This window comes from Hyperolius riggenbachi, chromosome 6 (genome assembly GCF_040937935.1).
Source record: "Hyperolius riggenbachi isolate aHypRig1 chromosome 6, aHypRig1.pri, whole genome shotgun sequence".
NCBI lineage: Eukaryota > Metazoa > Chordata > Amphibia > Anura > Hyperoliidae > Hyperolius > Hyperolius riggenbachi.
In genome coordinates, this window is record NC_090651.1 from 376,428,277 (window position 1) to 376,500,365 (window position 72,089).

The following is a 72,089-nucleotide window of genomic DNA, read 5'->3' on the forward strand; positions in this document are numbered from 1 at the left end:
TATTTGCACAGCTCCCAAGAGTGAAGAGACATAGAGAAGCGTGAAAGAAGAAAATGGAAGAAGCGCCGGTGTACAGGTGAGAGCAAATCTGCTGCTGCTTCGGTCAGCAGGGATGCTCAAAACCGAATTTGGGTGAAACTCGGATAGTAGCTATCCGGATTTCACCCAGTAAACCTGTGCAGGGTGGGCGGGGGGGGGGGGGGGTCAATCTTACCTGTCTGACGTCTTCTCCGTCCGTCCCTTGGCGCCTCCCACGATGCGTTCCAATCCGGCATCACATGAGTACAAACACTTCTTCCTCCTTCGGGGTTGAAGGAGGAAGTGTATAGTCACGTGACGCCGGATTGGAACGCATCGTGGGAGGTGCCGAGGGACGGACCGAAGAAGACGTAAGACAGGTGAAATCCGGATAGCTACTATCCGGGTTTCACCCGAATTCGGTTATGAGCATCCCTGTCGGTCAGTCCGCTAGTAAATTGCTCATCTCAAGTTGACCCATCGCCGATTGAACAAGGTCTTCCATCCGGCACAATCAACCATTGCATTGTTGGCAGCATCATTTTATAGCAGATTCGATCAAATGATCAAATCGGTGGGATATCAGTGAAAAATGTTGACTAATGTGGCATCCTTTACTGTGTTATACATCGAATATTATTAAATCACTGTCCCCCCCTAATGTGTAATGTGACCCCCCGTTGACCAGTGCACTATACATTACCTGTCCGTGGCCGCCACTTATACTCTTCTTGATCCAGCCGCACCCCTTGCTCTATACATGCGCCCTATGTGGCTGCCGGAGTAATAGGGAATGGAGGAACAGCGATGGACAGGTAATGTGTATAGCACGGCGCATGCGGGGGGGGGGGGGGGGGTAAAGACACACATTAGGGGGGACGGCGGCTGAAAATCATTAATCGGCCTTTGTTGTATGGCAGATCTCAGATTCAATTAGAGAGATTTGTCTCTTGGTCGAACCTGCCTGTCATTTTTAGAGGTATGGTTACCATTTGTGAATTTCAGCCATTTTCTTCGGTAAATCGCTAAACTTTTACCGCATGTGGGAAAATCTTAGCGAATACAATTTTTTTTCTGCATGAGGTAATTTACCTCACATGAAATTTTTTCAGAACAGGTCTTAGTGAATCGAGCCCCGTGTGTTTTGCTTCTTCTGAGCTGTTCCTAAAACAAAGTCACCACTTAAAGAGGAACTTCAGCCTAAACAAACATACTGTCATTAAGTTACATTAGTTATGTTAATTAAAATAGATAGGTAATATAATCTCTTACCCACACAGTTTTAAAAGAACAGGCAAATGTTTGTGATTTCATAATGGCAGCCATCTTTTTGGTTGAAAGGAGGTGACAGGGAGCAGGAGACACAGTTCCAATTGTCCTGTGTCCTGATCTAGGCAACGTAAATAACAACATCGGAAATCCCATCATGCTCTGCACAGCATCAGGGAAAAACAGCTTGGGCTTTTTTTCTTTGATGGGTGGAGCTTAGCTAAAAATGCAGCTAAAAATGATACTTTAGTAAGAAAAACAAAGTTCTGATGCTGTGAAACTGTTAAAGAAACACCAAGCCTTTTCAGTTCTACTGAGTAGATTTTTAGTCCAGAGGTTCACTTTAAAACCTATTCATTAACAAAATTCCTTTTGAATCAAAGTCTGATGCGCATCGGAAGATGAGAACTTCTGATTGAAGGGTAGTTTGTTTTTACTGTAGCGTGGTATAAGAGGAGTGCATTGTAACATTAAGCTATAGCATGCCATGGAAGAATTTGAAGCTTTGTATGGCACTGTGTGTCTCTAGGAAATAATGACACCTTGTGAACAGTGTGATATTATCACCGTGATAGCTTACAGAAGATTCTTCACCAACCGTTGAAGGACTTCATAAAGAATGTGTCAGTTTGGCACTAGGGCTCAATCACTTTACTCTCTGTTGGGTATTGAATCTGATGTATCTATTTTCTTAGCAACCTTGCACATATCTGATTTCAGATATACATTGAAGTCTTAAAAAGCTAGAGACTCTCGGGTTACCCATTGCGCCCATCTCATGACGACCATCAGTTTAGGAATTTGAGAGTTTCAGGTGGAGTCAGCAGCTTTATATAGGCTGGAATCCTGCACTTGTATCCAGAACACAATCTCCATTTTACAAGATTAGAGAGATGCTCCTTTGCAGCCCTTAGAAAGGTACCGTCTTCTCTTTTTACACGACAGGAAAAAACGAGTGCAAGGATTGTTTAATATGCACATTATGAAATACATAGTTTACATTATATAATCTGAGGCTGTTTTTAATCATAGGCAAGCTAGGCAGATGCCTAAGATGACACCTATGAGGGAAAGGTGGGAGGGGGCTCCAGACAGCTATTTTTAGAGTGCTTAATGACTTTCTTATACACAACTTGTTCCAGTAAGATAAAGAGCACTCCTCACTCAGTGAGTACTGTTCATTATCAGAACAGAGCAGGCCTGAATAGTATAACAAAGATATAACTGGTTATTAATGATAGTAGTTATAATTTAGACCTAATTTATAATTTAGACCTAATGCTAGGACTGATCGGTGGCAAAAGGCAACAAAGCTGCCAGAGAACGTGTTGGCTGGACACCATCAAAGCTGACGCAGGATTGAGCTGAAAGCAACTGGCAGAAATGGTCAGTGGGGGGCCAAAATTTTGCATAGGTGAAATTTCGCATCAAAATTCACAATTACGCATCTATATCGTAATGCAAAATTTCAGAAAAAATCATAATTAATTTCATATGTTATAGTAGTATTCCAAAATTTTGCATATTTTTTCGCGTAATTGTTGCAAAATTTTGCATAATTTTGTGTCGAATGTAGAGGTCAATAGCAAAGCCCCCATACATGTTATTGCTACCAAAATGTGTACATATATTATGCAGAATAGTGGGTATAAGTCACAAAAATAATTTTTCAAAAAGACCCTGTAGTTTTTGAGAAACTCAATTTTAAAAATGCAAAGAAAAATGGCTTTTAAACTGTTATTTTTTTCTAAGTTTAAAACCATTTTTTACTTGCATTTTTAAAATCGAGGTTTTTTTACTTATACCCACGATTCTCCTTAACATATGTAGCAATTTTGGTGGCAATAGCATGTATGGGGGCTTTGCTATTCACTGCTAAAATTGGCAAGAAATTACACGAAATTTCAAGAAATGTGATGCAAAATCACGAATGACTACACGAAATCAATTCAATTTGCAAATCCTTATTACGTTTAAGTGTAATTGCGAAAATGTACACAAAATTCTGCGAAATCGTAATTTGTTGATTACGATCGTCACTAGAAATTTTACAAAATCGGACCTCATGGAGAAAGCTAACCCGTAGAATCGCCATGAGTCAGATACGACTGAATGGATAACATCATCATCATTTATAGATTTTTATTTTTTTAGAAACAACACAATTTCAGTTTATCATCTCTCAATTTGTTTTTGTCATGCATTATTTCTCAGTTTTTGTCCACTGTAGTTTTAAAATAAAAAAAACCCGCACATTGTATTTGCCCATTTGTCCTGGTTATTACAAAAGAGAGTAATGTATGTATGCATTACTTCCACTTTTGTCAATAACCACCGGCATCTCATTGATGCCGGTGGTAGTCATTGATCACAGGCATTTAGATCGGTGAAGGGGAACTGAGTTCCCATTCACTGATCTGTGTACTAACGGGTGGTGATGAGAATGCACATGGGAGCACCCTCGGGAGCGCACGGGAGCGCGCACAAATGGCAATCATGACAAAGAACGTATATCTCCTCCCCTGGAGCTAAGATGATGTCTCCGGGGGCATAGATACACGGAATCAGTTTCATTCAGTGGTTAATTAATTAGGATTTGTGAGCTTATTGATATATTTTAAACAACCTACTACGTTACTTTTTACTTTTTCAATTTCACTTTGGTCACTTTTTTTAGCTGTAATGTTGAAGAAAAAAAAGTAGAATAATTCTTTATGAAGTGTTTTTGTGTTTGAAATTAGGCAGAAGAAGACTGCTTGAAGCGTTGGGACTTCCCTTAACTGGAAATGGGTCCCCAGATGTTGTTTGGATTTTTTTTTCTCGGTAAGGTTTTTTATTCTTGTTCTAATTATACTAGTAAAATGGCTGTCCCTTTAAAAAACGGGCGCTAGGCTGCTACCACCCTCCCCCCCCCCCAAAAAAAAAACAAAAACAAAAAACAGGAGCACAGATTTGTCCCGCATGCCCTTGCTGCACTGCTGTCTGAAGTATATGCACACAGGGAGATGTTGCTTGCTTGGCAGTTGGAAAAGCAAAGCTGTTATTTCCCACAATGCAATGAGGTTCACAGACAGCAAACTGTCAGGTCTGGAGGCAGGGACACACACACAGGGACAGGACGCAGAGACAAAATGGTTTTATTATATAGGACTAGCTGATTGCCCGGCGTTGCCCGGGTATGTATTTGGCTGGTGTTGGCTCCGCCTACTTTTTCTAACCCTAACACACAATTACTCACTGACCAAGTTTGTGAGCTTTGCGGTCTTTGGTATCAATAATCTGCTTTGAAATGAAACAAATCTGATTGGCTGTGTGTGGCTCCACCCCCTTTTCTGAATTTGAACCCCAGTCACCCAATAACCAACTGTACCAGGTTTGAGGCCTGTGCCATTAACAGTTCAATAATGGTAGCGATTAAATATTCCCCTTGAAAAGCAACAGGTGAAGTTTGATTCACTTTTGTAGGCTCCACCCACTTTTCTGAATATTAATCCCAGTCACCCAGTGACCAACTGTGCAAAGTTTAAAAACCCTGCTATTAACAGAATGGCTGCAGTATACATTTTCCCAGTGAAATTTGTATTTGTCTCCACCCACTGATGACCCGGCGTTGCCCGGGTATGTATTTGACTGGTGTTGGTTCCGCCCACTTTCTAACCCTAACACACAAACACTCAATGACAAAGTTTGTGAGCTTTGGGGTCCTTGGCATCAATAATTTGTATATTCCCATAGAAATTAAACAAATCAGATAGGCTGTTTGTGGCTCCACCCCTCTCCAGCATTTGAACCCCAGTCACCCAATGACCAACTGGAGCAGGTTTGAGGCATCTGCTATTAGCAGTGTGAAAATGGCAGCAATTTAAATATTCCACTTGAAAATCAACAGGTGAATTTGGATTGGCTATTATAGGCTCCACCCACTTCCCTGAATATTCATCTCAGTCACTCAGTGACCATCTGGGCAAAGATTAGGAACCCTGAAATAAACAGTGTAAGAAGGGCTGCAATTTACACTTTCCCAGTGAAATGTGTTTTTGGCTCCACCCACTTTTTGTAACCTGGACACAAAGTCACTACTCAATGCCCAAGTTTGAGAGCTTTGGGGTCCTTGGCATCAATAATTTGTATTTTCCCATGAAATGAAACAAATCTGATGCACTGTTTGTGGCTCTGTCCCCTTTTCTGAATTTGAACCTCAGTGACCCAATGACCAACTGTACCAGGTTTGAGGCTTGTGCCATTAACAGTGCAAGAATGGCAGCAATTTTTATATTCTCCTCGAAAAGTGACATGTGATTTTTGATAGGCATTTTTAGGCTCCACTCACTTTTATGAATATTAATCCCAGTCACCCAGTAAAAATTAACTGTGAAGAAGGGCTGCAGTTTACAATTTACCAGAAAAATCTGTTTTTAACTCCACCCACTTTTTGTAACCTTAAAACACAGTCACTACTCAATGACCAAGTTTGTGAGCTTTTGGGTTCCTGGCATCAAAATTGTGCTAATGGAAGCAGTTTATCCAGCAAAGAAATCTGGCTCCACCCAGATTTCTGAATATTCATCCCAGTCACCCAGTGGCCAATTGTGTAAAGTTTGGGAACCCTGCAATGTAAAAAATGAAGTTGTTGGCACCGCCCACTTTTTCTAACCTTGACATACAGTCACTCAATTATCAAGTTTATCAGCTTTGGGGTTCTTGGTATCAATACTTTGTATATTCCCATCGAAAAATAAACAAATCTGGCTGTTTGTGGCTCCGCCCCCTTCCTGAATTTGGACCCTAGTAACCCAGTGACCAACTGTACCAGGTTTGAGGCATCTGCTTTTACCAGTATAAGAGAATGGTAGCAGATGAAATATTCCCTTTGAAAATCAAAAGGTGAATTTTTATTGGCTGTTGTAGGCTCCACCCACCTTCCAAAATCTTAATCTGTCAACCAATGACCAACTGTGCAAAGTTTGAGAACCCTGCCATTAACGGTGTAAGAATGGTTGCAGTTTATATTTTCCCAGTAAAAGTTGTTTTGGCTCCGCCCACTTTTTGAAACCTTGACACACAGTCACTCAATGACCAAGTTTGTGAGCTGTCAGGTTCCTGGCATCAAAAATGTGTGAATGGAAGCAGTTTATCCACCAAGGAAATCTGATTGGCTGTATGTGGCCCCGCCCCTTTAGTGAATTTGGACCCCAGTCACCCAATGACCGACTGTAGCAAATTTGAAGCCTCTGCCATTAACAGTGTAAGAATAGCAGCAGTTCAAATATTCCCCTTGAAAATCAATAGGTGAATTTTGATTGGCTGTTATAGGCTCCACCCATTTTCTTGAATATTAATCGCATTCACCCAGTGACCAAGTGTGGCAAGTTTAAGAACCCTGCGATTAACAGTCTAAGAATGGCTGCCGTTTACATTTACCCATTTAAAATGAACGGCTGAAATTTGATTGGCTGTTTTATGCTCCGCCCACTTTTCCTGGATTTGTAACCTCGGTCACCAAGTGACCAACTGTGCCAAGTGTGGGGACTCTGGCTTGATTACTGTGAGAATGGCAGCCTTTTACATTTTTTCCATTGACTTGAATGGGTGGAATCTGATTTGCTCTTTTTAGCTCTGCCCAGGTGTGCAGGGGGGCCGCGAGACCCCCAGAACATATCATCCCAGGTAGTAAGGGATCTGTGTACCAAGTTTCGTTCAAATCGGTCAAGCCGTTTTCGCGTGATCGCGACACACACACACACACACACACACGCACGCACGCACGCACGCACACGCACACACACACACACACACACACGATTTTATATATATAGATAGATACAATACATAACTTTAAACATAATATATAAGTAATTATTACTTTTGAAATACTACTTTATAAGATTTACCCAATCTTTACATATTTATAAAAGGCAAACAGCCTGTCCACCACAGATTGCACAATTTTTCAGGTCGTCATATTTATAATATACTAATAGGCCTAAGCCTGTTACAATGACGGGCTCCAGGCGTCCCTCATAACCATTTATTTTTTCATGTCAGATGTGTTTTAAATGATTGCCACTTTTATGCTGGATCATCATTTTCAGCAATTCACACTACTGCAGTTGTTTAAAGGGGCACTGCAGCGAGAATCAGGAAGCGCCCTGGAAGGTCCGCCTCTGTTTAATTAAGCTGATAAAAGCTGATTCCTCTCCTCTCGGTGTTGCGAAATCAAAGCCCATTGCAGGTTCTAAAGCAAGTATTGTGTGTTAGATGCTTGTCGAAGGTGTTAGCTAAATGAACAGGCTGCCTGTTTACTTACCTTAAAGGTGGCCACTAATGGTCCAATTTCTAGCAAAAAAATCGTTTGCGCAATCAGAAATTCTGATCGGAAAAAAAAATTGTTCACTACACCATCAACGAACCAATCTTTGATTCCTATCTATCACAACCAATCAAGAAAATCCAAATTTTGGTTTGACCAAAACCCAATCGGACGACTATTTTTATAATCGTTCATAATCGATTGTGCCCATCAACTCAGATTATTTTCAACCAATCCAATAAGAATTTCTGATCTCTCGAACAATTTTTCACCATAAATTGGACCATTAGTGGCCACCTGGTCTCATTCCCACTACAGCAAGGCTTGGTGTACAGAGGCGCCAGAGTAGAGTAAAAACGTTTAAAAACCGTCTAAAAGAGGGGGATGTTCAGGTGGACTTACCTCCCTCAAAAATATAAAACTCAATTGAGTCACAATATATCAATACAAATTTTTTTTATTGAACTCCACTTAGTGCAACGCATTTCGCAGGTGTGGTCCTGCTTCATCAGGCAAACAGGAGTATAACTCAATGGGTCTAAATGCATATGTGAGCGCCTCTGTCAGAGTGGAGTTCAATAAAAAAAAATTTGTATTGATAAAGGTTTTTATTCTACTCTGGCGCCTCTGTACACCAAGCCTTGCTGAAATCTTGATTCCACCCTCGGTGGAGGGGTGCTACCCCGTTTCATATCTACAGAGAGCGACATCTTAAAAACCTGAGTGGGGTCAGGTTCTAATACTCCCCACCTGGCCTTGAAGTGGTTGCCTATGGGTAACCCATGTTTGTGAGTATATCTAAATATTTTACTTTTAACCACAACCAACTTAACAATACTACACCATATTGGGCTCTCGAGTTCTCTTTATTCTTCCAAGCTCATTCACACTACAGAACACACAGAGCATTGCAATAAGGGAAAAAAACACATATATCCAGGCACATCACCTCTATTTAGGACATTTAAATAAGTTATTGAGAAAAGGGAGGAGCTACAGGGGGTGTGGCCAGAAAATAGCAAAAAAAAAAACTTAACCCTTTGCATGCCCACATGCAAATGTTCAAACAAATGCATCCACAGATTCACTCATCCAGGCACCACTGTTATCCCTACAGATAAGTTAAAGGGTTACATTTTTTTGCAATTGTTCTGGCCACACCCTCTTTAGCACCTCCCCTTCCTTAATAACTTTTTTAAATGTCCTAACTAGAGGTGATGTGCCTGGATATATGTATTTTTTTCTTGTTACTGACCCCTGTGGCTAGGGTCTAATTCAGTGCACTCCCTCCTTCCCCTGTATGTGTTTGTCAGCATGCACACAGCTTATGCTGGTGTATGTGCATGGTGCACATGGACACATAACGTTAGCTCCCTTGTGCGATTGGTAAGATGCACTTTCTGTCCCAGGAGAGGACGTCAGGATGTGTGCTCCTAATCCATTGATAGGTTTGATGCAATGAATGTGTTTGCATGTCTGCACTATGCATGTTACAGGGCCAGAGTTAGGACACCTATGTTTACCTGGGTACTTCTGCGCAGTGTAGGTGACTAAGCAAGAGAATGCATTACTTTGTGAACTAAGGCCCCAGCTTTTAACTTAGCTGTAGGGATAACAGTGGTGCCTGGATGAGTAAATCTGTGAATGCATTTGTTTGAACATTTGCATGTGAGTGGGCAAAGGGTGAATTTTTTGTGTGCATGCATTGCAATCACACGGCCATCGCATGGAATTCACGTCGTGGTGCGCTAAAGTGCAGCCGTCGGCAGCCTTACCGTGTGCATTGTGTGATAAGATGCTCCTAGACGTGTTACATCATATTGCATGGGAACACACCGATGTAATGTGAATGTTAACATGAAAGTCTGTGGACTTTCATGTTGCCATATAGATCGTACACTATGTGAGTTGTGTCAAAACTGACAGCGCAGCACATAGAGTGAATGAGCCCTAAGACATTCCACAGCATAGTACATGCTGCTGACTGAGCCTGCACAGTATTGTTGTCCCATTCAATTCAAATAACAATCACACACATGTATGCAGAAAAATGTTGTATTCATCAAGGGATAATATATGCAAATCAGCAGTAAGAGGAAATGATACAACAAACAACAGCAAACAGTCTATATACAGCCTGAGGTAACAATGATCAATGTTTGATTGTAAACCGTATCCAAGGAGCAAGAATAAAGGAAAAGGAGATTTGGACCAGATCCAAGTTATCTCCTATGATATAAATCCTCATCTTCTGTTTAATCAGTTACGATTCTTTAATGTGACTCTCACAACCTGTTTTGTTCTTCTAAGGATTCTAGGATGTGAGAGCCCCGCCCTGCAGTATATCCCTGTGCGCGCTTGTGTCACCGCTCAAGCATGGACATGCCATGGTTTAAAAGCGGATGATTGCTGCTATGCACAAACAATATACTGTAGTATAACTTTGATGGCATAAGTAATAAAAAAAGTTATTGCTGTATCAATACTGACAACTGAAATGACAAAATAGTAAGGAATCTTACGGGGTAAATGTGGTTAAAATAATAACTAAAACACTGCAATTGAAAAGTTCCAAAAAGAAGGTGAAAAAGTACTGTCAAAGTGGTTTTCTTTCTTGCTGGTGGCTTAAAGGGGCACTACATCGAAAAACTGTAAAAATTAAAACATGTGCAAACATATACAAATAAGAAGTACATTTTTTCCAGAGTAAAATGAGCCATAAATTACTTTTCTCCTATGTTGCTGTCACTTACAATAGGTAATAGAAATCTGACAGAAGTGACAGGTTTTGGACTAGTCTATCTCTTCATAGGGGATTCTCAGCAAGGCTTTTATTCTTTATAAAGATATTCCCTAAAAAGGATTTATACAATGATGCTGGCAGCCTCCCTGCTCCCTAGACAGTTTTTTTGGCAGTTGGACAGAGCAACTGCCATTCACTAAGTGCTTTTGAAAATAAATATGGCCTTGAGAATCCCCTATAAAGAGATGGACTAGTCCAAAACCTGTCACTTCTATCAGATTTCTACAACCTACTGTAAGTGACAGCAACATAGGAGAAAAGTAATTTATGGCTCATTTTACTCTGGAAAAAATGTAATTTCTTATTTGTATATGTGTGCACATATTTTAAACTTTACAGTTTTTCACTGTATTGCCGTTTTAAAGAGACACTGAAACGAAAAAAAAAATATGATATAATGAATTGGTTGTGTAGTACGGATAATTACTAGAACATTAGAAGCAAAGAAAATGTTCTCATATTTTTATTTTCAGTTGCACATATAACATTGCATCATTCTCTGATATTTGCAGTTTACTCAATACTCAGCATTCTAAATGATTTTACAGAGCAGGCTAGTGAACTTTTGAACTGTTCAAACAATACAGTGCCAGACACTTGAGCTAACAAGCTTCAGAAGACAGAGCTCTCTGCAACTTTGAAATGCGTGGAGCTCAGTGGCTCTTTTGCATAGATAACAACTGGAGTTTCTTAACTCTTCCTGTACTGGAAACACTATTAGACTTATGTCTCTGCTCCTAATGTTTTATTTCTTAGCTGTACTACACATACAAATCAATATATCATAATTTTATTTTCGCTTCAGTGTCTCTTTAAAAAGCATTTCATTGATAAGATGTGGAAACATCACCTAGGTAAAAACCTACGGGGGGAAGTGAATTGGTTTGGGCCCATTCTTTATGCAAAAGGTGGTGTCCACTGCTCTCTTGTGAATGAATGAGCATTGAACTGGCCAAGTATGCACAAGACCAGCGAGTATATTCAGCATACAATCTTCTTATATCCTTGCCCATCTTTATGGCCAGTGCCCATCTTTATGGCATCTTTAAGTGAATGGGAACCCGTATAAAAAAAAATTTAGATACTCACCTAAGGAGAGGGAGGCTCTGGGTCCCATAGAGCATTTCCTCCCAGTCCCCGCTGCTGTCCTGGCTCCCCCATAGCGGTATTCAACCATTTTGGTCAAATACCGCCGTCTCCCGGCCGAAGGGAGGGCGGATACAAAGTAACCTATATGTTATTCCAGGTAATGTACTATGTGTGTGCCAAGTTTCATTTAAATCCGTTCAGCCATTGTTGCGTGATCGAGTAACAAACATCCAAACGTTCGCATTTATAATATTAGTGAGATAAGATAAAATATATATCATACAGAATTTCATTGTAAGCTATTACGGTAACTAACACCTTTTTGATTTTTTTATCCAGTGGCTTTTGGTAATGTTGCTGCTACAGTGACCAGCGATTCGACATATTCCCCTACTGAAACAACACATATACATGCAGACACCACACTGGGGACCGGTAAGTGATCATACTGTAGCTGTGTTTATATAGTTCTATTCTATAATAAATATATATATATATATATATATATATGTTACGTGGAGAACCCGAAGGCTTGGTTCACATTAGCTTTTGCCAGCGGAAACGGCCATATGGTTCCGTTGTCCGTTCCGCTGAACGGACAAAAAATGCAGCAGGACCCAAGTTTCCAGACCGTTTTGCTCAGCGGAACGGAAGGTTTTGCAGCTACGTAGGAGCAAATAGAAAACTGACAGTTTACAGCACACTGACATCAGGCAATATGTGGAGCTTGTAAGATCCAGACCAGGTATGAGCACCTCTGATCTGGATCTTTACAAGTTCCACATATTGCCTGATGAAGCAGGTGATGTAACCTGTGAAACGCGTTGCTATCATTCTGGAGTCTACTTGAATAAAGATATTTCAGTGAATAACTGATCGTGTGTCTACTTGTGGGAGGTAAGTCCACCACTTCCTCCCCCTTTTTAAACGGTCTATTTTATCCTTATCTGGCACCTCTGTTTTGAACAATTGTTTAATTCTGAGTGTCCACCCTTGGTGGAGGGGTGTTACCCCCTTTCTTCTAGGGGGTCATGTGACACATCAGACTTATTGGGCATGTCACAAGAAAAACAATGGTGTGCTTGGTTTTAAAGAGAATCTGTATTGTTAAAATCGCACAAAAGTAAACATACCAGTGCGTTAGGGGACATCTCCTATTACCCTCTGTCACAATTTCACCGCTCCTCGCCGCATTAAAAGTGGTTAAAAACAGTTTTAAAAAGTTTGTTTATAAACAAACAAAATGGCCACCAAAACAGGAAGTAGGTTGATGTACAGTATGTCCACACATAGAAAATACATCCATACACAAGCAGGCTGTATACACACTTCCTTTTGAATCTCAAGAGATCATTTGTGTGTTTCTTTCTCCCTGCAGCTATCTTCCACTGAAGTGTCAGGCTGTTTCTTCCTGCAGAGTGCAGACAGCTCTGCCTGTATGTAATTCCTCAGTATGTGAAAGCCCAGCCAGCTCAGAGGAGGATTTATCCAGCTTGTAAAAGATAAGAGAGAAGAGAGAAGCTGCCCTAATCTAAATAATACACAGGCAGTGTGCAGAGAGGGGCCTGGAGGGGGGAGATGCATCACAGAACCACAACACTGAAGAACTTGGCAGCCTTCCAGACACAGGCTGACAAGTCTGACAAGAGAGAGATAAGTTGATTTATTACAGAGATGGTGATAGTAGAACGTGCTGCAGTAAGCCAGAACACATTAGAATAGCTTTTGGAACTTGTAGGATGATAAAAAACAGGATGCAAATTTTGTTACGGAGTCTCTTTAATGTAACTTTATGCTTTCATAAGTTATTTTCTGACCACTTATAACATTTGTTCAATGTGCTGCCCACTGTGTTGGATTGTCAATGCAACCCTCTTCTCCCACTCTTCACACACTGATAGCAACACCACAGGAGAAATGCTAGCACAGGCTTCCAGTATTCGTAGTTCCAGATGCTGCACATCTTGGATCTTCACAGCATAGACAATTGCCTTCAGATGACCCCCAAGATAAAAGTCTAAGGGGGTCAGATCGGGAGACCTTGTGGGCCATTCAACTTGCCCACGACAACCAATCCACTTTCCAGGAAACTGTTCATCTAGGAATGCTCGGACCTGACACCCATAATGTGATGGTGCACCATCTTGCTGGAAAAACTCAGGTAACGTGCCAGCTGCAGTGCATAAAGAGGGAAGCACATCATCATGTAGCAATTTCGCATATCCAGTGGCCTTGAGGTTTCCATTGATGAAGAATGGCCCCATGATCTTTCTACCCCATATACCACACCATACCATCAATTTTTTTGTTCCAACAGTCTTGGAGGGATCTATCCAATGTACGTTAGTGTCAGACCAATAGCGGTGGTTTAGTTTGTTAACTTCATCATTCACATAAAAGTTTGCCTCATCACTGAACAAAATCTTCTGCATAAACTGAGGGTCCTGTTCCAATTTTTGTTTTGCCCATACTGCAAATTCAGTGCGTAGATCTGGGTCATCCTAGTTGAGATGCTGCAGTAGCTACAGTTTGCAAGGGTGCCATTTGTGAGTAGCTAATATCCACCGAAGGGATGTTCGACTAATGCCACACTGACATGCGGCGAGTGCTACGCTGTGGGCTCTTGCTGAATGAAGCTAGGACAGCCACTGATGTTTCTTCATTAGTGACAGATTTCATGCGTCCACATTTTGGCAAATCCAACACTAAACCAGTTTCAGTTTGCTAACTGTAGCATGGGAGATGGGTGGTCTCATAGGGTGTCTTGCATTGAAATCTGCTGCAATGCCCCGATTACTGCGTTCTCCAGACATCAACAACATTTCTATCCGCTCCTCACATGTTAATCTCAGCAATATGTCAATGGCTGTAAGCAAAGAGAAACTTGTAAATAACTCATGAAAGAATAAATTTACGTTAAAACATTGCACACCATTGTTTTTCTTGTGAAATTCCCAATAAGTTTGATGTGTCACTTGACCCTCTTCCGATTGAAAAAAACTAAAGTTGGATTCAAAATGGCCGACTTAAAAATGGCAGCCATGGTCACCACCCCTCTTGAAAAGTTTCCCCCCTCACATATGCTAATGTGCCACAAACAGAAAGTTAATATCACCAACCATTCCCATTTTATTAAGGTGTATCCATATAAATGGCACATCCTGTATTGCAGCATATAGTGTAGTGGGTACCTGTCTCGGCACCTTGCAGGGAAAAAATATAGGAGACAAATACGGGAGCCCAATAGTGTAGTATATTAGTATGCAATTGAAAAAAGGAATTTCAATAAATTACTACTCACAAAAGGAGGTTGCGAGGACAACCAACCGTAGGAAGCAGGTGGAGACCATAAACCCGACTACACTCGGGGTAGTCCCAGCCGGGACCTGGATGTGGTCGCTCTCCTTGAAAAAGTAGGGACAGGTGTCCACTGTGGGGCACCCACAGGTGGTCTGTCACCACCCCTCAAACACAGATTGTTTGGGGGTATAGCTATGTACAATTGAAGGTAAAGAGGCGCCCTGGTTGAAATAAAAGCATCTAAAAACAGCTTAAAATCGAGGAAATAATATGAGGTGGCTTACCTCAATAACGAAATCCCCGTTTATGACAAAAGATTTTGCTAAATAAAAATCTTTTGTCATATACAAGGATTTCATGATTGAGGTAAGCCGCCTCATATTATTTCCTCAATTTTAAGCTGTTTTTAGATGCTTTTATTTCAACCAGGGCGCCTCTTTACCTTCAATTCTGTATTGCAGCAGGAGCTTTCAGAGAAACAAAGGTATCAGCACGGGTTCTCTGACTGGTCTATGGCAACACAGCCCCATGTGCAGTTAACTTCAACGAACTGTATCTTCTGACACCCTTTTCCATGGTTGGGACTGGTCGTCAATGAGAATTAAATTGTTCATACAGAATTATGCATATATTATGTATCCAAATGTATCCAACTTGAAAATCCACCAATCAAATCCTGTCAAGATGAAATGAGATTGGTTCATTTTTAAGCTGCGTAAATTTGCATACAGAATTTTCATAATTTTCTATGAGCTTGGAATGATTTGAATCTTATTGACCATCTGTACTCATGGCCAGAATTAAGTTTTCTGCAGTAGCATTAGATAAGTACAGTACATAAATGTAGCCTCCTCACTATATGGCTAGTATTCTTAGGCTTTGTTCACCTTTAATCATCACAACCATATATGGAACAATACATAAGTACAGTTCAGGAAGTTATTTAAAAAACAACAGAAGCATAAAACACAAGTTGCTTATAGGTGGAGCCAATGCCAATCACTCAAAGCCATGATAGAGTAATGGACAACCACTTCAGGAAAGCGTGCTTCTCAATGTCACATAATGGTGTGTTAACGCCTGGCATGTTGAATACATCAAGAGAGCAGTAAACTAGTGGAAGAGACAACGTTGGAAGCCACCTCAAGACAGCTAGAGCAAGTCATCAAGATGACGGAGCCAGAGAGCATAGGAGGTGGCTTCTAAAGAGCATAGGAGGGCCATGGGCATACTGTGCATACTGAGCTGTACCAATCTACATGGTCCATGAGATGGTTGGGCTCTGCAAGAAAGAAGCAGAAATCCGCCTCTTCTGTTGCAAAGCCCCGTCCATGTCAAGGAGACGTTGCTTATACACACCTCATCCTACTGGAGGTGGTCATAAATACCCCCATGCATGTGGGGATATGTCTAGGGGCAAACGTATGGAAGAATCTAGGAGCCCTTTTTAACAAGAAGTCCCCTTATCTTCTTCAAGGTAAATAGGTATAGCAGGTTTATTTTTGACAGCCTACCTTTTTATAATTGAGTAACATGCATTCGCTCTTAATGCAAAGGCTACAGTAGGTTAGATACAAATTCTTTACAATGATGGTGCAGAAGAACATCTCAAAATGTGCAACATTTCATCCATGTGTCACACCAGTCAGCCATTTGCCACTCCTGTCAGCCATGTGTCACACCTGTCATCCTTTCATCTAACATGTTCTTATACTTTTTTATTTGACAGAGGCTGTTATCAATTCAACATATATCTCCACTGACACACCCCATACACATGCGGACACCACATCTGGGAACGGTAAGTGAACCAAGCTGCGTTTGTACAACTGTATTCTATTAAAGAGTACAATTATATCTTTATAGTTCCTGAACTTAACTTCGGTGATTGAATGGGAGCATAAATCACCTGTTGGCTCGTAAATGGGCATAGGTGTTAAACCCCAGCAAAGTCACCATGGAGGTTTTTGCTTGAAGCCTCACAGAGAAGTCCAAAGCTCTGTGTCCACCCCCACCTGTGTTTGTCCTGCCCCCAGCTAGGCTGCTGCAGCCTGAGATCCTACCAAACTGGGGGTGGGTCATGGTAACACAGGTGGGGGTGACCACAGATCTTTCGACTTCTAGCAAAAACCCCTGTGGCGATTTTATCGATGGAGTGCAGAGTTGCCTATTTACCAGTGAACAGGTGATTTAGTCAGGGAGGTAATGGACATTTTCTGGTGATTTATTCACCCATTCAATTGCAAAAAGTTACATTCAGGAACTATAAGGATACCATTACTTATTTGAAAATACACTGTAAGGTACTCTTTGAAAAAATTGACATCACCTAAAATGATTGTGTTTATCTTGGCTGAAAATGGGTTGACACGAGCGGTAGTGTTGGGCAAACACCTGGATGTTCGGGTTCGCGAACGTTCACCGAACATGGCCGCGATGTTCGGGTGTTCGCGCCGAACTCCGAACATAATGGAAGTCAATGGGGACCCGAACTTTCATGCTTTGTAAAGCCTCCTTACATGCTACATACCCCAAATTTACAGGGTATGTGCACCTTGGGAGTGGGTACAAGAGGAAAAAAAATTAGCAAAAAGAGCTTATAGTTTTTGAGAAAATCGATTTTAAAGTTTCAAAGGGAAAACTGTCTTTTAAATGCGGGAAATGTCTGTTTTCTTTGCACAGGTAGCATGCATTTTGCCGCCATGCAGTCATAAATGTAATAAAGATAAGAGGTTCCATAAACAGGGACCGGCAACGCTAACCCAGCAGCAGCACACGTGATGGAACAGGAGGAGGCGCAGGAGGAGAAGGCCACGCTTTCAGACACAACAACCCAGGCCTTGCATGAGGACAAGAAGCGTGCGGATAGCATGCTTTTTGCCGCCATGCAGTCATAAATGTAATAAAGATAAGAGGTTCCATAAACAGGGACCGGCAACGCTAACCCAGCAGCAGCAAACGTGATGGAACAGGAGGAGGCGCAGGAGGAGAAGGCCACGCTTTGAGACACAACAACCCAGGCCTTGCATGAGGACAAGAAGCGTGCAGATATCATGCATTTTGCCGCCATGCAGTCATAAATGTAATAAAGATAAGAGGTTCCATAAACAGGGACCGGCAACGCTAACCCAGCAGTAGCACACGTGATGGAACAGGAGGAGGCGCAGGAGGAGAAGGCCACGCTTTCAGACACAACAATCCAGGCCTTGCATGAGGACAAGAAGCGTGCTGATAGCATGCTTTTTGCCGCTATGCAGTCATAAATGTAATAAAGATAAGAGGTTCCATAAACAAAGACCGGCAACGCTAACCCAGCAGCAGCACACGTGATGGAACAGGAGGAGGCGCAGGAGGAGAAGGCCACGCTTTCAGACACAACAACCCAGGCCTTGCATGAGGACAAGAAGCGTGCGGATAGCATGCTTTTTGCTGCCATGCAGTCATAAATGTAATAAAGATAAGAGGTTCCATAAACAGGGACCGGCAACGCTAACCCAGCAGCAGCACACGTGATGGAACAGGAGGAGGCGCAGGAGGAGAAGGCCACGCTTTCAGACACAACAACCCAGGCCTTGCATGAGGACAAGAAGCGTGCGGATAGCATGCTTTTTGCCGCCATGCAGTCATAAATGTAATAAAGATAAGAGGTTCCATAAACAGGGACCGGCAACGCTAACCCAGTAGCAGCACACGTGATGGAACAGGAGGAGGCGCAGGAGGAGAAGGCCACGCTTTCAGACACAACAACCCAGGCCTTGCATGAGGACAAGAAGCGTGTGGATAGCATGCTTTTTGCTGCCATGCAGTCATAAATGTAATACAGATAAGAGGTTCAATAAACAGGGACCGGAAACGCTAACCCATCACAGATGGTCATTGTTCATGTTACTTGGTTGGGGTCCAGGAGTGTTGCATAGTCGTTTCCAATCCAGGATTGATTTATTTTAATTTGAGTCAGACGGTCTGCATTTTCTGTGGAGAGGCGGATAGGCCGATCTTTGACGATGCCTCCGGCAGCACTGAAACAGCGTTCCGACATAACGCTGGCTGCCGGGCAAGCCAGCACCTCTATTGCGTACATTGCCAGTTCGTGCCAGGTGTCTAGCTTCGATACCCAATAGTTGAAGGGTGCAGATGGATTGTTCAACACAGCTACGCCATCTGACATGTAGTCCTTGACCATCTTCTCCAGGCGATTGGTGTTGGAGGTGGATCTGCACGCTTGCGGTTCAGGCTGCTGCATGGGTGTCACAAAATTTTCCCACTCCAAGCACACTGCCGATACCATTCCCTTTTGGGCACTAGCTGCGGCTTGTGTTGTTTGCTGCCCTCCTGGTCGTCCTGGGTTTGCGGAAGTCAGTCTGTCGGCGTACAACTGGCTAGAGGAGGGGGAGGATGTCAATCTCCTCTCTAAAGTCTCCACAAGGGCCTGCTGGTATTCTTTCATTTTGACCTGTCTGACTCTTTCTTCAAGCAGTTTTGGAACATTGTGTTTGTACCGTGGATCCAGAAGGGTATAAACCCAGTAATTGGTGTTGTTCAGAATGCACACAATGCGTGGGTCGCGTTCAATGCAGTCTAGCATGAATTGAGCCATGTGTGCCAGAGTCCTGCCAGAATCCTCATCATTCTCTTGTGAGCGTTGTGATATTTGTTGTGATGCATCCTAGTCGTCACCTTCTTCCTGGTCTGCTTCTGCTGACCATTCGTGCTAAATAGTGGAAGTCCAACGTGCACCGCTCTGGCCCTCGTCAGTGGTGGCATGAAATTCCTGCTCCAACTCCAGCTGTTCCTCCTCCTCTTCTTCGTCATAGCTGCTGGGGCCAGTGTTTCCTGAGGCGGATGGCCTGATGTTGGTAGTACTATCACGCTGATCGTTTTCTCCTTCAGATTCCCCCAGTTGCATCATGACAGCTGTTTCCTTGATTTTCAACATTGACTTCTTCAGTAAACACAGCAGTGGTATGGTAATGCTGACTGAAGAGTTGTCACTGCTCACAAGCAATGTGGATTGCTCAAAATTTTGGAGGACTTGGCAGAGGTCCAACATGTTGGCCCAATCGGATCCACAGAAGCTTGGCAGCTGTCCGGATGCGCCTCGGTACTGCGCCGTCATGTACTGGACCACTGCACTCTTCTGCTCGCAAAAGCGGGCTAGCATGTGCAGCATAGAATTCCAGCGCGTAGGGACATCACACAGCAAGCGATGGTGGAGGAAATTGAAGCGCTCCTGCATCTTGGCGAGTGCCCCTGAAGCAGTACTGGAATTTCTGCAATGTTTGGCCACTCGTCGCACCTTCAACAGAAGATCGGCCACGCCTGGGTATGTCCTCAGGAACCGCTGAACTACTAGGTTCATCACGTGCGCCAGGCAAGGGATGTGTGTCAGCTTAGCCAACCTTAAAGCGCGAATGAGATTACTCCCATTATCACACACAACCATGCCCGGTTTCAGGTCCAGCGGTGCCAGCCACAAATCCGTCTGTTCCTTTATTCCCCTCCAAATTTCCTCCCCTGTGTGCTGCTTATCCCCAAGGCAGATCAGCTTCAGCAATGCTTGCTGACGCATGCCAACAGCTGTGCTGCACTGCTTCCACGATCCTACTGCTGCTGGGTTAGCGTTTCCGGATGAGGTACAGCTTTGAGATGCGTTGGAGGAGAAGGAGTCAGAGAGGTAGGTGCTGCTGTTGTTATCCAGTGGGAGGGACGGCGGTGCAGCTGTTTGCGGCGTGGGCAACACCCGCGCCATAGCAGGTGAGGAATCGCTGCCAGGCTCCACAAGGTTCACCCAGTGCGCGGTAAGGGAGATGTATCGACCCTGGCCGAACGCACTCGTCCAGGTGTCAGTGGTGAGGTGAACCTTGCAGGCAACGGCATTCTTCAAGCTTCGGGTTATGTTGCTGACCACGTGCTCATGCAATTCAGGCACTGTAGAGCGCGCAAAGTGGTAGCGGCTGGGTACCACGTAACGTGGGATGGCCACTGACATCATGTCCTTGAAGCTGTTTGTCTCCACCACTCGATATGGCAGCATTTCGCAGGCCAGAAGCTTGGCTATGCTGGCTGTTAGTGCCACGGCCCGGGGGTCATTTGCTGGCAATTTCCTCTTGCGCTCAAGCATCTCCGAGACAGACAACTGAACCGTAGGGCTGCACACTGAAAGGCTGTTGGTTGTTGTGTTTGATGAAGACTAGGAGACCTCAAGAGCACTATTCCGGAAAGTGACAGTGTCAGCGTTGTCTGATGTTTGTGAATGTTGTTGTGAACCACGCAATGGCTGGGCTACTGCTGCTGCTGAGGAGGGTCTGGTGGTGAGTCTGGTGACCCCAAGGGAGGCAGTGTTGCTGGTACCCTGTCCTGGCGGCCACAGAGTGGGATGTTTGGATACCATGTGTCGGGTCATGCTGGTGGTGGAGAGGTTGTAAATATGTTTCCCCCTGCTCAGGCGGGTCTTGCACACCTTGCAAATCACCATGGTACCATCCTTACTGCAGTCTTCAAAGAAAGGCCAGACTTTGGAGCACCTGCCTTGCTGGCGATTTCTGTTTGCGCCTCTTTTGTGTCTCACTTGAACTTCCACGCTTGTGGTGCCTGAAATTTCGCGCCGCCTACCTTGTGGCACAAGGCGAACTCGTGCAGCAGTGGGTTCTTCAACAGACTCATCTGTGCTGCTACGACGGCGATGTTCTCCTTCACATACAAAATCTGGGTCTCTGTCAACATTGTCCATACCCTCCTCCTCTTCCATCTCCTCAAACTCGTCATATGTGATTGTGGGCCGCCGCCGTGGAGTAGAGCTCCCCACAACAACCTCTGCGCAGCACACTCCAACGTCGTCTTCAAGATCTTCTCGGCCGACCTCCTGCAATTGAAACCCCTCCTGCCCAACTTGCTCTGGGATTTGGGTTTCAAAGTCCTCCTCGGACTCGCCTTGCATTTCAGTGCGCGGTGCATTTCCCACAGTCAATGGTTGTGAATCCGGGCACAAAATTTCTGGCTGTTCCATTGACCTTTGAAAGGTGGAAGTTTGTTGGGCTGGGAATAGCTCCTGCGAATACCCCATTGTGTCCTGAGGAAATTCTTTGGACTGGTTATTTGGCAGTTGTGTGCGTGGTGTCGCTGCCGGTTGTGTCAGCTTTGTGCCCACTGGCTCCTTGTAACTGGCTGAGGACTCGGACCTCGTGCGTGATGTGCTGGTGCTGCTTAACCCACTGCTGGATGCTTGAGAGGTCATCCAATTAATTATCTGGTCCTGTTCTTTTGGATTTGTGAGGGTTGATTTCCTGGACAACATGGGCGGTATTGAGTGGGTTTTCTTCGGTGCTCCACTGTGGCCTGTACGTGAACCGTCAGGGGGAACACCTCTTCCCTTGCCCCTCCCTCTTTCACAGGATTTCTTCTTCATTTCACTTATCCTTAAAGTACACGCTGACTGGCAGCAGTACAGTGGCAGTACAGAAATGCTATACAGTGGCGGGTGAGCGGTGTACTACTATTCCCAGCAGCGACACAGAGCACAATGCTATACAGTGGTGGGTGAGCGGTGTACTACTATTCCCAGCAGTGACACAGAGCACAATGCTATACAGTGGTGGGTGAGCGGTGTACTACTATTCCCAGCAGCGACACAGAGCACTATGCTATACAGTGGTGGGTGAGCGGTGTACTACTGTTCCCAGCAGAGACACAGAGTGGCAGTAAACACAATGCTATATAGTGTGGCTGAGCGGTGTACTACTGTTCCCAGCAGCGACACAGAGCACAATGCTATACAGTGGTGGGTGAGCGGTGTACTACTATTGCCAGCAGCGACACAGAGCACAATGCTATACAGTGGTGGGTGAGCGGTGTACTACTGTTCCCAGCAGCGACACAGAGCACAATGCTATACAGTAGTGGGTGAGCGGTGTACTACTATTCCCAGCAGCGACACAGAGCACAATGCTATACAGTGGTGGGTGAGCGGTGTACTACTGTTTCCAGCAGCGACACAGAGCACAATGCTATACAGTGGTGGGTGAGCAGTGTACCACTATTCCCAGCAGCGGCACAGAGCACAATGCTATACAGTGGTGGGTGAGCAGTGTACTACTATTCCCAGCCGCGACACAGAGCACAATGCTATACAGTGGTGGGTGAGCGGTGTACTACTGTTCCCAGCAGAGACACAGAGTGGCAGTAAACACAATGCTGTATAGTGTGGGTGAGCGGTGTACTACTATTCCCAGCAGCGACACAGAGCACAATGCTATACAGTGGTGGGTGAGTGGTGTACTACTGTTCCCAGCAGCGACACAGAGCACAATGCTATACAGTGGTGGGTGAGCAGTGTACTACTATTCCCAGCAGCGGCACAGAGCACAATGCTATACAGTGGTGGGTGAGCAGTGTACTACTATTCCCAGCCGCGACACAGAGCACAATGCTATACAGTGGTGGGTGAGCGGTGTACTACTGTTCCCAGCAGAGACACAGAGCGGCAGTAAACACAATGCTATATAGTGTGGGTGAGCGGTGTACTACTATTCCCAGCAGCGACACAGAGCACAATGCTATACAGGGTGAGCGGTGTACTACTGTTCCCAACAGACACACAGAGTGGCAGTAAACACAATGCTATATAGTGTGGGTGAGCGGTGTACTACTATTACCAGCAGCGACAGAGCACAATGCTATACAGGGTGAGCGGTGTACTACTGTTCCCAGCAGCGACACAGAGCACAATGCTATACAGTGGTGGGTGAGCAGTGTACTACTATTCCCAGCAGCGGCACAGAGCACAATGCTATACAGTGGTGGGTGAGCAGTGTACTACTATTCCCAGCCGCGACACAGAGCACAATGCTATACAGTGGTGGGTGAGCGGTGTACTACTGCTCCCAGCAGAGACACAGAGTGGCAGTAAACACAATGCTATACAGTGGTGGCTGAGCGGTGTACTACTGTTCCCAGCAGAGACACAGAGTGGCAGTAAACACAATGCTATATAGTGTGGGTGAGCGGTGTACTACTATTACCAGCAGCAACAGAGCACAATGCTATACAGGGTGAGCGGTGTACTACTGTTCCCAGCAGAACACAGAGTGGCAGTAAACACAATGCTATATAGTGTGGGTGAGCGGTGTACTACTATTCCCAGCAGCGACACAGAGCACAGTGCTATACAGGGTGAGCGGTGTACTACTGTCCCAAGCAGACACACAGAGTGGCAGTAAACACAATGCTATATAGTGTGGGTGAGCGGTGTACTACTATTCCCAGCAGCGACACAGAGCACAATGCTATACAGGGTGAGCGGTGTACTACTGTTCCCAGCAGACACACAGAGTGGCAGTAAACACAATGCTATATAGTGTGGGTGAGCGGTGTACTACTATTCCCAGCAGCGACACAGAGCACAATGCTATACAGGGTGAGCGGTGTACTACTGTTCCCAGCAGACACACAGAGTGGCAGTAAACACAATGCTATATAGTGTGGGTGAGCGGTGTACTACTATTCCCAGCAGCGACACAGAGCACAATGCTATAGAGGGTGAGCGGTGTACTACTGTTCCCAGCAGACACACAGAGTGGCAGTAAACACAATGCTATATAGTGTGGGTGAGCGGTGTACTACTATTCCCAGCAGCGACACAGAGCACAATGCTATACAGGGTGAGCGGTGTACTACTGTTCCCAGCAGACACACAGAGTGGCAGTAAACACAATGCTATATAGTGTGGGTGAGCGGTGTACTACTATTCCCAGCAGCGACACAGAGCACAATGCTATACAGGGTGAGCGGTGTACTACTGTTCCCAGCAGACACACAGAGTGGCAGTAAACACAATGCTATATAGTGTGGGTGAGCGGTGTACTACTATTCCCAGCAGCAACACAGAGCACAATGCTATACAGGGTGAGCGGTGTACTACTGTTCCCAGCAGACACACAGAGTGGCAGTAAACACAATGCTATATAGTGTGGGTGAGCGGTGTACTACTATTCCCAGCAGCGACACAATGACCGGGGGACCCTGGCTAGCCTGGCTGGAGAGAGAACTACCCTGCCTGCCTACCCAAAGCTAAACCCACAGACAAATGGCGGAGAAATGACGTGGATCGGGTATTTATTTACCCGAACCACGTGACCCGTTCGGCCAATCAGAGCGTGTTCGGGTCCGAACCACGTGAACCGTTCGGCCAATCACAGCGCTAGCCGAACGTTCGGGTAACGTTCGGCCATGCGCTCTTAGTTCGGCCATATGGCCGAACAGTTTGGCCGAACACCATCAGGTGTTCGGCCGAACTCGAACATCACCCGAACAGGGTGATGTTCTGTAGAACCCGAACAGTGGCGAACACTGTTCGCCCAACACTAACGAGCGGCTGCAATTTGTTTGGTGCTTTTTGTCCTCCACCTATCCCTCTTTGTAGAACTGAACAAGATGATAATTTTACTGTGACCTGCCTGATACCCAGTAAAGCAATACTATAACCTATACTGGCTGGAACCAAGGGAGTTTATCAACAGGAAGCAGTGTGCACAGAGGGGTGGATCAGCGCAGTGACCACAGAGCACACTTCAGATGCGGAAGTGAGGTCATTGCTCATTTCCTGCATGTGAAGTCTGCCGCATGGTTACTGTGTGCTGCTCTTCTCTCTTTGGGTTGCTGCTGATCTGTAAGTCTGAGTGTTGAGGATGAGGAGGCGGCAGGAAGCTACATACACCCTCTGGGGAACATTTATCAAGACTGTCTGAGACAAAATATTGGTAGATTTTTAGAAATCCATGGAGAACTGTCTCAGCCATATTAAGGAATCATTAGATAGTGAAGATTCCTTCTAAAACTGTTGTAAAATAGGAGGAGCTAAGAAGGTCTCTCAGACAGTGCAGTGTGTGTGGGGAATTGTTGTTGCTGAGGTAACCAATACATTTGCTGTATTGATAGAAGCAGGGGGAGGAGCACATCACAAATCATGTCTAGCCTGCATTTCTACATCTGTAGAACTGCTATTAAGCACTTCTTAATCTGCACAGTTTAGGGATGGATTTTCACTTTTCTTAACTGTAGTGCAGCTCTAGAAATCCACGCTAAACTGCCACTATTACCTAGGATTTAAGAAGGTTCTTATTATCATGCAGAACTGTTCTCGCTGCTGGTTAGAACAGATTAAGAAGACAATAATGTCGGTAATGCTTTGATAAATCTCCCCAACTGACACCAATGCCATGTCTGGGGAGGGGGGCTACACATGAAGCTTAACAGTACCCCTGGTTTAAGATAAGACATCAGTAAGTGGTTAATGTCAGGGTGGTGGATAGGATTTAACCAACAGGAAGGGTATAGATTGGTAAGGAAATTCAACATATATCTCCACTGAAACACCCCATACACATGCAGACTAGAGATGGGCCGAACCTCCGATTTTCGGTTCGTGAACCCTGTTCGCGAACCTCCGCGGAAGGTTCGGTTCGCGGAAAACTTCACGAACCGCAATAGACTTCAATGGGGAGGCGAACTTGGAAAACTAGAAACACTTATGCTGGCCACAAAAGTGATGGAAAAGATGTTTCAAGGGGTCTAACACCTGGAGGGGGGCATGGCGGAGTGGGATAGACGCAAAAAGTCCCGGGGAAAAATCTGGATTTGATGCACAGCAGCGTTTTAAGGGCAGAAATCACATTGAATGCTAAATTGCAAGCCTAAAGTGCTTTAAAACATCTTGCATGTGTATACATCACTTTTAACTAGAAGGAACAGTGGTTGGCGTGGCACTTCTCCTATAAGAGAAGTATATGCTGACTCCAGTCTTTCGGGCGGGCTCTATGTGGACAGGTGGCCAATAAATTACTGACAGTCCGTATATTTAAACACTGTATGCAAGACGTGTGCTCCGCTGTAATCATATGAAGGAAGAAGGTTGAACAATGTAAATTAAGAAGCAGAGAGCGTGCATCATCCGTCCAAACTTGTGCATTTATTGCGTATGAGCAAAAGCCAGTGCAGTTACAGTATTGTGCATAACAAAATTTGTCTGTGTTGCATGTATCATGTCTTATTCATCATAACAGACTTATCTGTACTTCCGTAGGTTGTCCGTCAGTAATGGAGGTGGGAGTGTGGGAGTGAGATGGGCCTAGCTTGGCAACACAGACGAATACATGCAACACAGACGAATTTTGTTATGCACAATACTGTAACTGCACTGGCTTTTGCTCATACGCAATAAATGCACAAGTTTGGACGGATGATGCACGCTCTCTGCTTCTTAATTTACAATGTGTATACATCAATCAGGGAGTGTAATTAGAGTACTGCTTCACACTAACACACCAAACTCACTATGTAATGCACCGCAAACAGCTGTTTGCTTAGTGACAGCCGTGCTGGGCTGGTGCGCACCATGGCGAGATTGCTCTTCCTCAGTGATATCAGGTAATGTCTGACAGCCTTATCAACTTTCGATGGTTTTTTCTCTACCATTGTTAAAGCTTACATCTATTTTTTTTTAAATTACATTTTCTGCTGGCTGTTCAGTACCTGTAACGAGAATCTGTTATGGAGGGCAAGTCTGCCATTGTGAGTGACCACGGGTAATGGCCGGGGAATCATGGTTCGATTCCGGTCCGGAGTGGGAGCCTGAGAACCAGCTACCATCACCACACAGCCAAGTAAAGACCCATTTGCTGTATAAGTAATGTACCTGCCCTGACCGTGCTTTGCAGACCAGGCATCTGTGATCAGATGGACCCTTGACCCAGCGCAAGACGAACCAAATCGAAAGCATTTGCCAAGAATGTGTTATAGAGGGCAAGTCTGCCATTCATTCAACTGTGTGAAACTTTTGATGGTACTTTCTCAGTAGCATGGTGACCACGGGTAATGGCCGGGGAATTCTGGTTCGATTCCGATCCGGAGTGGTAGCCTAAGAAACGGCTACCACCACCACACATCCAAGGAAGCCAGCAGACACGCTGTGGGCAAAGGAGCAGGGACGGCTACCACCACACACCCAAAGAAGGTAGCAGGCACACTGTGTGCAATGGAGCAGGAACGGCTACCACATATCCAAGGAAGGCAGCAGGCATGGCATGCACGTCCTGAGGTAGTGACCAAAAATAGCAATACAAGAGGACTTTTGAGGCCCTGCTGTATATGAGATGAATCAACTTTAAATCCTTTAATGAGAATCTGTTATGGAGGGCAAGTCTGCCATCCATTCAAATGAAAGGTATGCACTGACTGCCAGGTATAATACAATGTGCAGTCAAAGATGCAGTGAAAGGTATGCAGTGACTGCAAACAGCTGTTTGTGTAGTGACGGCCGTGCTGGACTTGCTGCGCACCATGACGAGAGTGCAGGTGATGGCGGCTTTCCAGCCCATATGGTCGCCGGGCTGAGGTAGCTGAATGACAGAACAGTGACTGTCCAGCTGATCAAATTTGGTCTGTCCACAATGAGGCAACGACCTTATTATCATGGGTGTCTCCCCCCCCCCCCCTTGCCTTTGACACACTCATATAGCCGTCGGTCATTGCTTCATTGTGATACGCAAGCCCCTTTACTGCGTCAAGGTAATGATCACGAAGGGGAATTGGCACATGTACATGCCTTTTGTTTTGTTGTTGCAGCTGCAGTGCAGCCAGAAGAATTAGGCAGGCATGTACACGCACCAGAATAATTATTCTAGCAGCGGCCTTAACAATTCAGGAATCCACCTGGAGTCCTGGACCCTGTTGGTGGTGGCGGAGAAGGGGAGTGACTTAGTCTTGGGGCAGGCAGTCACATGGCGTGCAGGCAAAGATGCTGTGTGTGGGGACTGACTTAGTCTTCGGGCAGGCTTGAGCGTGCTTTGCAGACCAGGCATCCGTGGTCAGATGGACCCTTGACCCAACACTGTATGCCAGAGATGTCACCACTTGCCTTTCAACATTACGGTACAGTTTAGGTATCGCCTTTTTTGAGAAAAAATTGCTGCCTGGTATCTTCCACTGCATTGCTCTCATCTGAGGCAGACACACAAAAACATTTCCACACCTCTGAGCACTGGAGTGATGGCACTTTGGTGGTGGCGGCTGACTGAGTGTTAAGTGTAGTGCCAGAATCAGAGCAGGAGGAGGAAGATATGTCTCGCTTCTGTGCAGAAGCTGAGAAAGATGAGGTGTTCTGTGTTAAATAGTCAACTACGTCCTGACAATATTGGGGGTTAATGGCACGTGCCTTCTTCTGAACACTATACTTTGGTCGAGGGCCGCACGAAATCACAACAGCGCGACCTCGAACAGACTTGCCAGGTGGCCTGCCTCTGCCTTTTGTTTTTTCCATATTGGGGGGGGGTGAAGTGAAAGGTATGCACTGACTTGACAAATACAATGTGCAGTCACACAGGTGCAGTTAACAGGTATGCACGGAGTGGTATATCACACTGTGTGCACTCACGTAGGTAGGTGGGTGCACTGAACACAACAGGTAGGAATATGCAGTGATGGGTATTACAAATGTGCACCTGTCACACACACGTACCGTGAACAGGTAGAGTGACTGGTGGTATTAAATATCACACTGCGTGCGCTCACATAGGAAGGTGGGTGCACTGTGAACAACAGGTAGGTATATGCAGTGATGGGTTTTATATTTGTGCACCTGTCATACACAGACAGGTACTGGGCAGGCACAGTGACACTGCGTGCGCTCACGTAAGTAGGTGGTTCACTGTGAACAACAGGTAGGTATATGCAGTGATGGGTATTACAATGTGCACCTGTCACACACACAGGTAGTCACTGAATGTGCTGGGCCTGGCAGTGGCACACACAGTAGGAATTACCAAGGCTGTCTATGCAACACAAGTGTCAGTGGGACACACACACAAAACAAAAATAGATCACAAGAACAAGATTAGCTCTCAAAAGAGCTGTTGAGGGGTGCTATTTTAGCAATAAGAATCAGCAAGGAGCAAGCTAACAAGCCTACAAGAGCCTAACTAAGCTTTCCCTATAGCTCTCTCTGCAGCAGCTTTCCCTTCTCTAATTACTGCAGGCACATGAGTGAGTCCAATGCCTGACGCTGCCTGCCTTTTATAGGGGGGGGGGGGGAGTGGCTCCAGGAGGGAGTGTAGCCTGATTGGCTACAATGTGCCTGCTGACTGTGATGTAGAGGGTCAAAGTTGACCCTCATGATGCACTATGGGGGCGAATCAAACTTCCGGAAAAGTTCACGCTCGATCGCAAACGCAAACCACCAAAGTTCACCGGGAACCGTTCGCAGGTGAACCGTTCTGGCCATCTGTCACGGAACAGCCGTGAGAAACTAGAACGCAATCGGTTTATTGCGCCGATCGCCCTGGATGGTAGTCAGGCCAGCGATTTAGAGATTGACATTCCGGGTTTTTTTTAAATAGGCAGTTTTTTTTCCCCCTGTTAGCAGCTGGCAGGAAGACTGGCCCTGTGACTGCTGATTAAGCCAGAGGTGTAAACTCAAAGTTTGTCTAAGCTGATCTCACATTCAGATGTTAATTGAAGGAGCCAACAGGGCCTTTCATAGACGGAGATCCCAAGAAGCAGACACAGCTGGACTCCAGTCAGGCTGACTCCAGCCTTAGCAGGAAGAAATGAATGTACTATATAATCTTTTGCCCATTTACAGAATACAATAAATAGGGTGGTTATGAGAGCGGTATCATTGGATCCGTAGGGTCATGCTGGATCTCTTGATACCAGTCGAGAGGGGCCCGGTGCCCCTACAACCCAGGTATGAATCTACCCAGGACCCAGATCTGCTGTACTAGCCATGTCGGATATCATATTAATCTGTATTTTCCTCCAAGTATGAAGCTGTTACCCCCCTAAATGTAACGTGTATGGTTCAGGAGTTACAGCAATTCATAAGTTTAGCTCTAAAATCTCTCAGAGGGAATGAACTGTCATTTGCTGGTAGCTCAGAGGGGGCCGACATTGCCACACCCCCAAACCAGCTTCATCAAAAGCACAGAGCCAGCAGGCGGGCTTGAGTCCTCCACCCTGAAAACATCTTGAACTCATCGGTGCCAGCTTGAGGATATGCTGGCATCCACCTGGTCTGAACTCTGAACTTTGATTGAAACCCAGAACTCTGATTTTTCCCACAAAAAGGACATCTTTCCAGGAACTAAGTATTTTTCTCCCTTCTTTTATTTTTTATACTGGCTATTACTGTTTTAATAATTGTTGATTTTAATAATTGTCTGTATATATTAATTATTTATATTGCTGTGAATAAAAGACTTCTTCCAAGTCATTTACTGTTCCGCTACCCTGCTTATCAGCACACACAGAACTGATCCCGGGTCTCTGAAGATACGCTACTGTTTGTTTGTTGTTGGCTAGACAGAATACCGTGTGTTTAACTGTTTTATTCGCAGGACTAGTCAGTCAGTAAATCGGGTCCACTGGCCCATACTAGTGTTGGGCGAACACCTGGATGTTCGGGTTCGGGCCGAACAGGCCGAACATGGGCCAGATGTTCGGCATGTTCGGCCCGAACGCCGAACTCAATGGGAGTCAATGGGACCCCCGAACATGCCCATTTTGGGGGCCCCATGGGGTCGCAGGCATAAGGGGGGAGCATGCCCCGGTCGCGGGGGGGGTCGGAAATTCCCCCCACCCCCTCCGCTAGCGCTCCCCCCTCTGCCCGCTTCCCCATACAAAAAGTTTGAAACAAGTTCAATAGTACCTGGGCTGGTGGCACTGGCTGGCAGTGGAGTGAGGAGGAGGAGGAGTCCGAGTAGCAGAGTGACGTTGAGGCCGGGCAGCGAGCGGTTCAGCGCTAGTACCCTTGTGGTACTTCCGCCCTTTCTCTGACCTCACGTCCTCTGCGTGATGACGCATACGAGGGTACGCGTGATGCGTACCCTCGTATGCAGAGGACGTGAGGTCAGAGAAAGGGCGGAAGTACCACAAGGGTACTAGCGCTGAACCGCCCGCTGCCCGGCCTCAACGTCACTCTGCTACTCGGACTCCTCCTCCTCCTCACTCCACTGCCAGCCAGTGCCACCAGCCCAGGTACTATTGAACTTGTTTCAAACTTTTTGTATGGGGAAGCGGGCAGAGGGGGGAGCGCTAGCGGAGGGGGTGGGGGGAATTTCCGACCCCCCCGCGATCGGGGCATGCTCCCCCCTTATGCCTGCGACCCCATGGGGGGCAGTATTCGGCCGAACAGGGCTCTGTTCGGCCGAACAGGGGCCCTGTTCGGCCATGCATTCAGTAGTTCGGCGAACCCCGAACAGTTTGGCCGAACACCACCAGGTGTTCGGCCGAACTCGAACATCACCCGAACAGGGTGATGTTCTGCAGAACCCGAACAGTGGCGAACACTGTTCGCCCAACACTAGCCCATACCAGTGGTGGTGGCAGATACCGTGGAATCGTGTGTACGTTGTAATTACCCGTGTCTCACAGGCTCCCTTCTGAGTTGTCTGCGGCTAATTCTTAATGGTTCCTGCGCATTGACTGCGACCAGAGTTCGCACGATCTGTGCGCTGGCACCGTTTAGAAGGCTAAGTGCGGTCAGTCACTAGGGCTCCTGTGACAGTGTTAGGCAGCGGTTGGGACCTGTGTTGTGCTGAAAGTATCTAAGATAGCGCTAGCGCTATCAAGAAACGAACTAATTCGTTGGTGTAGCTGGAAGGCAATATATTTTTTATATATACAGAGAGACTGTGTAGCCAGTACCCCTCCCCAAAAGTTTTATTTTATTTGGCATGGAAATGTCCAGGAATTACCAGAACATGTGCCTGTCGGACCTGCAAAATCTTTGCCAAGCGAGAGGCATTGACGTCGGCCGCAGGAAACAACAGGACCTGATAGCAGACTTGTCCAGATGGGATACCCAGCAACTGCGGGAGCCGGGAGTGTCCGCTGAGGTGGATACCAGCCCATCTGACAATCGAGGGGAACCAGAGGCTGAAGATCCTAGGCGTACAGAGGTTGAGCATCCTGCGGGCCCTGTTGCAACAGTTACGCCAGAGACTGTCAGTATGGACCCCAATCCCAGAGTTTCTGAAAGTACTCGCCTGGAACCGGCCAGTACTGGACTATCCGGTTGTACTGATCCGCTAATGCAGCAGGCATTACGAAAGCTGATGGACACTGACCTGGATAAGTACCTGCAGTACATGCGTGAGGAGCGCCAATCTGCCGAACGCAAGGCGGCTGAGGAACGCCACGCGGAGAGGGATGCTGCAGAGGCGCGGGAGAGACGACAGCATGAGCTCAACATGGCAAAGGTTCAACAGGCCAGCCGGAGTTCACCGCCCAGCCTCCCTGCTGAAGGAGCTGCAGCACCCGTAAGTGCAAAATTTAAATTTGCTAATATTGAAAAAGACACAGACATTGAGTTGTTTTTGCGGTCTTTTGAAAAAGCATGCCGTCAGTATCGTCTGTCCCAAGACCAGTGGGCCAGACATCTGACACCTTTGCTGCGCTACAAAGCGCTTGATGCCTTCGCAGAATTGCCTGCGGAGAAGGATAATGATTATGCTGCTATAAAAGACGCTATCATTACTAAGTACCAGCTGACGCCAGAAGCCTATCGGAAAAAGTTCAGGGCCTGGCAGAAAAAGTCTTCTGATTCGTACCGAGATGTGGTCAGCAGCTTGCTCACCACACTCCGCCAGTGGACTCTAGGCCTCACCAAAGGGTCTTATGGCGTCCTGGAGGACTTGATAGTCCTCGAACAATTTCTGAACATTTGCCCTGCTGATGTACGACAGTTTGTGTTAGAACGCAGGCCGGCTTCAGCCACTGTCGCTGCAGACCTTGCTGAGACTTTTGCAACTACCCGGGTGGCTGATACCCGCAGAACTGTCCCATCCAGCTGGAGAGGAGGTCAGCCCAATACCTCGGCAGACTCTCCTGCCCCTGTGAGCCGTCAGCCACAGAGGCCACCCAGCACAGCTTCTGCACCCAGGGCTGCAGCGCCTGGAGAGGTCACCTGTCACTACTGCCGCCAGCCCGGACACATGAAATTCGACTGTCCGGAGCGGAGACAGACACCACCAGCACCTGGATCATCTGTATCCCCTGTACCTCACCCACAGCAGAGGCAACCGCCAGCGAACCACAGCCTGGATCATCGGATTTTGTCCTGTTTGCCCGTGGAAAGGAAATCCGCGACCGAACCGACCAGCAGCAACTTGTTAGAGTGAACGACAAAGTTGTCACCGGATTCAGGGACACCGAAGCTGACATCACGTTAGTTCACTCACACCTTGTGCCAGAGGAGAGCATCAGCTCCAGCTGATCCCTTGCCCTTACTGGAGTAGAGGGCACCCTTTTTAACATAGCCCACGCGAGAGTGAAGCTGGATTGGGGAGGAGGGGTCCACGAAAGGGTTGTTGGGGTTATGAAGGATCTCCCAGTCCCTGTGTTGCTGGGGACTGATTTGGGCAAGCTTGTGTCCTACTATGAACCTGCCACGACCGCCTTGTCGCTCATGGAAGGAGACGGACTCTCCACCCACCACCAGGCACTTTATACACTTGGGGGAGCACCAGGGGGAGGTGGGTTGAATGTGCCCAGTTCAAGGGTACCAGGTTCAATAGTGCCTGCTTCAAAGGCACCTGAGTTTGAGGTACAGACTGTCTGTTGTGATGATGCTGTAACTGTACCTGAGTTTACTGTACAACCTGTCTGTAATGGAAAAATGTCTATACCTGTCAATGTCATTACTGCATGCAATGATGATTTGAGTAATGTCCGTCACTGCCATTCTGACAGTGTACCTTTGCTAGCAGTACCGCGCAGCTGCACTGCTCAGAACCCGAGCTCAGAACAGGTGGAGGGGGTTCCGGCCTCCTCCCCCTCCTCTGACCGCAGGGATGAGACTTTTCAGCCGCTGCCCTCGTGTGACATGAGCCAGTTGGCTGAAACTGACAGCGCCGTATTCTCAGCCGCACTACAAAGTGACCCAAGCCTGGAGGTGCTCAGGCAGCAAGCCGCTGAGCCCCTCGCAGACGGGGCCGCTTTCAAGGTGTACTGGGAAGGTGTGAGACTGTACAGTGAGTCTGTACAGCCCCCTACAGGTAGATCCCACGCGAATACCAAATGGCTTGTGGTCCCGAGTGTGTTCAGGGGACATGTGCTGAAATCCGCACATAGTAATCCTCTGACAGGGCACTCAGGGGTCCGCAAGACACTTGCCGGTATTCAGAAACAGTTTTATTGGCCCCGGATGAACAGGGATGTAGCAAACTACTGCAGAGCATGTGCCGTCTGTCAGGAGCTGGGAAGGTCCAGGGATTCCCGCGGGGTTCCCTTAGGTCCACAGCCACTTAGCAGGGGAACCCTGCGTGGGCTGGCTGTTGACCTAACCATCCCACTGCCCGTTGTCAGCAGTCCCGGCAGACACCACGTCCGACTGCAGTGGCGCAAACGCCCTGTCCAGAACGGTCCATGTCGGGTCAACCCTGAGGGTAGCAGACCGCGACCGGTCCAGGGGAACCGAGCCACAGGCTCCAATAGGTTTCCCTGCCGCACCGGCAACCCGAGACCCGTCAGCCAGGTTGGTCGACACCGGAACGCTGATGGGCTGTCCCGGTGGCTGCTACGACGGATGTCTTGCTGACAACCCTCTACACAGCGTCAGGAAGGGGAGGTGTCACGGAACAGCCGTGAGAAACTAGAACGCAATCGGTTTATTGCGCCGATCGCCCTGGATGGTAGGCAGGCCAGCGATATAGAGATTGACATTCCGGGTTTTTTTTAAATAGGCAGTTTTTTTTCCCCCTGTTAGCAGCTGGCAGGAAGACTGGCCCTGTGACTGCTGATTAAGCCAGAGGTGTAAACTCAAAGTTTGTCTAAGCTGATCTCACATTCAGATGTTAATTGAAGGAGCCAACAGGGCCTTTCATAGACGGAGATCCCAAGAAGCAGACACAGCTGGACTCCAGTCAGGCTGACTCCAGCCTTAGCAGGAAGAAATGAATGTACTATATAATCTTTTGCCCATTTACAGAATACAATAAATAGGGTGGTTATGAGAGCGGTATCATTCGATCCGTAGGGTCATGCTGGATCTCTTGATACCAGTCGAGAGGGGCCCGGGGCCCCTACAACCCAGGTATGAATCTACCCAGGACCCAGATCTGCTGTACTAGCCATGTTGGATATCATATTAATCTGTATTTTCCTCCAAGTATGAAGCTGTTACCCCCCTAAATGTAACGTGTATGGTTCAGGAGTTACAGCAATTCATAAGTTTAGCTCTAAAATCTCTCAGAGGGAATGAACTGTCATTTGCTGGTAGCTCAGAGGGGTCCGGCATTGCCACACCCCCAAACCAGCTTCATCAAAAGCACAGAGCCAGCAGGCGGGCTTGAGTCCTCCACCCTGAAAACATCTTGAACTCATCGGTGCCAGCTTGAGGATATGCTGGCATACACCTGGTCTGAACTCTGAACTTTGATTGAAACCCAGAACTCTGATTTTTCCCACAAAAAGGACATCTTTCCGGGAACTAAGTATTTTTCTCCCTTCTTTTATTTTTTATACTGGCTATTACTGTTTTAATAATTGTTGATTTTAATAATTGTCTGTATATATTAATTATTTATATTGCTGTGAATAAAAGACTTCCTCCAAGTCATTCACTGTTCCACTACCCTGCTTATCAGCACACACAGAACTGATCCCGGGTCTCTGAAGATACGCTACTGTTTGTTTGTTGTTGGCTAGACAGAATACCGTGTGTTTAACCATTTTATTCGCAGGACTAGTCAGTCAGTAAATTGGGTCCACTGGCCCATACCAGTGGTGGTGGCAGATACCGTGGAATCGTGTGTACGTTGTAATTACCCGTGTCTCACAGGCTCCCTTCTGAGTTGTCTGCGGCTAATTCTTAATGGTTCCTGCGCATTGACTGCGACCAGAGTTCGCACGATCTGTGCGCTGGCACCGTTTAGAAGGCTAAGTGCGGTCAGTCACTAGGGCTCCTGTGACACCATCTCTAGTCACAGCCAGTCGTGAGCATCTGCACATGCGTGACTGGGTCATGCGGGAAGCCCTGCAGCGCTCCTGTGCCTGGGAGCGTTCTGTGTCTGCACAGTACCACTGCACCGGTTCCAAATTCTCCCAGCTGTGGGAGTGTGACAGAGAGTGCGCAGAAGAGCATGACCGGCTACATTACTGAGGACAGGGATAACAAAAGAATGGAGAGGCCTGATAGGAGGGAGAGGGAGTCCACGCACCTCATGAGGCGGGAGAAATCCCAGGTAAGTATAAATACACCAATACGCCACATCTCAGGTTTCCTTTAGGGAAGTAAAGCTGTGTATAGAAGTAAGATTTACACCACGTAAAATGATTTATCTTGGTGGAGAATGTAGCACCAGCACAGGTGTCTAACAATGATGTTTACTGATCATTAAATGAGTGACACAAATGACTGCAATTTTCATGGGATTTTGTCCTCCGCCTATCCCTCTCTGTAGAAGATCATGATTTATCTGTGACCTGCCTGATACCTGATACTGCCTGATACTTACATCAAAGCAACCATCTAACCTCTACTGGTTGGTGCCAAGGGAGTTTATCCAGAGGAATGATCTATACCGTGTTATTTCCGCGACCAATTAGGCTTTGTTTGGGTGGTACATTATGCTAAGAATTATTTTGTTCTAAATGCAATTTAATGGAAATAATAAGAAAGAAAAAAAAAAAAAAAAGATGTGTTATTTCCCAGTTTCAGCCCTTATAGTTTTAAAATAAAATGTTCAACTGTGGATAAAATCCACACATTTTATTTGCCCATTTGTCCCGGTTATTGCAACTTTTAAATCATATCCCTAGTACAATGTATGGTGACAATATTTTATTTAAAAATAAAGGTGCATTTTTTCAGTTTTAATCACATGCCCATACTGTAATAATATTATACCCTCTTGACATACATATTTTGTTTTTTAGCCCCTAATGTATGTAGGTGTAATTTTACTATTTGGCCACAAGATGTCCTTGCAAATTACTTCCTATAAGCGTACAATAAGTACGCTTATTAGGAAATAATGCGTTACAGTGTAACTTCAGAACTGATACAGGCAACTCATTGATGACTGCGATCATGGTGACCTAGAAGGGAGATAAATGAATGGGAACAAAGTTCCCATTAATTAATATAGCAATCGGCAGTGGTAAACGGCGGAAACAAGCGAGTGGATGGCTGCGCAGCAGCACTATTTAAGAAGGATCACTGTTTTTGAACAAAAAACAGTGATCATTCTCGACGGACAAGAACGGATTGGATCACGGGCTTCCGATTGCACCATCGTGCACACAGCCCCGCAAACTGCAGGGAAGTGACTATTGCATCCCCGTGGCTGTAGCAGCTGCCGCTGCGGACGGGAAGCTCAAGTCTCAGCAGCAGTAATGGTTAACCAGTACACTATCCAGGTAGTATTCAGGTGTAGAAGGATAAGGGATTGGGAGTAGGTTAGGGAAGAGATTGTGGGTATATATTAGGAAGGGTTTAATTTTGGGAGGAAGATTAGGAATTTTTATTATTATTATTTATTGTATTTATACAGCGCCAACATATTACGCAGCGCTGGACAATAAATACAATGATACAAGGATGACAGACATAGCAAGGTTATACAACATAGAACAAAGTTATATAAGGCAAACAGGGTGCAAGATACATGATCATGCGGTATGGGCTGGTTAGCTAGGCCAGTAATACAAGTAGAGGGCTGTCATAGGAAAGGAGCACACTATCCTGTAGATTACACTAGGGAACGAGGGACCCTGCCAGAGGGTAACAATCTAAGGGGGTGGGGTAGAAACACTAGGTGGGGCTGTGAAATAAATGTTCAGTAGAAAGTTACTGTGTGGTAGGGAGTGGGTAGGCCATCGTAAAGAGGTGGGTTTTGAGAGCTTGCTTGAATATGTTGAAGGAGGGAGCTATTCTGTTGGGCGATGGAAGGGCGTTCCATAGGGTGGGGGCGGCTCTTGAGAAATCCTGCAAGCACGCATGGGAGTGGGAAATGCGTGGGGGTGGTGAGGCGAAGGGATAAATATTAGGAAGGGTTTAAAGTTTGGGGCAGAGGTAGTTTAGGGCTAGACATCAGTAAGTGGTTAATGTCAGGGTGGCGGATAGGATTTAACCATCAGGAAGGGGATACATTGATAAGGAAACATGTTAGTGTTAAATGAACCATGCTGTGAATAATTTAAAAAATATATTTTTTTTTACAATATTCATATTTCAATGATTTAGCCAGTGCTTGCCCATTGTACAATCTTAACTCACACCTGACTTACATTCCTAATTTTCAACAAAAAAAGTAAAAAAAAAAATGTTCCACACCCTTTTGTGACAGAAGGATGTATACTACTAAGTGAACAGAATTTCATTGCAAAGAAGACTTATATTGTGTTCCTATGATATGACTTTCCTTTAACACCTTCTTATTATCTTTATTTTTCAGTCTCTATCGGTAATGTTGCTGCTGCCAACGCTGACAATTCAACGTATTACTCTACTGAAACACCCCATACACATGCAGACACCACACTGGGGAACGGTAAGTGAACATAGCTGAGTTTATACAACTCTATTCTATTAAAGACTACCTCCAGTATATCTTAAAGCATAGTTCGCAAACCCTGTCCTCAAGGCCCACCAACAGTGCATGTTTTGCAGAAAACCACACACATGCACAGGTGAGGTAATCATTGTCTCAGCAGAGCTGATGAACTATCTCTGTGGATTTCCACAAAAAATGCACTGTTGGTGGACCTTGAGGACAGGGTTGGGGAACACTGTTTAATGCTAGGTACACACCATATAATTTTCTGTTAGATTCTTCGGTTAGATTTACCTACAACATGGAAAAAAGCTATCTGGCAGGTAAATCTAAGAGAAAATGTAACAGAGAATTGTATGGTGTGTACCTAGCATTAAAGAACCACTGTCACAAAAATCGTAAAATGTAAAATACATGTAAACACATACATACAATAAGTATTTTTTTCTTCCAGAGTAAAATGAGCCATAAATTACTTTTCTCCTATGTTGCTGTCACTTACAGAGTAGGTAATAGAAATCTGAAAGAACAAACAGGTTTTGGACTAGCCCATCTCCTCATGGGGAATTCTCAGGGTTTTCTATATTTTCAAAAGCACTTAGTGCATAGCAGTTGCTCTATCCAACTGCCGAAGAAGTGTGCAGCGAGCAGGGAGGCTGGTCAGCATCTTTGTACAAATCCTTTTCAGGGAGTGTCTTTACAAAAAATGAAGGCCATGCTGAGAATCCCCCATGAAGAGATCGAGTAGTCCAAAACCTGTTGGTTCTGTCAGATTTCTACTACCTACTGTAAGTGACAGCAACATAGGAGAAAAGTAAAATATGGCTCATTTTACTCTGGAAGAAACGTACTTCTCATTTGTATATGTTTACATGTATTTTTTAAATTAAATTTTTTTCCGCAATAGTGGTCCTTTAAAATGTAAGCAGTGTACACTTACTTATAGCGCCTGAATATATCTTTAATGAATAAATGGGATAATAACTCACCCATCCACTGGTAAATGGGCATTAGGGTTAACCTTCCCCCTCCTGTCGGGAAAACTGTCATGGTAGTTTTTGCTCGAAGCCTCGCTGACAAGTCTGGAGCTCTCTGACACCCCCCCCCCTCCTTCCCCCGCCGGCCTACTCTGTTGCAGTGGCTTACTTTCATCTGGGCTGGCGATGCCTGGGAGGTGGCCACTCAGCTTGAGGTGGGCCCCGGTAACACAGGTGAAGGTCACCCACCACAGAGCTCTGGAGGACTTCAACGGAGAGGCTGGATGTAAGGTATAACAATAATGGTCATTTATTCACCCATTTGATCGCCACAGTTACCTTTATGAACTATAACAATACCATTACTTACCTTAATAAACATAGGGCGAGGGGGGGGGGGGGGGTTGGAACAGAACCCATAAAAGGAGAGAAGCGGGTGCCCAAGCTTGCAGCGTTCCACACCACTGGAGCCGTCACATCGAGAAATCCACTTGGAGCAGGCACCACCAATATAAATAGTCGTCTCTTTATTAATCACATCAGTTAAAAGCAGCAATACAACGACAGACCGCTGTTTCGGGCTGCCATGCTCTTTATCAAGTTGTCAAATCTGCAATACATGCATTAAACCTTCCACCACTCATTATATACAGTGCATAAACCAATCATTGGTCAGAGTTTCAATTACCCAATAGCAGTGCATCTTCAGCGTGGAGGACCTGATGGGGAACTATGCAAAGCACAGTAAATCCCACCCCTTAGGTAAAAACCACTCCCACTGTCTGTAAGTATTAGAAATAAAAACACTTTTAGATCTCACCTAATATATATAAGTGGTAGCCATATCCCACCGTAACCGCCGCTGTGCACATGAAGAATCTCAGCCTCATAATCAAAGCTAAAAAAGCAATAAAGTCCATCGCCAGCAGTTTAAATATTCCCTTTGAAAATCAATAGGTGAATTTTGATTGGCTGAAAACCCTGCGATTAACAGTGGAAAGGTGGCCACACATGATACAATAAAATGATTAGATTTTACGGTAATCGATAAAAACAATCAGATCTCCCGAAAAAATCGAAAGCTTTTTTTTCATTCAACTGAAAAATCTGATCGGATTTCCCGTTTTCTTTAATTTTTATCGATCCGGAATGCCAGATATTTTTCTTCAATTTTTCTAGAGATTGTATGGTGTGTGTTAGTGTTAGATAAATCTACGTCGGGCAGGGGGCGCTGCGGTCCTGACCGGACGTAAGCTCTACGTCCCATTGACCGTGCGCCCCTGCCCGTCTCCGCCGCTCGGTCCGCTCTGCCCCCGTCGCAATGTGATGCCCTGCCGCCTCTATGACGGCAGAGCACTGTGAGCCGGGCAGGAGCCGTTCCCATTGGCTTACATGGAGTGACAGGGTCAGGAGCCAATGAAAGCGGCTCCTGATCGGCGCACAGCGCTCTGCCGTCATAGCGACGGCAGAGAGAGCAGCCTGCGGCGGGGACAGAGCGGCGTGACCGGCGGGAGCGACGGTAACTTGCGGCGATTCGTCGGGAAGCGGCAGATTACTGGACCAGCATCCTCTGGTCCTTAAGGGGGCAGAGGGTGCTGGTCCAGAAAGGGTTAATATACACGGCCTAGCAATTTTGTCAAAGTATCCAATCATTTTTGTTATAATTGGGTAAAAATTGAACACTGAACTGAGTTTAAGAAGAACGGGTGTTGTTATTGTAGAACTCACAACTCCTACCTCAGAATTTCATAAGAATAAAAGTTTTCTTTTCCTTCAGGTACATCACAAAATACAAGTTCTTTGAACGCCTCAACCACCACCAGCAAGACGTCTTCTACCACCACTAAGTCCACAGCTTCCAGACTGTCAACCACTGCAGTTCTCACACTACTTTATAGCATTTACCTCTGTATCGTAGAATGGATTTAGTCATTTTTAACCCGTTCTAGAAAACACTGCTCTTTTGACAATGTGAGAATTATGTCTTTGCCTCCATATTTTTTAAAGCAAAATAAATTATTTAATGATTAAATCTGTGCTGCACCATGTTATTCAGATTAAAAGAGATGTTAGAACATAATCCAACAATTTCAAATAGAACTTTAGTACATTGTTTTGAAAAGAAAACCAACCTATACTGGGGGGCAATTATACAGGCTGCCTATACTGGGGGCACCTATGCCTGGCTACCTATACTGGGGGCACCTATGCCTGGCTACCTATACTGGGGGAACCTATAACTGGATACCTATACTGGGTGCAACTATTACTATAGCACAAAAAACGCAGTAAATATGTAATACATAAGTGATGTTTGCATAAGGTCAGGTGACACATCAACTGAATGACAGGTGAGAAGGAAAAGGCAGAGGTATGAGAGGATGACATTCTTACTTTTGTGTTCTTATGCTCACGGGTAGTTGGTGAAAGACAACAGCCGGCGCACTGAACAGCAGGTAAGGTGACGGGAGCTTGTATCAGTTTTAAGATACACACAGTGTTCACTAAGGCTACGTTTTCACTGTAGCGTGACATTTTCATCTGCAAAAAATCGTATAACATTTTTCTGATTGATGAAAATTCGCATGTAAATTTGTACACGTTTTTTATGCGAATTTTGAAAATTTGCATTAGTTAAATATACATAATCTGCATAGTAACACCTTAGTCATGACTGCTGACAGCTTTCTGTAATCGTGGATCTAATGTGAAATTTCACGGAAATAACGCGAAAATTTGTGTTGCCTATACAAAGCATTGTACGCGAATCGTATGCGATGTCCGAAAATATGAGGCAGGACCTCAGATTTTTTCACGCGTACAAATACGTACGAAAATTCGCATGGTGTAGAAACAGCTGCATCGACTTACATTAGTTTTAAAATCTATGCAAATTTTCGGACCAAAAACACTGACGGAAAGCGTACAAGTGGAAACCAGGCCTTATGCATTGGAGTTCTTGGAGATACATTCCACTTTTGCTGGGAGTTCTGTATTTTCAGTGGGGCTCTGTACGTTGCAAGGATTAGAAGCCAACTTTTTTTTTTTTTATTTGACAGACAGGTGAGCGACTAGAGATAATTGTAATCTACTAATTACGATTTTGCTAAATTTTGCATACATTTTTTACAATCACGGCCATATGTAATTACGATTTGGACATTCAATTGATTTTGTGTGATCCATTCATAATTTTCACATAACTTTGTGCCGACTTTAGCTGTTAATAGCAAGGCCCCCACATATGCATGAGTTTACCAAAAGGCTTTTTCGTTTTTGAGAATTTTTTTTTAAATGTTAGTTTCTCAAAAACTGCTAGGTCATTTTGAAAAAAAAAAAGTTTTTTTAAACTTTTTCCCACTCTTTTCCTTAACATCAGTGGCATAGCAGCAGGGTGTGCAGAATTTGCGGCCGCATTGGGGCCCTTGGGCCAGAGGGGCCCTGAGGGGCCCACCCTCAAACACAGTATTAGCTCTCTGTCCTGTGCTCATAATAATCACTTCTATAGATGCTTTGAATACTATTGATCATTAACAAACTGCTCCCCATCCCCTTCTTGCACCTCTGACACTGTAGTTGCCCTTGGCAGGTTTTGGTGCTCCGTATCAATTGTTATGTATAGAGTGCTTGGGGGGCCCCAATGTAAAACTTGCACCAGGGCCCATAGCTTCTTAGCTACACCCAGGGATGAGCAGAAACTACGCCAGTGCAAATTTACACATTGTATTTCGCATCTACGCATCGTAGTTCATAGGTGACGTTTCAAAACTACGCTTATGAATTTACGCGTGGCGAAGTAACGCTACGCGTAACTTACACCCACTATGCGTAGTTAACATGTGTATTGCGTAGTGAACTACGAATGCGTTACTTGCGTGTAATTTTCCGCGTGGGATTGTATGCTTACAAATTTACGCATTGGAAAGGGGAATGTATGCATAGAAGGGTTCCCAGTATAAACATTTATACAAAAAGAAATTAATGTGTAAAATTTTCTGCAGACAGGCATAAGCATCAGCATACACTACGCTTCGCACTACATGTAATTGCGTATTTTAACACATAGGGCTCGATTCACAAAGCGGTGCTAACCCAGTTAGAGACTTTAGGCGTGATAACCATTTTTATCATGCCTAAACTCAGTTTAGGCATGATAAGTTTAGGCATGATAAGTTTAGGCATGCTAAGTTTAGGCATGCTAAGTTTAGGCATGCTAAGTTTAGATAAGTTTAGATCGCATGCAAAGTCCCGCACGCAAAGCAGCGCCATTAAACTCTATGCAAAGTGCACCAGACTTTGCTAGCGCAAAACTTTTGATCAGCTGTGCACTGCGGTGCTAACCCAGTTGGTGCTTAAACTTATCACGCCTAAAAACTTATCACACCTAAACTTATCATGCTTAAACTTATCACACCTAAACTTATCACACCTAAACTTATCATGCCTAAACAGAGTTTAGGTGTGATAAAGGGCTTTTCACCAGGGTGCTAACTGTTAGCACCGCTTTGTGAATCAGGCCCATAGTCTACGAAATGCATACAAAGCTAATATTTGATTTCAAAGCTGTTATTTGGCGAAGCATAATTGCGTAAAACTACGTGTAGTTCCAGTGTAGCGAAGTTGGCTGACTACGACCATCCCTGGCTACACCACTGCTTAACATACGTAGCAATTTTAGTGACGATAGAATGTATGAGGGCTATGCTAATAACTGCTAAAGTCGGCAAGAAATTACATGAAAATTATGCAAAACTGAAAAATCACGGTTCCTGATTACATTTACATACGGAATGAATTACAATTTTTCCAGAGATTTCCCATTATGATTTTCTATAGTAATTTTTAATTACGATGCAAAATTATGATTATGGGAAATTCATCACTTGTGACGGGATTAGTGCAGGTGTTAAAAATGTAAAACAGAGCCTCTTGCCTTGTGCAGCTTTTCACTAGTGATGGACTTTCGAGTCCAGACAGACTCGAATTTGGAATTCAAATTCAAAAGTCTAATGACTTCTGGTGTGACCGCAGGGTGGGGGGGTTAACTTATGCAGAAGTCTCCGGGGACGCCTGCGCTCCATTACACGTCATAGGTGTAATGAAAGCCGTGTTCCACCACTCACTTCTGTGCTTCCTTCTTACGGATTGAAAGAGGAAGCGCGGTAGTGAGTCATATAACGCGGCTTTCATTACGCCTATGACGCCTAATGGAAGTGGAACACAGACGTCCCCGAAGCCTTCTGGGTAAGTTAACCCCCCCCATCCCGCGATCACACCTGAAGTCATTAGACTTCATTTGAATTCCGAATTCGAGTCCTTCTGGACTCGAGAGCCCATGGCTGCTTTTTACTCCTGCAGCAAGTTAGCTTCTGGTCAGCCTTCCAGCCATTGGTCGGATTTACAATAAGTAAAGGCACGGTAGGCATGTGCCTACAGGTGCCTGATGATGGACAGGTGGCTCACTCCCCTCCCCTAATGCCTTCCCCCCTCCATGCTTATGCAGAGTCCTGATGAGAGTGTAAATAAGAAGTTATTCTTCACCCTACTCTCAGCATTCCACTGATGAGCTCTCCCTTCAGTCAGGGGCACCTCTAGCTACATAATACTGAGGTTCCTCTAGGTACTCAATATTTTTTGGCACCTATAGCTACTTAATACCGAGGGTACCTAATGCTAAGGGAACTATAATGGGCAAGGGAAGTAAGGGAGAAGTGACAGCTGGGCCAGCCAGCACACTTGCAGTACGGTTTGGTGAGGGTTTGTAGGTTCACGGAGGGGGAAGTCTAGGGTGCCAGGACATCTGTGGCTATAGGCTTCTGGGAGGTAAATCCATGCCTGCTTCCAGCAATTTTAGTACTTTGTGTACTGATGTGTTGCGTTGTAACTGACACTGTTTTGTGCACTGTAACACGATTAGTGTTGCTCGGATACAATCCGTGATCACAGCATAGCCATGATTCACATGCATTTTTTCACTATCGGACAATGGCTATCATTCATAAAAGTGTGTTCGGTAAAAAAATGTGGGCGGGAAAATACCGCATTCGGTATTTTAGACTTTTGTGTGCTAATTCATAAAAATGTTTACAGTTGCGATAGAAGTTTGGTATTTTTCCGAACTAGGCTGGCGGTAACATGAAAAGCTGCCTGATTAGTTACATTTCTCCGCGCAGAGACAGCGTTACAATAAAAGAGGCACCCCCAACTTCCCTTTAGATGTACATGTTTTGTTATATCGCCTCTGTTTGCTCTGAATCTGCTCTGAATCTGTCTATTAGGCTAGGTTTCCACTATTATTATTATTATTATTTATTGCATTTGTAAAGCGCCAACATATTACGCAGCGCTGCACAATAGATAAATGGGGTAACATACAGGTAGAACATACGGAAACTCACAACAAAACAAGATCATGCAAATGATTTGATAATACAGTGTCAAAGGTCAAAATAGAGACTGTTCGAGTCTACAAGAAGGGTGGTTGTGAGTAAGATTGCATAATCAAGCTGGATACTTTAGGGAGGAGGGCCCTGCCAGAGGCTTACAATCTAAAGGGTGGGGTGGAGACAATAGGTGTGTCTTTTGAGAGGGGGTCTAACCGAACATATTATGGTGCTGGTGTAGGGGGTATGCAAGCATGAAGAGTGAGTCTCGAGAGCTTGTTTGAAGGTATTAAAGGAGAACTGTAGTGAGATGGATATGGAGGCTGCCATATTTATTTCCTTTTAAGCAATACCAGTTGCCTGGCTATTCAGCTAATCCTCTGCCTCTAATACTTTCAGCCATAGGCCCTGAACAAGCATGCAGCAGATCAGGTGTTTCTGAAAAATTTAGACAGATATGACAAGATTAGCTGCATGCTTGTTTCTGGTGTGATTCAGACACTTCTTAAGGCAAATAGACCATCAGGGCTGCCAGGCAACTGGTATTGCTTAAAAGGAAATAAATATGGCAGCCTCCATATCCCTCTCACTACAGTTCTCCTTTAAAGGTGTTGGCGAGTCTGACGGCTGGTGGGAGAGAGTTCCAGAGAGTAGGGGCAGCCCTGGTGAAGTCCTGCAATCGTGCGTGTGACTGAGTTATGCGTGGTGCAACTAGGCGCAGGTCATTGGAGGATTGGAGGGGGCGGGCTGGTATGTGCCTGTGGACCAGATCAGAGATGTAGGTCGGGCAGGTCTTGTGCGTTTTGTGTCAGATTTTTCTCTCAGAAAATTTGCATTGATTTTGCAACTAATGGTAGTAAATGGGGCTGTTTCCATTCAATGGGAATTTCATTAGTGTTTGTACGCGTGAAAAAATCTGAGGTCCTGTATAATTTTTCGGACATCGCGTATGATTTGCGTACATTGCTTTGTATAGAAAATATTAATTTTCGCGTTACTTGTCCAAAAATTCGCATCAGATCCATGGTTACAGGAAGTTGTCAGCAGTCATGACTAAGCTGTTACTAGGCAGATTATGTTATATTTAACTAATGCAAATTTTTGCGTACGAAAATTCGCATAAAAACGCGTAAACATTTGTATGCAAATTTTTACCAATCAGAAAAATCTTATACGAGTTTTTGCAGGCGAAAATGTCACGCTGTAGTGGAAACATAGCCTAATGCTTCATACACACTTGAGATAACAGTCTTTGGAAAAGGCAAGATCACAGACCAATTTTACCCCATTCCATATAGTATGAGAGCCATTCTCTACACAGTCTATTCTATGGAGCTGAACTCCCCATCAGACAGAAATCTTTGCAAGATGCTGCACACAAAGATGCCCGTACACACTCAAAAGATCATTATCTGCAAAAGATCTGTTCCTGCAAAATATCCATTCCTGCAAAATGCATTCATAGTCTATGAGATCTGCAGATCCTCATACACACTTGGTTTAACAGACTTCATCTGCATATCTGGCAATCATCTGCAGATCTGAAAATCCACCCTGGTGAATCTGATCTGCAGATGATTGTCTGATCTGCAGATGAATGTCAGTTAAACAAGGTGTGTATGAGGATCTGCAGATATAGACTATGAATGCATTTTGCAGGAATGGATCTATTGCAGGAACAGATCTTTTGCAGATAATGATCTTTTGTGTCTGTACAGCATCTTTGTGTGCAGCATCCTGCAAAGATTTCTGTCTGATGGGGAGTTCAGTTCCATAGAATAGACTGTGTAGGTGTGGCTCTCATACTACATGGAAGGGGGTAAAATTGATCTGTGATCTTGCCTTTTCCAAAGACTTTTATCTCAAGAGTGTATGAAGCATTAGTCTTTCTTAACAATCTATTTAATTGCCACAGCTTACAAGAACTTCAAGAAATGTTACACATGCAGGCTTTCTGATGTGAAATATATATGAAAACAGGTACCCAAGGGGTTAAAAAACACAGCCTGGGGTATTCTGGAAAGCCTTGTTTGTTCTGCTCTCACTGCTGCTGTCTGGGAGATGTGTCTCCATTAACTTTGCTGTTATCCGCACGCTTATCACCTCTTCTAAGCAGATGGTATTCTCCTTCCCAATACCGCCTGCTCTAATCTTTATGAATTGACATTTATTGACATTTAGTGACATGTGTTGAGGTATTCACCGCACAAGTCAGTAATTTACCTCACTGCTCAGGAATGTCAGCTTTTCATGTGGTAACAGCTTTTATGAATTGACATAGGGGTCAATTCATAAAGCATTCCTGCATGCGGTAATGCTCAAGACAGCTAACTTTACCGACCACTTAGCAAAATGTCAATTCATAAAAGCTGTTACCGCATGAAAAGCTAAAATTCCTGAGCAGTGAGGTAAACTACTGCCTTGTGCGGTGATTATCTCAACACATTTCACTAAATGTCAATTCATAAAGATTAGAGCAGGCGGTATTGGGGCGGAGAATACCGCTTGCTTTGAAAAGGTGATAAGGGTGCGGAAAAGAGCAAAGTTAACAGAGACAGATCTCCCAGGCAGCAGTGATATCAGAACAAACAAGGCTTCCCGGAATACCCCAGGTTGTGTTTTTTTTATACCTATTGGGTACCTGTTTTCATATTTTTTTTACATCAGAAAGCCGGCATGTGTAACATTTCTTGAAGTTCTTCTAAGCTGTGGCAATTAAATAGATTGTGTTTAGAAAGACTAATAGACAGATTCAGCGCAGATTCAGGGCAAACAGAGGCAGTTTAAAAAAATACACATCTAAAGGGAAATTGGGGATGCCTCTTTTATTGTAACGCTGTCTCTGCAGGAGAAAATGTATCAACTCTCCTGTTACCGCCAGCCTAGTTCGGGGAAATACCCAACTTCTATCGCAACTGTAAACATTTTTATGAATTAGCACACAGAAGTGTAAACTACTGAATGCGGTATTTTCCCGCACAGATTTTTTTTTTACCGAACACACTTTTATGAATGATAGCCATTGTGATCTGAATCTGTGATCAGGAATCGATCATGGAATTTAATCACGGATGCGGCCGTCATTTCGGGTATTCGGCACGTGATCACTGAAAAAATAGCCGTGATTATAAGCTGAAAAGCCGCTGACTTTAGCGGTCAATAGCAAAGCCCCCTTACATGATATAAATACCAAATTTGCAGGAAATATTAACAGTAGAACGGTGGGAACAAGGGAATTTTTTTTTCCCAAAAAGACCTTATAGTTTTTGAAATAATACATTTTAAATGTTAAAAGGAAAATAGTGTACATTTAAATGTGGTAAATGATAGTTAATGTATTTACCGCATTTACATGTATACCTTTTTGCTTTGAAATTTCCTGTGAACATTTAACCTCTTGCCGACCACATCACACCGACGGGTGTGGCCGCGGTGGCAGCCCCAGGAACGCCTAACGCCGATTGGCGTAAAGTCCTGGGGCTTGCTTTGCGCGCGCATCTCCAGCTTGGTGCGCGGATCTGAGCTCCGCCTTCAGTCTCCGAGGGGCCATTGCCGCTCGGAAGACTGTTACACGGCGAAACCGCCGTGTTTACTTGTACAGCACTGCGATCAGCAGCAGCGCTGTACTGGGGACAGCCGTGTGACACGGCTGTCCCCCTGGGGGACAAGAGAGCGATCGGCTCTCATAGCAAAAGCCTATGACAGCCGATCGGCGTGATTGACCGGCTGGGGGGAGGGAGGGGATTTGGTAAAAAAAAAAATAGTAATAAATATTAAAAAAAATACAAAAGAAATTATTTAAGAAAAAATAAACACAGGGAAGGGGGGGGGGGGGGGTCAGATCCCACCAACAGAGAGCTCTGTTGGTGGGGAGAAAGGGGGGGGGGGGTCACTTGTGTGCAGAGTTGTACGGCCCTGCAGCTTGGCCTTAAAGCTGCAGTGGTCAATTAAACAGAACAGAAAATAGTCTGGTCACTAGGGGGTTTAACACCGTGGTCCTCAAGAGGTTAAAATCGGTTATCTCATAAACTATAAGGTCTTTTTGGAAAAGTGTTTCCCGTTGTTCTACCTAACATATCCTGCAAATGTGTTGTTTATAGCATGTAAGGGGGCTTTGCTATTAACCGCTGAAGTTGACGGGTTTTGGTGGGATTTAATCATGAATACTTTTTCATTAGAAACTTTAAATTAGATTTTCTCAAAAACTATTAGGTCTTTTTTGAATTTTTTTTAAATTGTAGCCACTAATCACCTTTATAATCCATGCAATTCTGGGGATTGGGGTATTGTAACGATTGACCATGCAGATCGTGGTCGTGACAAGACCCAGACTGACAGATCCACGACTTCTGCATGGTCAACCCTCAGGTTTAAACAAAACCAGAAGATCACACTGAAATACAAACGTCTGTACAACGGAGTAGAAATGATAAATGTGTTTATTTACAATTAAGCAATGTGTACTAACACAGATCACCAAACACATACAATCTATATACAACCTACACGTGGTGCACCACAACTAACTGAACCTATAATCTATCTATACAATTACATACAACAAATATGCAATAGTACAGATCACACAATATATACAGGAGTGGATAACCAAATCAGCATACAAGAGAATCGTCAGACAGGCAGTAATCAAACCAGGCAATCAGAATACACGATAATACAGACGGCAGGCAAAGAATAGTCGGATAAGCAAGGGTCAATACCAGGAGTTCAGAGTACAGGAACAAGGTTCAAGGAACACAGGAACGTTGGCCAGAGTCACAACACTGCAAGGAATCAACAAAATGACCTAGAAATGTGCTGCTAGCAAGTCCATCCTTAAATATGCAGCACAGGGGTTGGGAGGTTGGGGGCCCTGGGGCACCTATTAGTCTAATAGCAATCAGTGTGTAACGGCTGGGGTGGAGGGATGGAGGGGCGCACTTTGCTGTCTCAGCCTTGGGTGCTGAAGGACCTTGTCCCACCTCTGCTATCAACCTTTCAGAAGAGGTCTGGTTTCTGAGAGCTGTCTTAGGAATTACACATACTGTATGTGCTGCAGAACAGAATGTAGTAGGTCTGCTTTTTAAGGCACGGTTTACGAGAATCAAGTGTGCAGTATGCTCATAAACTGGTTGTCAGTTATGTAGGTACTTTCAGTCTATTACCATTTTTCTCTTCAGCTTCCTTGTACATGCCACAGTACAGTATAGTATGTAAGGTATTACCACAGTCCATTGTAATGCATTGCCCCCAGCACTGACTTTGCCCACAGCACAATGCTATTTGAGGTTACTAAAGATTACGGAATGTGGCGGTGGTGATTTTTCTACTGTTTAATTCCATAAAACAATTGTTCCATAGTCACAGCCACAGCAGAAGGTAAATGAGATATGTGATTGGTTAAAAAAATAATTGTATGATTTTTTAAATACAAATATTCCCCAAGTTTTATCACTCACGGTGATGAGCGAAAATGCTGATGTTCTTTTCGCGTTGATATTCATGAAAATGTTAAATTTTAAGCTCAAACATAATTTCAGATTTTTTTTCACATTTCTGCAAATTTTAACGCTAAAAAGAAAGGATTTTGCACTTTTTTGTGAATTTTTGTGGTAAAAATAAAGAATTTTCACGTTTTCTGTGAATTTTTGCAAATTTGTTTTCTTTCGCCATTCTGCGAAAAAATAATGTATTTTCATGCATACTTTCTCGCAATTGAAAATGCCATTTTCGACGTGAAAATTACTTTGAAAAAAATTTGCAAGCAACACTGATCACTCATTGCATTGTATTTTCTCTTGCTTTTTATTTGATTTTCAAGATAACGTAAGTCTGCTATATTTCTGATCTTATAAAAGTTTATGCCTAGTGTAACACAGGGGGTAGGTTGCGGAGACTTTAGCTTTCTGGGACAGGCGCACTTGTGCTGTCCAAACTATATACAAGGTATTTATGCTGTTTACAGAGAGAAGGTAACAAAAAACAAATACAAAAAACAAACATCTTGCCACTGAATGTGCTCCTAACTACATGTGAAGGACACCTGACTTGATCAACAGAGTAACCAATAGAGTTGGCCCAAACGGTTCGCCGGCAAACTTACGAGGTTCGCGATCGCGGAGAACCACAAACTTTTCCAGAAGTTCGATTGGCCCCTACAGTGCATCATGAGGGTCAACTTTGACCCCCTACATCACAGTGGGCAACCACATTGTAGCCAATCAGGCTACACTCCCTCCTGGAGCCCCCCCCCCTTATAAAAGGCAGGCAGCGTCAGGCATTGGACTCACTCGTGTGCCTGCAGTAATTAGAAAAGGGAGAGCTGCTGTGTAGAGACCTATAGCTTAGTTAGGCTCTTGTAGGCTTCTAAAAAAACACACCTCAACAGCTCCTTTGAGAGCTAATCTTGTTCTTGTGATCTATTTTGTGTGTGTGTGTGTGTGTGTGTGTGTCCCATAGACACTTGTGTTGCATAGACAGCCTTGGTAATTACTACTGTATGTGACACTGCCAGGGCCAGCACATTCAGTGACTACCTTTGTGTGTGACAGGTGTACATTGTAATACCCATCACTGCATATACCTACCTGTTGTTCACTTCAGTGCACCCATCTACCTACGTGAGCGCACACAGTGTCACTGTGCCTGTCCGGTACCTGTCTGTGTGTGACAGGGGCACATTGTAATACCCATCACTGCATATAGCTACCTGTTTTTCAGTGCACCCACCTACCTACGTGAGTGCACGCAGTGTCACTGTGTCTGACCGGTACCTGTCTGTGTGTGACAGGTGCACATTGTAATACCCATCACTACATATACCTACCTGTTGTTCACTTCAGTGCACCCACTTACCTACATGAGCGCACACAGTGTCACTGTGCCTCTCCGGTACCTGTGTATGTGTGACAGGTGCACATTTGTAATACCAGTCATTGCATAAATGTTCACACTACCTGTGTGACCGCACGCTGTGTAATATACCACTCCGAGCATACCTGTTAACTGCACCTGTGTGGCAGCTGCACATTGTATTGTAATATCAGTCACTGCATTCCTTTCACTGCACCTGTGTAACTGCACATTGTATTAGTCAAGTCAGTGCATACCCTTCACTTCACCCCCCCCACCCCCCCCAATATGGACAAAACAGGCAGAGGCAGACCCAGAGGCAGGCCACCCGGCAGGTCTATTCGAGGTCGTGCTGACGCGATTTCGTGCGGCCCTGGCCCAAAGTACAGTGCTCAGAAGAAGGCATGTCCCATCAACTCCTAAGATTGTCAGGACGTGGTTGACTATTTAACACAGAACATCTCATCTTCTGCAGCCACCAACGCTACCACTAGCACCACATCCGCTGCATTTGACACTTCGCAGGAGTTATTTGGTGGGGAATTAACTGATTCACAGCCACTACTGTTACAATAAGATGAAGGCGCTAAGCAAGTTACACCACCTCAAATGTCTGAGTTAGGCAACTCTATGGACGTAAGGTGTGAAGAGGAGGATGATGAAGTACCTGCTGTTGGTGCAGTTTATGAGGTGTCTGAGGCAAACGAAGCTGGGGAGGATGATTATGATGATTATGATGATACGGATGCCACATGGGTTCCCAATAGAGGAAATGAACAGGGGGACAGTTCAGAGGGGGAGTCAGAGAGGAGTAGGAGGAGCCGAGTTCCTGAAAGAAGCAGGGGGAGCTCGTTGTCAGAAACAGCTGGTGGCAGTGTCCGGTGCCATGTATCGCCACCTATGGACAGCCAGCCAACATGCCCTTCAACATCATCTGCTGATGCCACCATAGTGCCATCACCCCAGGGTGGCTCAGCGGTGTGGAAATTTTTTAATGTGTATGCCAAAGATCAGAGAAATGCCATCTATACTCTCTGCCACCAAAAATTGAGCCGTGGAAAGGCCAACACCCACGTAGGGACAACTGCCTTACGAAGGCCTCTGCAGAAAAGGCACAAAATGCAATGGGAAGACCACCTGAGGAAAAGCAGCACACAAAAGCAAAGCCACCCTCCTTCTCCTCTTCCTCCTTCAGGTGCATCATCTTCAGCCGCTTTCTCCCTTGCACCTTCACAATCACAGACTCCCTCCTCCACTCCGCCTCTCACCTTGAGCGGTTCCTGCTCCTCTGTCCACAGCAGCAGCCAGGTGTCCGTGAGGGAAATCTTTGAGTGGAAGAAGCCAATTTCTGCCAGTCACCCCCTTGCCCGGCATCTGACAGCTGGCTTGGCAGAACTGTTAGCTCGCCAGCTGTTACCATACCAGCTAGTGGACTCTGAGGCCTTCCGAAAATTTGTGGCCACTGGGACACCGTAGAGGAAGATACCAGGCCACAATTATTTCTCCAAAAAGGCGATACCCAAACTGTACCATGAAGTTGAGAGGCAAGTGGTATCATCTCTGGCACACAACGTTGGGTCAAGGGTCCATCTGACCACGGATGCCTGGTCTGCCAAGCCCGGTCAGGGCAGGTACTTACACAGCACATTGGGTCAACCTTGTGATCACTGGCAAGCAGGGAGTACGTGGCTGTGCAGCAGACCTAGTGACACCTCCACGGCTTGCAGGCAGGCCTGCTGCCACCTCTTCTCCTCCTGCTACATCCTCTTCGCTGTCGTCATCCTCCTTCTCCTTGGCTGAGTGGCAGTTCAACTCTACTGGTGCTGCGATCTTCTCTCCAGCTACACAGACCCAGCTCCCCAGGGCCTGTGCTGCATGCCAGGTACAACGGTGTCACGCCATATTAGAGGTGTGTTGCCTCAACGCGGAGAGTCACTCTGGACAAGCTCTCCTGGCTGCTCTGAACAAACAGGTGGATCAGTGGCTGACCCCGCACCAACTGGAGATCGGCAACATGGTGTGTGACAATGGCAGCAATCTCATTTCTGCTTTGAATTTGGGAAAGTTGACACATGTACCCTGCATGGCACATGTGCTGAATCTCGCAATTCAGAGATTTGTGTCTAAGTACCCAGGCTTACAGGACGTCCTAAAGCAGTCCAGGAAGGTGTGTCTTACACGGCCATGGCACGCTTTGCCAATATACAGTGGAGAAACAACTTGCCGGTGAGACGCCTGGAGGGGGAGGATGAGGGGGAAGAACAACCGCAGCAGGCATCGCAGGGGGCTCGTGCTGCTCAACTTTCCCATGGTATTGTTCGTGGCTGGGGAGAGGAGGAGAACGTAGCTGACATCACTGAGGAAGAGCAAGAGGAGATGGATAGTACGTCTGCATCCAACTTTGTACAGATGGCGTCTTTTATGCTGTCCAGCCTATTGAGGGACCCCTGTATAAAAAAAACTCAAGGGTAATGAGCTGTACTGAGTGGCCACGCTACTAGACCCTCGGTATAGGCACAAAGAGGTGGAGATGTTTCCAAAAACTCAGAAGGCAGAAAAGATGCAGCACTTGCAGAACAAGCTGGCAACTATGCTTTACAATGCGTTTAAGGGTGATGTCACAGCACAACGCAATAAAGGTACCACTGCCAGTAATCCTTCTCCCATGTCCATGCAGGCAAGGACAGGATGCTCCAGCGATCTCATGGTGATGTCGGACATGCGGACATTCTATAGTCCAACACCTCGCCTTAGCGCTTCCGGATCCACCCTCCACCAATGCCTGGACCGGCAGGTAGCCGACTACCTGGCCTTAAGTGTCGATGTAGACACTGTGAGCAGCGATGAACCCTTGGACTACTGGGTGCGCAGGCTTGACCTGTGGCCAGAGCTGTCACAATTTGCCATCCAACTTCTGTCTTGCCCTGCCTCAAGCGTCCTGTCAGAAAGGACCTTCAGCGCAGCTGGAGACATTGTCACTGAGAAGAGAAGTCGCCTAAGTCACAAAAGTGTTCAGTACCTCACCTTTATCAAAATTAATAAGGCATGGATCCCGGAGGGCTACTGCCCGCCCAAAGACTAAGTCAGTCCGCACACACAGCATCTCTGTCTGCATGCCGTGTGACTGGCTGCCTGCCCCAAGACTAAGTCGCTCCCCACACAGCATCTATGCCTGCAGGCTGCTTGACTGCCTTCTCCGCCACCACCAACAGAGTCCAGGACACCAGGCGGATTCCTGAATTTTTAAGGCCGCTATAATAATTTTTCTGGTGCGTGTACATGCTTGCCTAATTTTTCTGGCTGCACTGCGGCTGCAACAACAAAACAAAAGGCATGTACGTGTGTCAATTCCCCTTCGTGTTGGTTACCTTGCCGAGGTGAAGGGGCTTGCGTTACACAATGAAGCAATGACCTCCGGCGATATGAGTGTCTCGGGGGGTGGCACACCAAAGATAATAAGGTTGTTGCTTCATTGCGGTCAGACCAAATTCGATCAGCTGGACAGTCACTGTTGTTCTGTCATTGAGCTACCTCAGCCTGGCGACCATATGGGCTTGAAAACCGCTATCGACTGCACTCTCGCCGTGGTGCGCACCAGTCCAGCACGGCCGTCACTACACAAACAGCTGTTTGCGGTGCGTTACACAGTGAGTTTGGTGTGTCAGTGTGAAGCAGTTCTCTAATTACACTCACTGATTGATGTATACACATGCAAGATGTTTGAAAGCACTTTAGGCCTCCAATTTAGCATGCAATGTGATTTCTGCCCTTAAAACGCTACTTTGCGTCACATCCAGATTTTTCCCCCAGTTTTTTGGTGTCTATCCCACTCATCCATGCAAAAACTCAGATGTTAGACCCCTTGAAACATCTTTTCCATCACTTTTGTGGCCAGCATAAATGTTTCTAGTTTTCAAAGTTCTCCTCCCCATTGAAGTCTATTGCGGTTCGCAAACATTCGCAAGTTCACAAACGTTTGCAGAGGTTTGCAAACCCGGTTCGCGAACCTAAAATCGGAGGTTCGGGTCATAGTAACCAAGCAGCTCGGGTTGACTCAAAACCGCTAGGAAAAACGATGGTACTAAAAGAGACGGAAAAGCTCTCCTACTAAAAATCTTTAGTAGGAGGGCTTTTCGGTCTCTTTTAGTCCCCTATACTTGCGTATTGTATACAATGAACAGAGGCGCCAAAAGTATAAGATTAGATTAAATGAGCTTAAAAACCAACTTAAATGGCAAAATTGAAGGAGGAAGTGGTGGTCTTACCTCCCTCAAGCAGACACGACAACGACTGCGATTCAGACAGTCAAACACATTTATTAGGAACTCCAAAAAGAAATGCAACACGTTTCGCAGGTTCAACCCCGCTTCATCAGGCAATATAGGAAGGAGTATCAAACAATCTGCACAAGGATTCAAATTAAGCACCTCTGTCACAGTAGGGATGCTTGTTCGGATTTCACGAAAATACAATTGCCACATTTCCGATCAGAAATTGCATTTCCGCATCGGAATTCAGAAATCAGTAATAAAAGTGCGGTAGGCGGATTTTCGCAGAAAACACAGACATTTTTGTGGAAATTTACGCCGACTTTACATTGGTTTTCTCAAAAAAGTACAAGGTCTTTTTGAAAGATTTTTTTCCTGTTGTTCCCACTCTTCTGCTTAACAACCCCTGAAAATTTGGTGTTTCTAGCACCTAAGGCTTCTACCGCTTTTAACTGTAATGTAAAATGCAGAAAATCTGCGTTACCGATATCCGGTATGCCGTCGACTTTAAAGGTTAATAGTAAAGGCCCCAGGGTATGTTAAGCAGAAGAGTGGGAAGAAGAGAAAAAATCTTTCAAAAATATCTTGTACTTTTTGAGAAAATCAATGTTAAAGTTGGCGGAAATGTAAAATGCAGAAATCGGCATTACCGATATGCGGTATGCCACCGACTTTAGAGGTCAATTGCAAAGCCCCCATAGGTGCTAGACACACCAAATTTGCAGGGTATGTTAAGCAGAAGAGTGGAAACAAGAGGAAAAAAATCTTTCAAAAAGACCTTGTACTTCTTGAGAAAATCAATGTTAAAGTCGGCAGAAATTTCCGTGAAAATCCACATCGGAATGCGGAAATCAGTACCGGAAAACAGTAGCGGTAATCGGCAATGGCGGAAAGCAGATTTTCTGTGGAAACGGAAATTTGTAATTCCGACTATCCCTAATTGTCAGCTCAAGTTGACAAAACCTATACATAATGATGATCGTAATCTGCTAATTGCAATTACCTAAATTTTTGTGTAGATTTTTGCAATTACGGTCATACGGAATTACGATTTGGACATTCAACTGATTTTGTGTAATCCATTCTTAATTGCATGTAATTTTCATGTAATGTTGTGCTGAATCGATTTTAAAAATGCAAAGGATAATGTTTTGTATCCATTTCAGCCCGCAGGGATTTTTCACCTTATGCAACAGAGCAATTTTTGCCTCCCATTCATTTACTAATAACTTTATCACTAATTATCACAATGAATTGATCTATATCTTGTTTTGTTCACCACCAAATAGGCTTTCTTTGGGTGATACATTTTGCTAAGAATTATTTTTTTCTAAATGCATTTTCACATGATTATTAAGAAAAAAATGGAAAAAATTAATTATTTCTCAGTTTTCGTTGCCATTATAGCTTCAAAATAATACATGCTACCATAATTAAAACCTATGTATTTTATTTGCCCATTTGTCTCAGTTATTACACCATTTACATTGTGTCCCTATATCACAATGTATGGCACCAATATTTTATTTGGAAATAAAGGTGCATTTTTTCAGTTTGCGTCCATCACTATTTACAAGCTTATAATTTAAAAAATGTTTGTAATATACCTTCTTCACATGCATATTTAAAAAGTTCAGACCCTTAAGTAACTATTTTTTTTTGTTTTTTTTTATTGTTTTTTCCATTAAAAATTTTATTTGGATAATTTTTGGTGTGGGAAATAAACAGTTAATTTTAAATGTAATAATATGTGTTTTATGCATTCAAAATTTATGTAGATGTAGTTTTACTATTTGGCTACAAGATGGCCACATTGAGATTTTTTTTTTCATAAAGACCGCGGCCTCTGATAAGAGGCCATCGGTTTTTCTGCCGGGGACATAGATCAATGAACGGGAACCATGTTCTCATTCATTGATCTTCGGACTACCGGGGGCATCACGGGGGCGTGCGGGCGTGCCCGGGAACGCCCGCAGGAGCGTGCCGAAGCGTGCATCAGCAGCACAGCAGCTGCCTGGACACGAGGATCACATCCAGGCGGCATACATGGTTAAACTCAGAAAAATGAAAGTTTATAAACTATTTTTCCTTTGCATCTTTTAAATTTATTTAAAAAAAAATGACAAGGTATTTTTTAAAAAAAATATTTTTAGCATTATTGCCACTATTGCCATTAAAGGAGCTGTCAGCCACAATATCTCAGGGAAAAAAAAGAAATATATAAGTAGATAAATACTTGCTCTACTTGCATAACACATGTATTGCACTGTCCACGTTATGATTCCTGTGAACTTTATAAAGGAAAAGTAGAGAATCCTATTCTACACAGTCTTCATATATACTATTTTGAAACCAGTCGTGATGTAATACCTGCCCTTAGTCTCCTCTGCCTGATTTGCCCACCCTTCACTATAGATAGCGCATTGTTTCAGCCTGATAAATTTTGGACAATCAGAGAGGAACAGAGGTGTGGGAGGGGAAAACAGGAGGGAAAGAGGCTTCAGCCAATCAGGCTGCATTAGTTAAGTCTGAGGGGAAGTAGAGAAGCAAAAAAAGACAACCCAGCATGCCCTGCACTTCTCTTTTGTGTACCAAATTTTCTGTGTACCAAATAAGAGTCATGTAAACTGGGGAATGATAATTTATCAACAATAAAAGTAATTGTGTGATTTTAACTTTTGGATTGCCTGATTAGCATCCTTATTACTTGTTTACCAGATAAAAATTAAGAAATGATTTTTAATTTTATGCCCGACAGTTACTCTTTAAAGAGACACTGAAGCGAAAAAAAAATATGATATTATGATTTGTATGTGTAGTACAGCTAAGAAATTAAACATTAAGATCAGATACATCAGTCTAATTGTTTCCAGTACAGGAAGAGTTGAGAAACTCCAGTTGTTATCTCTATGCAAAAAAGCTATTAAGCTCTCCGACCAAGTTAGTCGTGGAGAGGGCTGTTATCTGACTTTTATTATCTCAACTGTAATTGAAATGTTTACTTTTCCTCTGCCAGAGGAGAGTTCATTATGTCACAGACTGCTCTGAAAGACTCATTTTGAATGCTGAGTGTTGTGTAATCTGCACATATTATAGAATCATGCAATGTTAGAAAAAACACTATATACCTGAAAATAAAAGTATGAGAATATTTTCTTTGCTGCTAATCTTCTAGTAATTATTCATAGTACACAACCAATTCATTATATCATATTTTTTTTTCGCTTCAATGTCTCTTTAACATGCCCACCAATTGGTGAGGATAGCATGTAAGGGGGATTTGCTATTAACTACTAAAGTTGGCAAAAAATTACATGAAAATTACCCGAAATTGCAAAATTATGGTTGCTGATTACGTTTACGAATGAAATGAATTATGATTTTACTGGAAATTTACCATTACGATTTTTGCATCGTAATTGTGAATTACAGTATGAAAATTAAGTTTATGCAAAATTTCTGCTCATCACTGCCTATGCAGCCTAGTTCACAGAATGGGGGCTCTCCCGGGGAAGGCTAAACTATTTTGGGTTGATTAGTTTTTAATTCCCCACCTAGCTGCTCCCTACAGAGGACCACAAAAACCTGATGTGGATATTCTTTCCACATCTGAGCACCTGTCTCAAAATCCCAGAGCTGATCAAAATGGCCGTGCAGATGAGAGAAGTATTGGACACATCATTGGCAGAGGCAAACCCTGGATTTTCAAGGGGAGGATTCCTGAAAGGTCTCCCACAGCCAAGCACAATACAGTATAATAATATGGTAGGACATCATGCTTCGCGGAAGGTTCGGCTCGCGTAAAAGTTCGCGAACCGCAATAGACTTCAATGGGGATGCGAACTTTGAAAAATAGAAAAAATTATGCTGGCCACAAAAGTGATGGAAAAGATGTTTCAAGGGGCCTAACAACTGGAAGGGGGCATGGCGGAGTGGGATACATGCCCAAAGTCCCGGGGAAAAATCTGGATTTGACGCAAAGCAGCGTTTTAAGGGCAGAAATCACATTGAATGCTAAATTGGAGGCCTAAAGTGCTTTCAAACATCGTGCATGTGTATACATCAATCAGGGAGTGTAATTAGAGTTCTGCTTCACACTGACACACCAAACTCACTGTGTAACACACCGCAAACAGCTGTTTGCGTAGTGACGGCCGTGCTGGACTGGTGCGCACCGTGGCCAGAGTGTAGGCCGTGTCGTTTTTCAAGCCCATATGGTCGCCGGGCTGTGGTAGCTCAATGATAGAACAACAGTGACTGTCCAGCTGATCAAATTTGGTCTGACCACAATGAAGCAATGTCCTTATTATCTTTTGTGTGCCATCCCCACCCGAGACACTCAAATAGCTGGCGGTCATTGCTTCATTGTGATACGCAAGCCCCTTCACCGCGGCAAGGTAATGATCACGAAGGGGGGTGGGCACATGTACATGCCTTTTGTTTATTTGTTGCAGCCGCCCGCAGTGCAGCCAGAAAATTTAGGCAGGCATATACACGCACCAGAAAAATTAGTGTAGTGGCCGCTGCTAGAAGTGGCCTTAAAAACTCAGGAATCCGCCTAGTGTCCTGGGCCCTGTTGGTGGTGGCGGAGAAGGCAGTCAAGAGGCCTGCAGGCAGAGATGCTGTGTGTGGGGACTGACTTAGTCTTCGGTCGTGCAGTAGCCCTCCGTGATCCATTCCTCATTCATTTTGATAAAGGTCAGGTACTGAACACTGTCGTGACTTAGGCGACTTCTCTTCTCAGTAACTATGCCTCCAGCTGCACTGAAGGTCTTTTCTGACAGGACGCTTGCGGCAGGGCAAGAGGTAAGTTGTATGGCAAATTGGGACAGCTCTGGCCACAGGTCAAGCCTGCGCAATCAGTAGTCCAAGGGTTCATTGTCACTTTTTGCAGTGTCTACATCCACACTCAAGGCCAGGTAGTCGGCTACCTGCCGGTCCAGGCATTGGTGGAGGGTGGATCCAGAAGGACTATGGCAAGGAGTTGGACTAAAGAATGTCCGCATGTCCGACATCACCCTGAGATCGCTGGAGCGTCCTGTCCTTGCCTGCGTGGACTTGGGAGGAGGAGGGTTACTGCCAGTGGTGCCTTGATTGCGTTGTGTAGCCACATCACCCTTAAACGCATTGTAAAGCATCATCGACAGCTTGTTCTGCAAGTGCTGCATCCTTTCCGCCTTTTGTTGAGTTGGTAACAGGTCCGCCACTTTGTGCCTGTACCGAGGGTCTAGTAGCGTGGCCACCCAGTACAGGTCATTCGCCTTGAGTTTTTTGATACGGGGGTCCTTCAACAGGCTAGACAACATGAAAGAGGACATCTGCACAAAGCTGGATGCAGACGTACTTTCCATCTCCTCTTGCTCTTCCTCAGTGATGGGACACAACTCCTCTTCCTCCCCCCAGCCACGAACACTACCACGGGAACGTGAAGCAGCAGAAGCCCCCTGTGACGGCTGCCGCGGTTGTTCTTCTTCCGCCGCCTCTTCCTCCTCCACAGAAACACCTTCCTCATTACCATCATCAGAGTCTGACTCCTCTCCTTCCCCACACGACTCCTCTTCTTCCTCATCCTCCTCCCCCCTCTGTGCTGCCGCAGATGTTGTGGAAACATCGGGTTCGGATGTAAATCGCTCCCACGACTCCTGCTGCTGTAACTGTTCTCGTTCACGTTCCTCCACAGCTGTATCCACTACTCTACGCACGGCACACTCCAGGAAGTAGTCGTAGGGGATCAATTCACTGATGGTGCCCTCAGCACGACTCACCAGATTGGTCACCTCTTCAAAGGGCTCCATGACCCTGCATGCATTTCGCATCAGTGTCCAGTTGTTGGGCCACAACATCCCCATCCTCCCAGATTGTGTCCTTGTACTGTAATTATACAGGTACTGGGCGACGGCTTTCTCCTGGTCTAGCAGGCGAGAGAACATCAGCAGGGTGGAATTCCAGCGAGTCGGGCTATCGCCACACAACTTCCTGGCCTGCTTCAAGACGTCCTCTAAGCCTGGGTACTTGGACACAAATCTTTGCACGACCAGATTCAGCAAATGTACCATGCAGGGTATGTGTGTCAGCTTTCCCAAATTCAATGCAGAAATTAGATTGCTGACGTTGTCACACACCACGTTGCCGATCTCAAGCTTGTGCAGGGTCAGCCATTGCTCCACCTGTTTGTTAAGAGCAGCCAGGAGAACTGTTCCAGTGTGACTCTCCGCTTTCATGCAAGACATGTCTAACACTGCGTGACACCGTCGTACCTGGCATGTAGCATAGGCCCTGGGGTGCGGGGGATGTGTAGCTGGAGAGGAGATCATGGCACCAGCCAAGGAGGAGGAGGATGACGACAGCGAAGAGGTGGTAGCAGGTGGAGAGGAGGTGGCTGGAGGCCTGCCTGCAAGCCGTGGAGGTGTGAAAAGTCGGTCCGCTGCGCAGCCACATACTCCCTGCTTGCTGCCATCGGTCACCAGGTTGACCCAATGGCCTGTGTATGTAATGTAGTGGCCCTGCCCGTGCTTGGCAGACCAGGCATCCGTGGTCAGGTGGACCCTTGACCCAACGCTCTTCGCAATAGATGACACCACTTGCCTCTCAACTGCACAGTACAGTTTGGGTATGGCCTTTTGTGAAAAATAATTGCGGCCTGGTATCTTCCACTGCGGTGTACCAATGGCCACAAACTTACAGAAAGCCTCCGACTGCACCAGCTTGCATGGTAATACCTGGCGTGCTAATAGTTCCGCCACGCCAGCTGTCAGACGCCGGGCAAGAGGGTGACTGGCAGACATTTGCTTCTTACGCTTAAATACTTCCTTCACGGACAGCTGGCTACTGCTGTGGGCAGAGGAGAAGGAACCGCTGAAGGGAAGAGGCGGTGTGGAGGAGGGTGGCTGTGAAGATGCAAGGGAGAAACCGGATGAAGACGATGCACCTGAAGTAGGAAGAGGAGAAGGAGGGTGGCTTGTCTTTTGTGTGCTGCTTTTCCTCAGGTGTTCTTGCCATAGCTGTTTGTGCCTTCTCTCCTGGTGCCTTCGTAAGGCACTTGTCCCTACGTGAGAGTTGGCCTTTCCACGGCTCAATTTATGCTGGCAGAGACAACAGATGGCTTTGCTCCGATCTGAGACACACATGTTAAAAAATTTCCAAACCGCTGAGCCCCCCTGGGGTGATGGCGCTACGGTGGCATCAGCAGCTGACGTTGAAGGGCGTGTTGGCTGGCTGTCCATAGTTGGCGATACATGGCGCCGGACACTGCTCCCAGCTGTTTCTGAGGACGAGCTCCCTCTGCTTCTATCATGGAGTCATCTCCTCCTACTCCTCTCTGACTCCCCCTCTGAACTGTCCCCCTGGTCATCTCCTCTACCGGGAGCATACGTGGCATCCGTATAATCGTCATCATAATCCTCCTGCCCAGCTTCGCTTTCCTCAGACACCTCCTCAACTGCACCAACTTCAGGTGGTTCATCATCCCCCTCCTCACACGTTACGTCCATACTATCGCCACCTAACTCAGACATATGAGGTGATGTACCTGCGCCTTCTTCTTGTTGTTGCAGTAGTGGCTATAAATCAGTGATTTCACCACCACCACCAAATAACTCCTGCAAAGTGTCAAATGCAGCGGGTGTGGTGCTTGTTGTAGCGCTGGTGGCTGCGGGAGATGAGGTGTTCTGTGTTAAATACTCAACCACGTCCTCACAATTTTGGGAAGTGATGACACGTGCCTTCTTCTGAGCACTGTATTTTGGGACAGGTCCGCACGAAATCACAGCAACACCACCTTGCACAGACTTGCCGGTGCCTGGTGGCCTACCTCTGGGTCTGCCTCTACCTCTTCCTCTACCTGGTTTGTCTATTTTGTCCATCTCGGGGGGATGCTAGGTATATGCAGTGAGCTGAGTTCACTCAACACAACAGGTAGTTAGATGCAGTGAGCTGGGTTCACTGAACAGAAAAAGGTACTTAGATGCAGTGAACTGGATTCACTGAACACAACAGGTAGTTAGATGCAGTGAGCTGGGTTCACTGAACAGTACAGGTAGTTAGATGCAGTGAGGTGGGTTCACTCAACACAACAGGTAGTTAGATGCAGTGAGGTGGGTTCACTGAACAGTAAAGGTACTTAGATGCAGTGAGCTGGGTTCACTGAACACAACAGGTAGTTATATGCAGTGAGCTGGGTTCACTGAACAGTAAAGGTACTTAGATGCAGTGAGCTGGGTTCACTGAACACAACAGGTAGTAAGATGCAGTGAGCTGGGTTCACTGAACAGTAAAGGTACTTAGAGGCAGTGAGGTGGGTTCTCTCAACACAACAGGTAGTTAGATGCAGTGAGCTGGGTTCACTCAACACAAAGCTAGGTATATGCAGTGATGAGGTGGGTTAAGTAAACACAACAGGTACTGGGTATATGCAGTACTGGGTAGTACAATGTGCAGCTCCCTGTCACACACACAGGTAGTCACTGAATGTGCTGGGCTGCTGGCAGTGGCACACACACTATCAATTAGCAAGGCTGTGCATGCAACAAAAGTGTCAGTCTGACACACAGAAAAAAAAGTACAGGATGAGCTCTGAAAAGAGCTGTTGAGGGGTGCTATAAAAGCAAAAATAATCAGCCAGGAGCAAGCTAAGCAGCCAAAAACCTAACTAATCTGTCCCTAGAAGAACAAGTCTGCGGTAGCTGTCCCTAGTCTGTCTCTAGCAGGCACATGAGTGAGGCTAATGGCCGCCGGAGCCTGCCTTATATAAGGGGGGTGGGGCTCCAGAGCTTAGTGTAGCCTGAATGGCTACAATGTGCCTGCTGACTGTGATGCAGAGGGTCAAAGTTGACCCTTATAGTGAATTATGGGGCGAATCGAACTTCCGCAAAAGTTCACCTGGTGCAGGCGAACACGAACCCCCAAAGTTCGCCTGGAACCGTTCGCAGGCGAACCGTTCGCGACATCTCTACTACCTATGCCTAACTACCTATACTGGGACACCTACCTATGCCTAGCTAACTACTGGGGCACCTACCTATGCCTAACTACCTATACTGGGACACCTACCTATGCCTAGCTAACTACTGGGGCACCTACCTATGCCTAACTACCTATACTGGGGCACCTACCTATGCCTACCTACCCATACTGGGACACCTACCTATGCCTAACTACCTATACTGGGACACCTACCTATGCCTAGCTAACTACTGGGGCACCTACCTATGCCTAACTACCTATACTGGGGCACCTACCTATGCCTACCTACCCATACTGGGACACTTACCTATGCCTAACTACCTCTACTGGGGCACCTACCTATGCCTACCTCCCCATACTGGGACACCTACCTATGCCTAACTACCTATACTGGGGCACATACATATGCCTAACTACCTATACCAGGACACCTACCTATGCCGAGCTAACTACTGGGGCACCTACCTTTGCCTAACTACCTATACTGGGACACCTACCTATGCCTAACTACCTATACTGGGGCACCTACATATGCCTAACTACCTATACTGGGACACCTACCTATGCCGAGCTAACTAATGGGGCACCTACCTATGCCTAACTACCTATACTGGGACACCTACCTATGCCTAACTACCTATACTGGGGCACCTACCTATGCCTAGCTAACTACTGGGGAACCTGCCTATGCCTATCTACCTATACTGGGACACCTACCTATACCTAATTACCTATACTAGGACACCTACCTATGCCTAGCTACCTATACTGGGACACCTACCTATGCCTAACTACCTATACTGGGACACCTACCTATGCCTAGCTATATATAAGAAGATAATAGGGTCGTTGCTTCATTGTAGACAGACCAAATTCGATCAGCTGGACAGTCAGTCACTGTTGTTCTGTCATTGAGCTACCTTAGCCCGACCATATGGGCTGTAAAGCCACCAAAACCTGCACTCTCGCCATGGTGCGCACAAGTCCAGCGCGGCCGTCACTACACAAACAGCTGTTTGCGGTGCGTTACACAGTGAGTTTGGTGTGTCAGTGTGAAGCAGTACTCTAATTACACTCCCTGATTGATGTATACACATGCAAGATGTTTGAAAGCACGTTAGGCCTGCAATTTATCATTCAATGTGATTTCTGCCCTTAAAACGCTGCTGTGCGTCAAATCCAGATTTTTCCCCGGGACTTTTGGCATGTATCCCACTCCGCCGTGCCCCCCTCCAGGTGTTAGACCCCTTGAAACATCTTCTCTATCACTTTTATGCCCACCATCATTTTTTTGTAGTTTTCAAAGTTCTCCTCCCCATTGAAGTCTATGGCGGTTTGCAAAGGTTTGCAAGTTCGCTAACGTTTGCAGAGGTTTGCGAACCGGGTTTGGGCCATCTCTACCCACAAAGCATCACTGCTGAATATGCAAATCACCCATTGTTGTCCCTGGAAGCTATCCATGCCTCCAGATCCACTGGGATGGAATGATGTGTCAGCTTTTTAATATTACAGAGCCACAATAATCCAACATGCATGCAGACTGTTTCGGATTGGTTGATCCTCATCAGTGCATGGCATGGATTAAAGTGGCTCTATGGGGTGGGACTTGAAACACCCGGAGTTACAGAATAACCAGCAAGCTCATGGTGAAGCAGAACTCATTGGAGTGTGTACGGGGCTACAATGGACCAAAAAGCCCTCTTACTAAAATACTATGGAAAATAAAAAAAATGTCTTTCCTAAAACAGGAAGTATTTGCAATAATTCAGGTTGGAAAGAGCTCTGAGATGTCTCCCACAATGCACCACTGCTGAAATATGCAAATCACCCATTGTTTTCCCTGTGAGCTAAACACGCCTCCAGATCCGCTGGAATGCAATGATGTGTCAGCCTGTTACAGAGCCATACTAATCCAACATGCATACAGACTGTTTTGGGTTGGGCGATTCTCAGCAGGGCATGGCATGGATTAATGTGCTCTATGGAGTAGGACTTGAAACACCCAGAGTAACAGTCAACCCAGCAAGCTGATGGTGAAGCAGAACTCATTGGAGTGTGGAAGGGGCTACAATGGTCCAAAAAGCCCTCCTCTTCTGCAACTTCTCCAACTGTCACATTAATTAAGGCCCTTCCAGAAGGGGTTGCTATGTAGACCTGCTTAGATAGACTCAGATTTATTATTTTCCCTGAATGATGATGCACTTTATTGTATAGCACTGTTAAAGAGACTCTGAAGCGAGAATAAATCTCGCTTCAGAGCTCATAAATAGCAGGGGCACGTGTGCCCCTGCTAAACCGCCGCTATCGCGCCGCTAAACGGGGGTCCCTTCACCCCCAACCCACCCCCCGCAAAAGTGTGTCGTAGAAAGGTCGCAGAATTTCCCTTCCTGGAGGCAGGGCTAACGGCTGCAGCCCTGCCTCCAGTCGCGTCTGTCAGCGGCGCATCGCCGCCTCTCCCCCGCCCCTCTCAGTGAAGGAAGACTGAGAGGGGCGGGGGAGAGGCGGAGATACGCGCTGACAGACGCGCGTGGGGCAGGGCTGCGGCGGTTAGCCCTGCCCCAACCAGGAAGCGCTCCCCGGGTGTATCGAGGGGGATTTGGGGGTGAAGGGACCCCCGTTAAGCCGCGCTATAGCGGCGTTTTAGCAGGGGCACACGTGCCCCTGCTATTTATGAGGTCTGAAGCGAGATTTATTCTCGCTTCAGACTCTCTTTAAGCACTTTTGCATCTATGCCCCCCTGCCGAAGCCCCTTTTGTATGGGGTGAAACATGTTGGGCTGTGATGGGGTGCTGTGTTAGTACTGTTTTTTTTATTCTAGTTTGGGACAGAGCATCAGTCATATCATATATATATATGTGAGCAACATATCCTTCCATGATCTTGCCAACCAAAATTTTAGTGTTCAAATTTTTATGACATTGATTGCGTAAGCAAACAATGTTTTAATAGTTATAGTAAATGTTAAATTTCTAATTCTCTTGACAAGTATAATCTTTGTGTTGTTCATAATTAAATCAGATTTGTACCTAGTGCAGCCCAGCTCTAAGCAAGATTGGGGGTTTACGCTCACATGCCTATTATTATTATTATTTTTTATTTATATAGCGCCAACATCTTCTGTAGCGCTGTACATAATACAAACAAATAATGGGGAACAAATATACATAAGAAATACAAGACACTGTACAGTCATGACATTGAATAAAATAAATATAGATACATACATAGTTGATGTGTAGTTGGTACATGTACATATGTTAAAATAACAGCAGTATGAGAAACACTAGGAGGAGGTCCCTGCCCTTGTGAGCTTACAATCTAGAGGGTAGTGAGGAGGAAACAAAAGGGAAGGAAACACCAGGATTAGTGGGTGAGCCAGTGTGCCTATCTCATCATGTCACCTCAGGTATCCTTTAACCACTTCAGGACCACAGTCTTTTCGCCCCTTAAGGACCAGAGCCTTTTTCTCCATTCAGACCACTGCAGCTTTCACGGTTTATTGCTCGCTCATACAACCTACCACCTAAATGAATTTTACCTCCTTTTCTTGTCACTAATACAGCTTTCTTTTGGTGCTATTTGATTGCTCCTGCGATTTTTACTTTTTATTATATTCAGCAAAAAAGACATGAATTTTGGCAAAAAAATGATTTTTTTAACTTTCTGTGCTGACATTTTTCAAATAAAGTAAAATTTCTGTATACATGCAGCGCGAAAAATGTGGACAAACATGTTTTTGATTAAAAAAAACCCATTCAGTGTATATTTATTGGTTTGGGTAAAAGTTATAGCGTTTACAAACTATGGTGCAAAAAGTGAATTTTCCCATTTTCAAGCACCTCTGACTTTTCTGCGCACTTGTCAGGTTTCATGAGGGGCTAAAATTCCAGGATAGTACAAATACCCCCCAAATGACCCCATTTTGGAAAGAAGACATCCCAAAGTATTCAGTGAGAGGCATGGTGAGTTCATAGAAGATTTTATTTTTTGTCACAAGTTAGCGGAAAATGACACTTTCTAACAAAAAAAAGAAAAAAAAAAAAGTTTCCATTTCTTCTAACTTGCGACAAAAAAAAATGAAATCTGCCACGGACTCACTATGCTCCTCTCTGAATACCTTGAAGTGTCTACTTTCCAAAATGGGGTCATTTGCGGGGTGTGTTCACTGTCCTGGCATTTTGGGGGGTGCCTAATTGTAAGCACCCCTGTAAAGCCTAAAGATGCTCATTGGACTTTTGGCCCCTTAGCGCAGTTAGGCTGCAAAAAAGTGCCACACATGTGGTATTGCCGTACTCAGGAGAAGTAGTATAATGTGTTTTGGGGTGTATTTTTACACATACCCATGCTGGGTGGGAGAAATATCTCCATAAATGACAATTGTTTTATTTTTTTTTACACACAATTGTCTATTTATAGAGATATTTCTCCCACTCAGCATGGGTATGTGGAAAAATACACCCCAAAACACATTATACTACTTCTCCTGAGTACGGCGATACCACATGTGTGGCACTTTTTTGCACCCTAACTGCGCTAAGGGGCCCAAAGTTCAATGAGTACCTTTAGGATTTCACAGGTCATTTTGAGAAATTTCGTTTCAAGACTACTCCTCACGGTTTAGGGCCCCTAAAATGCCAGGACAGTATAGGAACCCCACAAATTACCCCATTTTAGAAAGAAGACACCCCAAGGTATTCCGTTAGGAGGATGGTGAGTTCATAAAAGATTTTTTTTTTTTTGTCACAAGTTAGCGGAAATTGATTTTAATTGTTTTTTTTCACAAAGTGTCATTTTCCGCTAACTTGTGACAAAAAATAAAATCTTCTATGAACTCACCATACTCCTAACGGAATACCTTGGGGTGTCTTCTTTCTAAAATGGGGTCATTTGTGGGGTTCCTATACTGCCCTGGCATTTTAGGGGCCCTAAACCGTGAGGAGTAGTCTTAAAACCAAATGTCGCAAAATGACCTGTGAAATCCTAAAGGTACTCATTGGACTTTGGGCCTCTTAGCGCACTTAGGGTGCAAAAAAGTGCCACACATGTGGTACCGCCGTACTCAGGAGAAGTAGTATAATGTGTTTTGGGGTGTATTTTTACACATACCCATGCTGGGTGGGAGAAATATCTCTGTAAATGACAATTGTTTGATTTTTTTTACACACAATTGTCCTTTTACAGAGATATTTCTCCCACCCAGCATGGGTATGTGTAAAAATACACCCCAAAACACAATATACTACTTCTTCTGAGTACGGTGATACCACATGTGTGACACTTTTTTGCAACCTAGGTGCGCTAAGGGGCCTAACGT

At 45.2% G+C, this 72,089-nt stretch overlaps 1 long non-coding RNA gene across 1 annotated transcript; it reads left to right on the top strand.

Moving 5' to 3' along the window:
* The first annotated feature begins 4,360 nt into the window (after nucleotides 1-4,360).
* LOC137523074 (uncharacterized) lies at nucleotides 4,361-42,314 on the top strand. The gene is made up of 5 exons (XR_011022505.1): nucleotides 4,361-4,463; nucleotides 11,829-11,924; nucleotides 16,519-16,590; nucleotides 39,236-39,331; nucleotides 42,089-42,314. It is a non-coding gene; the product is annotated as an uncharacterized lncRNA (long non-coding RNA).
* Nucleotides 42,315-72,089: the final 29,775 nt, after the last annotated feature.